A 72,089-nucleotide genomic window follows, 5' to 3' on the forward strand; every position below is an offset into this window, starting at 1 on the left:
GTTCATCAATAGGTAAGGATTACTATTCATCATCATCATGCTATAGTGACACAGGTAGCGATGAATAGGAATCGCCTTCCCTGCCTTTATGGTAGCTATGCCACTGGTTCTTAGAGAACTCAGATCTGCATTTCACTACCATTACTGCTATCACAGTCTTGGAAGTGAAGTGTGCTGTGAGATTGGGACCACAACAGAAGTCACAAAAGATGGTATTCATGCCTCAAGACCCTGCACAGTTTCCAGAAGGCATCATTACAGGTGAGACGGCGTTGACAATTCCTTACAGTGGGATTTCGGGTGTTAGTTATAAACTCCACCAAGCATGCAGCGAGGTTGGACCCTAAAACTATATTGGGTCACCTTAAAGCTATTAAAAAAAAGTCTACTCAGCCAGAGTCAAGCCAGCTCAGATTTCTCTGGTGAGCACAACTCCAACCCCCAGGGTTAACAGTTGTGCCCCTGAGAGGGGAATGCCCCACTACAGAGAACAGTGGGACCCTCCAGTGTCTCTTGAGCATCTGAGAGCAGAAGAACAACAGATAGTGAAATAGATGTTAAAAAAGGAGTGTCATGCATTCTCCAAGGATTACTCTGATGTAGGTTGTATGCCTACTAACCTTAAATCAACCTTAAAGGACAACTCCCATGAAAAACTTTTTCCCAGTAATTGAAGCACATTACAAAGTTATATAACTCTGTAATGTGCTTCAATCACATTCCCCCCTCCACCCCCCACCAGGAAGTGCACTAAACTCACACATACCTAATTACTGTCGTCACTAGTTTCTTCTCTCAGCTCCTTCTTGTGATGATGAGTCATCAGCAGGAGTGCTGCTCTAGCTCCTGTTACACCAACCTCCCCCTCCCGCAACTGCAAGCCATCTGAGTCATGTCACTTGCTTATCTTCTCTCCGACTGACTCCCGGCACATAGGCAGCTCCACCCTCCCCTCATACTCTCTCCTGCTGCTGAGTGAACTCAGTGAGTGAATGAGTCCTGTCTCTAGGGAAGATAAGCAAGTGACATGGACTCAGATGGCTTGCAGTTGCTCAGCCAATGGGAGCTGAGCAAGCTGAGTCACCTGACAAGGCAGGGGAGGGGGAGGCTGGTGTAACAGGAGCTAGAGCAGCCCTCCTGCTGATGACTCATCATCACAAGAAGGAGCTGAGAGAAGAGCCTGGTGACGACAGTAATTAGGTATGTGTGAGTTTAGTGCACTTCCTGGTGGGGGGTGGAGGGGGAAAAGACAGGGAAGGGAGGCAGATAGGTGATTGAAGCATATTACAGAGTTATATAACTAGGTAATGTGCTTCAATTACTGGGAAAAAGTTTTTCATGGGAGTTGTCCTTTAAGGACACTACTCCAGTAACAAAGAACTACATGTTTGTGCCTAAACCACCACACCACGACGTAAAAGAGTACCTTCAAGACTTCATCAACAGAGCCTGGATACAGAAATCCAAGTCATCTTATTCATCTCCAATTTTCTGTATTAGAAAGGAGAAAAGAACACTGAGACTCTGTTGTGATTACACAGAACTGAACCAGAGGTCGCTCCTTGACCGTCACCCAATACCAAAAATCTAAGACATGCTAGAGATAGTTTGCCAGGAAATACCTTGTTCTTAGTCCTGGACCAGGGCAAGGGCTACAACCAAGGGTTTGTTTAAGAATCCAGCAGGCCATTAACAGTCTTCATCACCCCCTTTGGATTGTTTGAGTGGGTCCGCATTTTCTTTGGACTCAGCTCTGCTCCTGCAAAATTTTCATAGAAGAACCTGATCTACAGCAAGTTTTTGACAAACATGTAAAGCATGTGAGAACTGTCCTGCAGCGATATCAGCAACATGGGGTCAAACTAACACCCAAAAAGTTTTAGCTGTTCTAAAGACAAGTCAGGTTCCTAGAAAAAATTGTTTCTGGAGATTGGCATACTTTGGGTCCAGATAAAATTGCTCCAGTGATGGCATTTAAGAACAAAGCCCCATCCGGTGTAGGAGAATTGATAAAGGTCCTATGCTCCCTATCTTATTACCAGGCTTACATTCAGAACTTGTCCAAGATTGCAGCTCACTTGTTTCTTAGCAGGAATCTCAAGTTCAGCGACATCAGGAGAAAAGGAGGTGAACAATGGCAGACCTAAACCCAAAGAAAGGAACTCAGCTTCTGCTCAACAACCTATTAACTGGATACCCCATAACTAAGAAATGCTAGAAAAGCAAGCTCACTGTTTAGTAAAACCGCCAGTCATTGGATACCCAGACTTCAACATCCAATTTGTACTTCATTGTGATGCATCTCAATTAGGACTTTGCCGGCGTCAAGACAGCAGTCCTTTACCAGTGTCAAGGCGGTTAGCTTAGAGTCATTGGTTATGGTTCAAGAACTTTGACAGCAGCTGAGAAGAACTACCATCCACATTGGACAGCTAGAGTTCCTTGTCATGAAGTGGGGTATATGTGAAAGGTTTAGAGATTACCTGTTCTACAGTCCAGAATTTGTGGTCTGCACAGACAATAACCCACTAACCTATGTCTTCTCCACTGCCAGACTCAATGCAACTGATCAGAAATGGATGACAGAACTAGCAGACTTTAACTTCAGCATCAAATATCGCTCTGGAAAAGCAAATGCAGATGCAGAGCTCTTGTCTTTAATGTTCTTAGAGCCAGAGGAATCTTTGTAGCGGTGCTCTGAAGAAACATAGAAGATTGTCGGCAGAAGAAGACCACTGGGTCCATCTAGTCTGCTCTTTTAGTATTTCCATTCTTATTAACTTAGCATAGATATATGTTTATCCCAGGCATGTTTAAATTCTTATTGTAGATTTACCAAAAACATCTGCTGGAAGTTTGTTCTAAATATCTACTACTCTTTCAGTAAATTAATATTTTCTTACATTGCTTCTGATCTTCCCCCGGATAACCTTTACTGTGTACTCTTGTTCTTGAGTTCAGTTTTTTTTACTAAAACACTTCCCTCCAGAACCTTATTTAGTGCTTTAGTTCCAGATGTGGCCTCACTAGAGCTTTATACAGCGGGATCACAATTTCCCTATTCCAACTGGTTATACCTCTAAAACGAAGAAGTTAGTTTGGAAGCTATGGTGAGTACTGTGCAAGCAATACTAGTCCAGCAAGAATAATACTCACCAATGTAGTGCCCATTGGCAGTGCAAGAGACAGAAAAGGATATGGAACAGCTTCATACTTTTTCATTCCGTCAGCTTCCTTAAAAATCTATCAGGAGAGCTTATAAAGAAGACAAAGTCATTGGAAGAGTAATTCAGTACCTCAACCAAGATAGGGAATGGCCTAAATTACATCTCAGTTCAGAAGGGATACTCTGCCACAAAACATGACCAAACCTGCAGTTAAAGGAGAACTCTGTCCAAAATTAATTTTTAATATGTTAGACAAAATCCTAATATACATGTAATTACATATAGAAATAACAGGGAGTAGGGGATGGCAGCATATCAAGGACATTTCTGGCTGTAGAGGTGCTGGAGGAACATGGGGGACACATGGTGATGCTGCTGGGCAGGGAGGGGTTAATGCAGCAGGAGCAGGCACAGAGTCTCCTGTCCAGAGATCTACTAGTGGACAGTCCAGTCAGGAAGCCAAATCTACTGGAGTCTGGGCAGTGAGGGGGGCACAAGCATGCAGGGCTGCCGCTGGACACATTAGGTATATACACAGGAGCCGTAACTTCACCTTTTGGTTTTTGAGAAAATGAAGCCTATGTGATCTACTAAATTGAGGGAAATAGCACTTTATGTACATTTCCCCTAATTAGTGTATTTTAGGATTTTGTCTAACTTTGCTTATGTAATAACATATTAAAAATTCAATTTGTTCTATCGTGGATTTTTAACTCCTTCAGGACTGCAGACGTAACTGTATGTAATTTTTTGCGGTGCATTCCCGCTCAAGGACATACAGTCCGGTCCTGGGATGAAACGGGCGCATGAGCTGCTCCCGTGCTATCCCGCAGCGGTTCCCAGCTGTCAGTGATAGCCGGACATCTGCCGTGACCCGCGGGGCTGTGCAGAAGCGATCGCACAGCCCTGATGGTTGCTATGACACAAGGAGGGTTCCCTGAAGCGTGCATTCCATGTGCATTCTAATAAATACACCACAAACTGAGTCCCACAATCAAATGAATCTTTTTTAGAAAAAACCTCGCCTGTGACCTGATGGCAACTCTTTTCTCTTCTATATTTTTTGTAAACCACTTCTTTTTTTGTGGTAGTCTACTCGGGGCTAAATAATTTCGTAGGCTCTTAGTTTTCCGAAATATTTGGATTTTTTGGAATGATCTTTTTCAGGATAGGGTCATTTAAGAGGATTGCCCAGGACCTGCGCCCTATAACACCTTGTGGAGGAGTGGAGGTTTTCTTAACTACATCGATCCCCATGTGGGTATACTCGAGGAGTGGCTGCGGTTCACTACACATGCTGTTTTGAGTGTTGTGCCTCCATATCGCACAACACTACCAAGTGAGAGCATTTCAACACTCGCACTCATCTATCGCATAAGTCTGTATTATGCCATGGAGCGCTGTTCCTCTTTCTCTCTGCCTAAGTCTGAGCCTGTTCAGCTTTGCTTGTTTACAGGCACATTACCATACCTCCCAACTTTAGCTGAATGCAAAGAGGGACATAGACACGCCCCAACTACACCCCCAAAGACACGGCCATAACCACACCCACGTTTGAAGACACACCCCTTAACCACGCCCAAACACTTCTCCCACTGTAAGATGCTGGGTGACCACCAACATACTAAATATACGATTCTGGAAAGCTGAGTGACCTCTATGATACTCAGTACAAGATGTTGGGAAATCTGGGTGACCTCCGTCATACTGAGTACAAGATGTTGGGAAAGCTGGATGACCTCTATCATACTGACTACAGGATGCTGGGAAAGCTGGGTGACTTCTATTACACGGACATACAGGATGCTGGGAAAGCTGGGTGACCTCCATTACACTGACATACAGAATGCTGGGAAAGCTGGGTGACCTTCATTAAACTGACATACCATACAGGATGCTGGGAAAGCTGTGTGACCTCCATAATACTGACTACAGGATGCTGGGAAAGCTGTGTGACCTCTATCACACTGACTACAGGATGCTGGGAAAGCTGGCTGACCTCTATCATACTGACTACAAGATGCTGGGAAAGCTGTGTGACCTCCATCAGACTGACTACAGGATGCTGGGAGAGCTGGGTGACCTCCATCATACTGACTACAGGATGCTGGGAAAGCTGGGTGACCTCCATTATACTTACTACTATACAAGATGCTGGGAGAGCTGGATAACCTCTATCATACTGACTACAAGATGCTGGGAAAGCTGTGTGACCTCCATTATACTGAGTATAAGATGCTGGGAAAGCTGTGTGACCACATCATACTAGCTACAAGATCCTGGGATAGCTGGGTGACCCCATCATATTGAATATATGATTTTAGGAAAGCTGGGTGATCACCTTACTGTTGCCACCTGTTATTGTTGCCACCTAGCTGTAGAAGGCAGGTAGTGGGCAGTCCCCAAAGCTCCCTGCTTCATTGAAAAAGCAGGGAGCTGCAGAGGCTGTGTTTGTCAGCGTGGTCTGTGACCGCGCTGATTCAAGTCAGCTGGCGCAGCAGCTAAGAAAGTAGTGCCCTGGACTGGGCACTACTTTCGCTAAGTGATACCAACATTCCCTGAAGCTGACTGACCCATCATACTTACCATATTTCCAGTTGTCCATGGTGTCTCTCCTCCTCTGGCCCTGTGTACTCTGCTGGTTGGTTAGCCCTGCAGTGGGCACTGGGGGTGGGGCTTACCGTGATAGGGGCGGGGCTTACTGGGTCATGCATCTGTGGATGAGAGCAAGATCTGTCCTTGTCTGCAGGGATGGAGCAGAGGACACAGTCCTGGTGCCTGTTCCTGAGCTTACCTCAGACCAGCGTGTCCACTTCTCCCGCCTGAGGCTTTACCCTGCGGTACTTGAGCGACACTGATTCTATGGTGATAGAATCAGTGCGGAGCGCGGGAGAAAGGGGGGGGGTCGCTGTCGGGCACCTCTTGGTGAGGTCCGGTACAGGCAGCAGGTTAACCCATCTGGTCCTGGGTCAATCTGATGCTGCCACAGGAGCTTCTCCTCTTCCTCACCACTACTAAATGAAGCAGTGAAGCGGGACAGTGTGGGTGCCATTCCGGGACGAAGCAGCAAAGTCGGGACTGTCCCGCCGGATTCGGGACAGTTGGGAGCTATGACATTGCAATGCAATGCTGATCTGCTTTGCCATGAAATGTGCCAGTAAATAAAACATAACACACAAATAAATAAAATACACAACACATAAAATCCCCGTATGCAATAATAATAGTAATAAATAAATAAAAATGTACACATATACAGTATTGCAGTGTGCGTAATGACGCTGGTAATAAAATTATCACATAACTAAACCCGCACAGTGACTGCAGAAAAACAAAATCGTTTTTCATGAAATGTGGGCAGTTTTCACACCAAAATTGTATGGATATCAGCCAAATTTTACCACTAACGGAGGTATAACCACATAAAGGTCAGATTTCAAAAATGTGCTCTGGTCCCCAAGGCCCTATCTGGACCGTTCCTGAATGGGTTAAAAAATGTATACAGCACAATTGTTTTTATTTTTTTTATTTATTTATTTTGCTGGATCCTACTCTGTGGGAAAGCACAGAAGTCTGAACTTTTTTTTCATCAGAAAAGCAGGTGATTGGGGTCTATGAATATTTTTGCTGTATGTGAGATTTTCACACATCTAACAGACACCACATATATGGTGTAAAGTGAGCCTTACAAAGCTGCACCATAAAGCATCATTATTCCTGGTGTTAGGTTTTAGTCACCAGACAGTAGTGCTGCATGATATACTCCTTTGTCCTGCACTTTTGATGGAATCTTTGACGGATGCTCCTGAGGGAACCCCTAATGCAAATGTCAGCACGGCCTTGGAGAAATATATATCTCCATTTGTTTATTTGAACTCTTTCACACATTCACATCTATAGGGTATACATTATAGTATGTTATTTTAGTATTCTGGCATTGTTTGCATTTTCCCTATCTTGAATAGAACATCAGCTATGGTTTACTTGTCCCAGCATGTACAGGCATGCAGTTTTGGCATTAGTTTATAGAGTGAAAGCTACCATAGTGCAAGAGCCTGCGTATGTGATATGTATTTGTACTGACGTAACAGGAGTGAAGTATTTTCAGAAATATTTGACAGTATCACCTAAGAACCCCTTTGCCAGAAACTCAGTGCATTGTAGGTGGTGCTTGGGTCACTTGCAATGGTAGATGAACCAGCTCCAACCTCCTGAACAGCAGTTGTCAGACCAGTCCCACCTGTTCTGCTGAAACTCCTCTGTTTTCAGAGATCTCAAGGTGATAATAACCTGCAGACATTTAATCACTGACTTGGACAAGACCCTGCAGTGAGTGAGGTAAGTTATCAGATAGAAATAGTTTACATATACATTTAATAAAACTTTACGGGATGTAATGTACTGTAGAACACTGAAAATGTATGTAACGAGCTGAAAATTGTAATTAATGAGAACGTGTGCACAAGCAGCTCTGTGATTCTACAGCAATGCCATAAAAATGAGCAACTCCCAAGACAGAGGCGTATCCTGCAACTTTTAAACCAGAAAATAATCCCTCAATAATTTCCTCAACACTGTTTTCGAATATAGAGACCATGGTCTCATACAACGTTTAAAAATAATGGTCATCTCTGAACGCATGATGTTATTTTTGCTGTATAAGGTCATGCTCTATGAAGTTATTCATACATGAGTATATTTCCAGCTCCATTATTTTCCCCCACATTCCTAATGTTTTCTTCAGCTGAAACAATCAAAAATATGTAGCTGATATATGACTGTGTACGTAAGCATTATGGGGTTTTTCTTCTTTTGATTCTTACTTAACGTTTGATATGTCATATGTAACTTTAGTAATGTTTCTGGTGTCCCTGTTTATAAAGCACTGTGCTATATGAGGTAGTTTTTCGTTTTGTTACTTGCCACAGAAAGGGGAATAAATCCCATAATTTTTAGTTTTAAAATGTTTTGACACCATCCAGCATTACATACTGCTGTAAGCTTTCTGTTAACCTACCTTAGGGTATGTGCACACTGACCAATTCTCGAGGAATTGAAGCAGAAAGTTTTCAGGCAGAATTCAAGCACAATGTAAGCCCCCCATTAACTTCTATAAGATTCCTCTAGCAGATCTACAGCAGAAAATTCTGCAGTGTGAACAACAGAGCAGAAAACCCATTGAACACAATGGGACTTTGCTCTGTACATATTTTACGGGAGGAATTTCAAGCTGAAATTCCTATTCAATTCGTCACCTAATTCCTCGCCTTTTCCTCAGTGTGCACATACCCTTAGGGTGCATTCACACGTACAGGCTTCACAGCAGATTTGATGGTGCAGATCCGCAGCATATTTGCTATCTATGTAACCAAATAACTGAACACAGCATCAAATCTGCTGTGGATCCTATACGGGTGAACGCACCCTTAGGCCATGTTCACACAACGTATGTGTTGTATAAATCAGCAATTTGCATAAATGGGCGTGATTTATACAACACATATGTTGTATGTGAAGGAATGGAATCCTGGCCGGAGTGTATACACATAGTATACGCTCCAGACGGGATTCTTTTTGGCCGCACAAAAAACCGACATGCAGTTTTATGGGGTCGCTATTTATTGAATAGCGGCCACAGAAGACATGTCAGTTCACACAATGGAGTGTGCAGTTCCGGCTGCACGCTCCATTGTGTGCAGTGGGGATTTAGGATGCAGGTGCAAACGAGTGCGCCCACATCTGAATTCACCAGAAGTGAAGATCGTTCCGCCGGTACTGCAGTACCGGCCAGGATGATCCTCAGTAACACCGGCCGTTCTGTGATAAAGCCGGTGTTCTACATAGAGTGCACATGGCCTTAGGCTATGTTCACACAACGTAAGTTTAGTATTAATCACAGCTGTTGTTGCCGATTTGCAAAACGGACGTAAATAATACTAAACTTACATTGTGCTGCAGGTAAAGGGAATCCCAGCTGGAGTGTATACACCTAGTATATACTCCAGCTGGGATCGCTAGCGGCCGGGATAAAATTCACATACACCGATCATTCTGTGACACGGCCGGGTCATAGAACTGCTGGTGTCATACATAGGGCCACATGTATCATCCGGCGAACTGATGATTTTCGGCGGAAAGTGCCGATTTGCATATTTTTTTATTCGCAAATGGCCGATTTGCGAATAAAATATTCGCAAATTGGCACTTTCCGCCAAGTACGCCAGGGGGGCGGAAAGGGGGCGTGCAGTGGGCGGAACGGAGGGCGCGGACTCAGAGTCCGCGCGATTTACCATCCGTTCCGCCCAAATGTACGCCGAAAACCTACTCCAGTCCTCAGCTGGCGTAGGTTTTCGGCGGTGCGCACTGGCGCGCACGGGATTTATGTAGAGGCAGTCCGCCTCTACGTAAATCTCCGTAGCGCCGGAGCTGCGGGGGCATTTATAAGTCCGGCGTAAAAAACGCCGGACTTAATAAATGCCACCCATAGTGTGAACCCGGCCTTAGGATGTAAATACAGAAGTTACAAAGTTGTACTACACAAAAATCCCATTTGTTATTTGCAATGGTTTTCCCTATTGTCTTCTAAAAATAGCAACTGTGTTTTTATACACGTTGGACTGTCCACAATTTTTTATAGCAGCAGTTGGAGCGCCTCTAAAAACTGCAAATAGGACAGAAAAAAAAACACCCAAGTATTTACATGCTTGTGATGCTAGTGGTAATGCTTTTTGCCACACCCTACCTGTACTTTTAGTTTATATGGAGTTCTGCAGCCAATTTGTTCTAGCTCAACAGTAAAAAGAAATGGCAGTTGCCTTGACAAAAGAACCTTAGGTGTTTGTGTGTATATAGCTCCTCTAATCCTATGTATCCCCATGGTAAACACTGTGGCCCAGATTTTTCAAAGTGTATAACATGTTGAAAAAGACCAACTAGTCTTTGTAGTCTGCCCTTATAGTATTTTCTTTTTTTATCATTATTATGTATATATATTTATCCCAGGTATGTTTTTATATATATATATCTCACATTTCTTTTGATCTCCCTGCTTGTTAAAGATGCCACGCTGGCCCAGCAGTACGCTGTCAGGCCCAGGGCAAGTGTAATAGATTTTCAACATATATTGTACATACAATACTAGTTTTTTCTAAAGCGAATGTACTAGCAGGTACATCGTTTTAAGATTTTCTCATTAATAGACTGGTACTAGTGCGGGGATGCCAGTGCCGCGGTTTAAAAACGGGGGCGTGGCACTAGCATCAACGCACCTGTCTATTGATGTAAAGATTTTAAAGCAATTTACCTTCTGGTACATTCACTTTAAGAAGATCAGTTTTAAATACAATTTTTTGTTTCTTTTTTTAAAGATTTTAGTATATATGCACTCTTACTTTATTATAGCTATGTGGAGGGAACCATAAAATAGTACCACGTGATGTAAACTGAATCCATACATATGGTATTAATATGTTGTGTTTTTGCTCATTGTTGTGCAGCAGATGTATCTCATAAGACATGTCATTCTCAACTCAGCACTGAAAGGATTGTAACTGCTGTTCTGTGTGCATCCCCATGAAGTGCAATGTCTCAGTCTCAAAGAAGTGACAGGAACCCTCCTTCCCAAAGATCGTATAATGACAGACCAAGAAGAGAACGGTCTAGCCTCAATGGAGAACAAAATGCAGAAAGGAGAGACAGAAGATCACATGACAGGTACAGAGTTCATAGTTATTGTACAGAGGGGTTAGGACATGGTTATAAAATGGTCTTTCTCTAAAAGTTTAAATTAGAGACCAGATATTTTCTTAAACAGACCATGTCAGTAGGTTTAATCTTTTCTATCTGAGGGTAGCATAAACTAGCAACAGAGAAGCTGAACATTGTTACATCCGGTGAAGCTGATTCAGAGATATCCTCCTGAATAACATGGGCAATAAGTAGTCCTCTCCATTATAAGCATGAGCCTAGTAGTCCTCAATATTCATGAGCACTAGCTCCCTTGCCCAACAGACAGTAATTGGCAGTTGTCTTTTTATACTGTGCATAGCCAGACAGCTATCAATCAGAAGCTGGGGGGAGGAGGGAGTGATGCAGCATGACGCCCATTCTCCTGCATATCAGCAGAATGGCTGAATAGAATGATTTAAGTGATACATCGTTTTGTTCTGTCACTAGTTTACCTTGTGACATATTCCCTTTAAGCAATATTCTAACCTAAAACTTGCAGTATATTATGAATTTTTCTGGTTCTGATAACTGTTCTAAAAATAAGTAAAAATAACTTTTGCCACTGTAAAATCAAAAGTTAGGGTTTGAGTACTGTATTGTACTGTACTGTATTGCATTGCATTTAATTGTACTGCATTGATTTCCATAAGCAATCAAGGTATTGCTCATAAAATGTAATAATGGTAGTCAGCTCACCTCCACATGGAAATGGGAAGATCTCAGTTCATAGAAGGAGGGTGCACGGGTTCGGCTTCGGCCAAATGCCTATTCAGTTAAAATTGGAGTTAAAATATCAAAAATTCTTTATTTCATATCAAAAAAGGAAGATAAAAGCTCATAATATTATTTGCTGAAAAACCTACGTGTTTAGCGCGCACGCGCGCTTAGTCATGCTCTGATGAGCATACAAAACAACACATGTTAAAAACAAAAAGCAACGAATCATGAGCACAAATACGCATACATCGCACATCACGTGGTAATGCACCTGCAGGTGCATTATCACGTGATGTATGATGTATCCGCATCTATGATCAAGAAGCGCATAGGTTTTTCAGCAAAACATGTTGTGAGCTTTTATATCCCTATTTTTGATATCTTAAAGGAGAAGTCCAGTGAAATTTTTTTATTGCAACATTGTATTGCCCCCCCCCCAAGTTATACAAACCACCAATATACACTTATTACGGGAAATGCACGTAAAGTGTTTTTTTTTCCCTGCACTTACTACTGCATAAAGGCTTCACTTCCTGGATAAGATGGTTGATGTCACGATCCGACTCCCAGAGCTGTGCGGGCTGTGGCTGTTGGAGAGGATGATGGCAGGGGGACACTGAGGGACACAGGGCACTGGAGGGACACTGAGCATCCCTCTGCCATCATCCTCTCCAGCAGCCACAGCCGCACAGCTCTGGGAGTCGGGTCGTGACATCACCATGTTATCCAGGAAGTAAAACCTTGATGAAGTAGTAAGTGCAGGGAAAAAAGCACTTTATAAGCATTTCCCGTAATAAGTGTATAGTGGGGATTTGTATAACTTTTGGGGGGCAATACAATACTCTAATAAAAAATTTTGCCGGACTTCTCCTTTAACTCCAGAGTGCTGGGACCATCACCTCGTTACTTCCACTTTTAAATCACCACCTTTTCCTATTTTTTTAAATAAAAGAAAAATAACAAAAAATAAACATATTTGGTATCGCTGCATGCTCACACAGTAAACGCCGTAAATTCGAAAGACTGCCAAAGTGTAAAATAGTTGATTTTTTTGTCACATTGCATCCCAGAAAAAATGTTACTAAAAGTAATCAAAAAGTCATGTATATGCAAGTGTGGTAACAATTAAAACTACAGATAATGATGCAAAAAATACACCCTAATATAGCTCCATGGGCCAAATAATGAAAACATTATAAGGGTCAGAATAGAGCAATTGTAAGCACATTTTTGTGTGTGTGTGTGTGTGTTTTTATTTTTTAAAAATAGTAGAACAAATTATAAGTTTTCTTGGTCATTAAGAGGTTAAATAGATGCTATTCTCTCAAATGTCTTAAGGCAGGGTAGCAGTACCTGGCTGGTGAGGTAGATTATAGCTAGCCATCTTTCTATGTACGTTTATACTAGCAGTGCAAATAGATTTGCTTAAGGCATTCTCCTGTGCATTTTAAAGAACCTATATTTGTAATCGGATCCTTGCTAATACAGCAAATGTTTAAATAGGCACTGTTACTTAAAAAAAAAAATTGTTAAAACTTTTGATATGTCATAGCATAGCATAACAAAAGTTTTGATGAGGAGGGAGAAGTGGAAGCTTAGTGCATTTTTTCCTTGCTCCACATCATGTGATTGAGGCGGATGCATAAAGGCCCCCCATACACTTTAGACTATTGTAGGCCAAACTTGCCACTTACAGCAAATTCGGCCATCAGTCTAGTGTATATGGGGCTGTCCTGAACAACCATCAACAGATGGTGGTGGTGGTGGTGATAAGGGTTGTCTGTGATGGGAAAATCACAAATATCAAAGGATCCCAGCACTGCACTGATTCTTCTTGTTCAATAAACTACTTGTTGCAGAAGAATCAGTGAGTGCCGTAATCCTTTGATATTATTATTTGTGTTCCTGTCCGGGCACCTCCAACCAACAGTGTGCCGCCTCTGCCTCTTACCACATAAGCTATTGAAGGTGTATGACCACCTTCAATATCAGTTTATTGGGCTGTCTCTCTCACACAGACACAGAGAGGGAAGAAAGGCATGGGGTAGCACAAATCTCTTCACATCCCTACTCGTTCTACTGATCAGTCGGAATCTGAACACTTGGACCCTGACTGATCAAAAGTTTTTATGTTTGCCTCATTTTTTTTTCTTTTGTTTTAGAAGGCAGAAGGCAGACACTTAAGGGAATCTGTCAGCTCCTGGGCCATACCTAAGGTGCTGACAGTGTACTGTAGCTGGCAGCCCCCAGTGAGCATGGTGCCTTTTTGGTAATTTTCTGTGCAGCGGATTATGTACAATCTTATGTCACAGAGCAGTTGTTTGTGCCACACTTGACATGCATCCTCCTCCCTCTTCATAAATAATCAATGCTGCCCGGTTTCCTGCTCGCTCAGCTGTCAGATTGCAGATCAGAAACACTCAGGTATAATTGAATCTCTTCTCCCTAATGTGTAGGAGCTGTGGTCTAGGGGTAACTCATCTGTCTAGAGACCTGCCAGCAGTTCATTGTCTGGTTCAGATCCCCTGATGGAAATTAAATAGATGTCTTTTTTTTTCTCATTATTTTCTCATTTTTAAGGCTGTGTTCACACACAGTATTTTGGTCAGTATTTTGCAACTAAAACCAGGAGTGGATTGAGAACACAGGCTATGTTCACACACTGTTGAAATTGAGTGGATGGCTGTAGACATAAACTGCCTACAGAGAACTGATCGAGCAGGAGGCCGGGCAGCATTGATTATTCATGAAGAGGGAGGAGGATGCATGTCAAGTATGGCACGAACAACTGCTCTGTGACATAAGATTGTACATAATCCGCTGCATGGACAATTACCAAAAAGGCACCTTGCCCACTGGGGGCTGCCAGCTACAACACACTGTCAGCACCTTAGGTAGTTCCCAGGAGCTAACAGATTCACTTTAAGAGATTGGTCTGTGACTTCCGCACTATTATATACACATGATCATTGCATAGTTTTGATCAGTGAGAGAGCTGCATTCCACTAATAGAGCCTGCCTTCACATTGCTCAGTGGTGGGGGATGGCAGAGGTGGATCTCATCTAAGCACAGTTTAATACCAATGTGGAGAACTTATGCCCTCTCTGCGCCGCTGTCAGCATTTTGATAACATCCACTGACATGTCATTCCCACAGGAAGTGACCAGTCAGCATTTCCCGTGGGAATGGCACATCCGCAGATGCGCTGAAAATGCTGACAGTGCAGATCGGGGGTCAGGGAACTGGCAGCTGCGGCAGAGTGGGGCAGGTAAGTCCCACGCAGCACTGGCCGCATGGCTAATTAAGCAATAGTCCTGGACAACTCCTTCAACAACATATTTAAATGCTTAAAGCGAGACTGTATCCACCAAACCATCCCCCCCCCCCCCCCCAAAGTGCTGGTTCTTTCAGTTTAATGAAAGTCCAGTCGTGTCTTTTAAAATGCACCCATTGCCTTGGTTAGGCAATGAGGCATGGCCTAGAGTGTCCATGCTCAGCCTGCAACACCTTTCCTTACTTCTCCCCACCTTGTCATTATGAACTCCCCTGGGGTTTCTCCTATTCATCGCTTGTCTAAACAGTGCCATGCCTCATTGATTTCGCTGCAGCAGATTTAAAGATCATTTTTTACCCTATCCAAGGCACCAAGAACATTTAAAAAAAAATCAATCAGGCAGCAAGGGTGGCACAGACGACGTCTGATGGTTGTCTCTAATACACGGAGTGAGAATCAGCTAATTATTGCCCCCTCTAATAGGACCCTTACTCTCATCAAATAGATGGTACCAGTGGTTAGGGGTGTGGGGGGGGGGGGGGTAGGTTAGTGGATATAGTATTGCTTTAAAGGCTTAGATTTTGGTAATTAGTTAATTTAAAAATCAGTTTAACTGTATGGTAACAGTTGATGTAAAAAAAAATTCCCTCTGAAACACCCAATTAACTATTAAAGAAGTTCTAAGTATTTCTATGTGTAGATACATATTCTGTAACTCTTTGTTTTATGCAGATTATCTTCACAGGCACCAGTAAGAGGTCATCATTCACAACCACCCACTGTCAAATCTGATTATCATTCAAGACCCAGTAGGGCATCTTTTCAACAACACAGTCCTCCCAGATCCCGCGCAGAGAGGCAGGGGTTCTCAGATAAGTGCACCAATCTATGTTCAAGGCGAGGTATGTCATTATTTTATCATTATGATGTGTGATGAATAACATTGCATGTATGGAGTTTTGGATAGCAGATTTTTCCCACTTGTCAATAAGTGAGTGGCCATGGATTTGTATTCCTGCCCTTTTCCGGGGGTTACCTGTAGCGGTAACCTTAATTATCTTTACCTTAAAGGATCTGCTGTTGACATCTTCGTGCCAGATAACACAGGATACCTTTATGCAGTAATGTCTTTACAACTTACTGGAGAAGGGAAGTTTTAGTTCTCTCTTGGTTTTAATGTTATAGATTATCAGTGTATAAGGCTGAACACTTTTTGTTAAGTAAAAATTATCAACATGGGTGATCAGACAGCTAAACAAATTTCATCTAATCAGAAAGTCGATAAAATAATTGTCAATAAGTGAATGGGGACTGGCTGCAGGTGGCTCAGGGCACAGCTGTACAGTAACACACCAGCGTTGAATCCCATTGTTCTCATTATCATTAGAGATTGAACCACCACTTATCGTGAAGCAATATGCCATCACTTATAACCTATCTACACCTTTGCACTGACGTTTACAAATACAGATTTCTAAATAATCATATTTATAATATAATATATTGCAGCCAATGCAGCTGGCCGGAGATCAGGGTATGATACATTTATATATTTTTTTCTATCTAAATGACAGTAAGGCTAGGTTCACACTGCGTTTTCAGCATCCGTTTAACGCATCCGTTTTTTGCAAAAAACGCATGAAAAACGGATTGCAAAAAACGGATTCATTTGTTTGCATCCGTTTTTCCATTGACTTCCATTATAAAAAAAAACGGATCCGTTTTTTTTGGCGGACCAAAATGGACCAAAAAACGTTGCTGACCCTATTTTTCTGGACGTTAAAAAAAACGGATTCGTTAAACGGATGCTGAAAACGCAGTGTGAACCTAGCCTAATACAGAGAAATACAGATGGGTTTGTCGTGGAGCTATGCATAGTTTTCTATATTCCTAAGGCCAAGTGGGCATCTGGAAAGAATTGTAAAAATTTGCTGTTAAAGGTGTACTATGTTTTTCATATGTGTTATGCTGTTGTTATCTGGTGTATATAATTGTGGCAACCTAGCGGTTAAGTGTGCCGTGACTAAAGGGCGCTGGAAGCAAGGGCGCTTTAAAAATAAATAATAATAATAATAATAAAGGTCAGTGGGTAGTGTGGAGATGACAGGGAATAGTATGTCTGAGGACAGGATAGTGGGATGCCCTGTTGTAGCAATGCAACGAGTCAACCAGACACAGGGATGCTGGGAATTATAACAGCCCTTTAGGTGATAACGTACTGAAGAAAAGTACTGTGCCACGGTGCTCCCTCACATCACTTCATTGTGCCACTGTACCACCTCCTGAACTGTGCCACTGCCACAATTGTGCCACTGTGTTATAAAGAAAAATGCCACTGTATCTTAATGTACTGCATAACCATGCCCATATGGTCTATACCATCGTCCCCTAAAGATGTGCCACCATGCCCAAATGAACTGTCCACTGTGCTCCTATCCCATCTAGTGTACTGTGTGATTGCAGCCTTCATGTACTGTGCCACTTTCTCCCCACTTGTATTGTAGCACTGTCTGCCCCTTCATGTACTGTACCACTGTACCCTAATGTACTGCACTGTGTCATTGTATAATCTATGAGAGGGGTTGTAGTTCCGCAACCTGGAAAGACACAAGCTGCAAAACTACAACTCAGCAGAACATGGAAATGGCTGTAGTTCTAGGGGGTAATGCTCTCCTTCCCTGGTCCATGCTCTGACCTCTTCTGGTCAGGTCTAGATGTTAAGGAGTCACTGTCGTGACATTTTTTTTTGCAGAAATCAATAGTCCAGGCGATTTTAAGAAACTTTATAATTGGGTTTATTAGGCAAATATGCCATTATCTGCATTTAAAAAGCCTTTTCCCACCCTCCTCTCCTTTCTGTCATCCACTGCTCAGAATCAGGAAATCTCAATCAGACGCGTCCTGTCTATTCTATGAAGAGAGGAGGGGGAGGAGAGACAGAGGAGAAAACAGAGAACAAAGGATTACTCGGAGGGGGGAGCTATTTAGAGTGCTATTCAGAGGTCAGAGAGGTCAGTGGTGACATTAGAGGAGAGAGGAGAGAGGACAGAGGGTAATGTAGCTTTTAATTAACTCTTTGTTGTCCTGTTTTGGTGTCTCTTTTCCCTCTCTCCATAGGAGAACAATGAAGACAGGGGAGAGCTTCAAACTGCTTTTTCATGATAAAAATTCATTTTTCGGCTAATAAACTCAATTACAAAGTTTCTTAAAATCGCCTGTACAATTTCTGCAAAAAAAAAAAATTGACAACAGTGACTCTTTAAGTAATGGGGGCAGATCTAACGCACTGCTCTTCATTACACAGGAAGTTGCAGGACCAGGAGCACAGGGCTCCCTGGCTTTTACCAGTAGTTGGCTATTCAATTGTATCAGTGGTACAATTGAATAGGAGAGTAGAGCAGCCTGCAGTATTGCTCAGTGCATTTCTTCTGAAGCGGTTGTAATTTTTACTGTCGATTTTAGGAGGACTGTAAAATGATAGCAGAGGGTGAGAGAGGGGGGCATGGACCTGGTCACATCTTTGTGACCCCTATAGCTATGCCACTGATCAGACCAACATAATACACTGTATTAGCACACTTTTAATAGCCCACAGTAATATGCAATGCAGTGCAACTTCGATTGCATATAGTAATGGTACTTTTACACGGAGCGATAATTCACCCGATCAACAATTTTGAATGAACAATGTTTTTTTTATAACGATCAGCATTTAGACGGAACGATACATCGTATGGAAAAATCATTATGCGATCGTTTTGCGATCGCTTAAGCCTATCTCGCACATAGGTGAAAACATTGAAAGAATGTTTACACTGAACGATCTGCAAATTTTTTGCGAACGACCAACGATAATTTGAGAACATGTTGAAAGATCAAAATGAACGATTTCTCGCTCGTCGTTTGATCGTTCGCTGTGTTTACACGTACGATTATCGTTCGAATTTGATCGTCATCGTGCAAAAATGAACGATAAATCGTTCCATGTAAAAGGACCATTAGGACCCCATATCAAACTTCCATGTAACAATTCATGTTAATTCACTCCACTTCAGCTGGTTTTCCTACTAAATTAATTGAATATTGATGGCTTGGACCTTTTATATTCCAGACATTCTTACCCATGAATAAACAGACAGTTGCAAGTAAAATACATATATATTTATATATAGGAGTTGTACTGGTATATACATACCATAGAGAATTGTTGAAGAGAACTGAATACAGACCATTGTCCAAACAATGCAAAACACATTTTGCTTATTAGTTCAATATGGGACCACACATTTTAGAGGTTATTAGCCACTTCTCAAAACAATGAGGCTAAAATTTAGTTTCATTGTTTTGCTCTTAATTGCGGTAAATATTGAATTCTAGAGAAAATTGTTTTCCAGTGGTGATAAAGGGAGGAGGTTTTATTACGTTTAATAAAACACATACACATCCTTGTCCTAGCTCATGGACTTTTTCTTTGCAGTCTCTTTTGTTCCTGCAAATCTTAACCATTAGCTGTGCTTTCTATTGTTACGGTAAAATTCGTTGATTTTGGTTTTTACTTTATATGTGGCCTCTCTGAAACAAAGAACCATGGAATAAAAGAATGTCCTAGGAATAACTATGACCTCTAGGCATGGCATTTATAAAGTACCCTTTACCTAGTGTTTAAGTTCACAAGACAATATAGCCTTTTACACAAATTTTATCACCTTCTACAACACTTACTTTTTTTTTAAAGATTGACTGAAAGAGATTAAGCATATCTATTATGTGCCAGTGTGTCAGAGCAGAATTCTTCTCATAAAATTGGGCCATCTCCTTATCTCCTTATCACGTTATCACATTACAATACCTTATACAGTCATCTCTTTGACTTACAATGGCCTCAGGTTACAATATTTTCAACATACAATGATCCTTTCTGGACAATCGTTACTTGAAACCAGACACAACATACACTACTACAGACAGCCAGGACCTGCAGCACATGTGAATATATAGATGATCGACAAATAGAAGTGGTAAAACCCCATTATTACTGAAGTGCAAGCAGTGATTAGCTGTCGAATATCCCCTCCCAACAGTACAGTGTGATACTACATGTCCTCTACTGCTCTTTACCTGTGCCAGGATGAGATGCTCCTTTGGGCACCATGTGAGGGCAGCTTTACTTTATTTTTCTGGGATCCTGTGCGATCTGTTTAAAACCCTGTTACACCAAAAAAAGCTTATGCCAAAAGAAAGTACCATTGCACACCAAAATGTAAAGTAAATAAAAGTACTTTATTATAACAGGTACAGAATTCGAACAATTAAAAGTTACAAACATGGAGGTACCCGATGTGGTACCTCCCACAACGACACCACTATATTATACACCCTGAATGAGTAAAGTGCAAGTGCAGTATACAACCTGCCCAAAAATATATAAAGCCTAAATAATACAGGTAATCCACCACATTATAGAGTAGAAGCACTGTGACCAATAATGAAAAAGGAAAGATGACAGACAATATGATAATTACAACTAGGTGAAATTCAAACCGTATAGCAAAATGTCACCATAAATAATAAGGAAACAGGGTGATGATGGGGTGTCAAGGAAGAGAGCCCCACAGTCCTGCCCAACCAGACTTCCTCAGGGGTAATGTGCATAAGTTAGGGAACCCTGTTTAGAACCCTGAAAATGCTCTAGTCCTCTACATAGAAAGTAATTTATAGTTTCCAGTGTTGCTTCCTGGCTGTCCTGTATAAGGACTTGCTTTATCCGTATTAGTTATCTGCTTATTGTTCTTTAAATTTTTCTAATTTTGAGATGACAGTTTGGGGGGGGGGGGCGCTAGTTTTCCATACCGTTTTGGTCCTGTACAATAGTTTCAACATACAATAGTCATCCTGGAAATAATTAATATTGTAACTTGAGGGACCACTGTACAGTATATTGGTTAAAGGGGCAGTTTCCATTTTTCATCCTGTCATGTTCTTTTAATTTAACATTTTACATGTTTAAAGCGACTCTGTACCCACAATCTGACCCCCCCCCCCCCCAAACCGCTTCGGATAGCTGCTCTTAATCCAAGATCTGTCCTGGGGTCCATTCGGCAGGTGATGCACTTATCGTCCTAAAAAATAACATTTAAACTTGCAGCCCTGTGCCCAACGGGCATGGCTTAGAATATCTGTGCCCTAACCTTGCACCACCCCTCCGTCCCTCCTCCCCACCCTCCTCATCATTAGTAATGCCACTGGAACATTTTCTGCATGCTAAACATTGTACAGGGGCTTAACGATCCAGCCCATGTGCCGGGCTAAACAGGTGGGGAATAGGAGACAATCTGCCTGGAGCATTCCTAATGATGAGGAGGGTGGGGAGGAGGGACGGAGAAGTGTGCCAGCCTAATGCATACACAATCTAGGCCACACCCGTAGGACACGGGGCTGTAGGTTTAAAAGTTGTTTTTTAGGACAATAACTGCATCACCTGCCGAATGGACCCCAGGACAGATCTTTGATTAAAAGCAGCTATCCGAAGGTACAAGTGGTTTGGGGGGTCAGATTGTGGGTACAGAGTCGTTTTAAAGTGTCACTGTCATTTAAAAAAAAATGTTTTGACGTGTCCATGTACTGTATATCGAAAGTCCTACAGCACCGTTCACAGATGTTTACAGAAATCTCATTGTGTGGTTTTCTCCTGGCTTGTACTCGCAATTGGTCAGGGTCTGAACACTCAGTTCCGTCCCGACCAAAACTTTTTTTTACATGTTTCTGTCATTTCTGTCATTCTGTCATTGGGGTCTGACTTGATCTGGTCCATAACAGCTCTATTATTGGACAGCCTGCGATCTTAGTCATAAATTTTAAGATAGAGAAAACCCCTGTAAGTGTTTGTTCTTATCATGTTTTTGCTATCTATCAAGTTTAAAGGCATAAAAAACATTAAAATACACAGTAATGCACAGTAGCACAATATTTGATTTGATTTGAACAACTTTATAGGAAAACAATTATTTTTTAAATGTTAAAACATAGCTATACGTTACAGTATGATTTTGAAACATAGCTTAATGCTGATGTTTCCAGCAGTCACTTTGGCTTACTACATAGTTTTAAGTTTTTATTCATTAAAAGTAAACAAAGTGTAAATAAATCAGGATGTAATAATGATTGGCAAACAACAGGGATAAAGAAAATATAATGACTAAGGTCCCCTTCTCGTGCGTGTCAGTTTTTACTGTCAGTAAATCCTGATCAGGAGGCCCCAAAAGTCTTCAGGAAACCATCAGGATTTCCAGACAGTAATCTGTTTTTACCTTCAGGAAACCATCAGGAATTGCCTTTAGGATTTCCTGATCAGGAAAAAAGTATTTTTTTTAATATGGTCTAGTATGGCATCATACATCGCACATACATCACATGTACCCACATGGCCCCTAGTGTACTGTGCCACTGTCTTCCATCCTGCACCTCTTACCTCTTGCAGTACTACAACTCCTGTTATGTTATTTAGTCCTGCATATTACCCTCCATGCCATGCTGGAAGATGTAGTTCTACAGCTTACCCTATACACCATGCTGGGAGATGTTGTCCAGCATATTATCACACACCATGCTGGGAAATGTAGTCCTACATATTACCCTATACACCATGCTGGAAGATGAAGTGCGGCATAGCCTGCTGGAAGATGTAGTTTAACTGTGCCAATGCTCCCCACACTTATACCGTCTCATCCGCTAATCTGTTGCAGAACTACAATTCCCATTATGAACTGCCAATAGGGCATGATGGGGGTTGTAGCCTGGATGGCCACAGACTGCAAAACTACAACTTCCACCATAAACTGTTAGAAGGACATGGGGGTTGTAATTCCAGAGGGGTAATCTCGCCTGCCCTGGTTCCTGCTCTGGCCTCCTCAGGTCCTCAGCCCTGATGCCTGGATTTCTCTTCTCCAGATATTGATCACTGCTGGCAGCAGGGGGTGCGCTGTGCTGGAGCTTGCAACCAATCTGGAATTCCGGCACTCTTATAGACTTCTATGGGTGCTTCCATGGGTGCCAGAATTCTGGACAAAAATAGGACAGGATCTAAAAAATCCTGATCTATTTTTTACAACGGGCACTCTTTACAACAAATCCTGAAGGGTGTCCTTCACTAATGTACTCCTATGAGTCCAGAAAAGAAATCCAGACAGATTTTCTGGACATGTAAAGGGGGCCTTAGTTGTATGTAAATAATTTTTGCTTAGTCTGTTTAAAGGTAGTATCCTGCAAAATCATGCTTCCTTTGTTCTTTGGTGTCACTGAATCTTAACACTTAATTAAAATATAATTTTTATTAGATATGCATAAAAACACGCAAACTGAACCCAAAGCAAAGGTCCAAAAGAAGTGAAAAAAAAGCCTTAAAGGGGTTATCCAGCTCTACAAAAACATGGCCACTTTCCCCCCCTACTGTTGTCTCCAGTTCAGTTGTGGTTTGCAATTAAGCTCCATTTACTTCAATGGAACTGAGTTTCAAAACCCCACCCAAACTGGAGACAAGAGGGGGAAAAGTGGCCATGTTTTTGTAGCGCTGGATAACCCCTGCAACGCCTACTGTCAAATAGTGTCAGTCTTGGCCTTTTTGCCAAGCGCTTAAACAGATCTCTGCAGAGGTTAACCAGTAAAGAAAACTTAAAGAGTCACTGTCGTATTTTTTTTTTTTTGCAGAAATCAATAGTCCAGGCGATTTTAAGAAACTTTGTAATTGGGTTTATTAGCCAAATCTGCCATTATCTGCATGTAAAAAGCCTTTTCCCAGGTCCCCCCCTCCCTCCTCTTTTTCATCCACTCTGAAAAATCTGAAAATTGTGACTTGTTGCAGGAGACGTACCCTGTCTGCTCTAGGGAGAGGGGAGGGGGGAGGAGGAAGGAGGGAGTTAGCCGGCAGCAGAAAGCAGATAACAGAGGATTACAGGCACAGAGCTGGGTGACAGCTGTAATCCGAGCTCAGACAGGTCACTGGTGACTGTCCAAGAAGATAAGGGTGAGATATTTATAGATTAACTCTTTGTTGTCCTGTTTTGGTCTTTTGTTTAGCTCTCTCCATAGGAGAACAATGAAGACAGGGGGGAGAGCTTCAAACAGCTTTTTCATGATAAAAATGCATTTTTCTGATAATAAACCCAATTACAAAGTTTCTTAAAATCGCCTGGACTATTGATTTCTGCAAAAAAAAATTTTCACGACAGTGACACTTTAAATAAGACTCCATAATATCTGCTGCAGACAAACTAAAAACTCCCACTTTTATTCTTAGGAATTAGTATTGAAAAAAATGATCTATCTACCCTAGGTATTAGTATTGTAAAAATTATATATCCACCTCTGCATATGGTTGTCTTGTGGCACTTTTTGCTGGCAAAGAAAACCTCCTAGATTTAGTTTGGCTACACTCCAAGCCCCTAAAGCAGAGGTAGGGGATCTTGGCTTTTCAGCTAAAGCTTTGACTCTCCAGGCATGATGGGAGTTGTAGTTTTGCAACAGCCAAGGTTCTCTACCACTGCCCTAAAGCTAACTCATACTTTTGTACATGCTGTTCTCTCCTGTCCCAAAGCCCTCCCCTTTTCGTCCTCTGTCCTGTTCTTCCTGTACCAGCACTTTACCTTCCAGCGAATATTCTCTTCCCAGGTGTGCGCTGGGGACAGGGAGTGGTGGGTTTCGTCTGAGTGTTTGAATGGTTTGGTTGGCTTTCTGCTCTAAACCCAGTTCCCCTGGGCCATATGTCCGTTTAAATGCTCCAAAGAAAACTTGCTAAGTCCTTTACTTAGATATTGGTCTTGTTCTTATGACTGCAATATTGTTTGTAGATTATGCTTTAAATTTATAAATAAAACCTTATTAAAGAGCTAAAAAAAAGGACAGCACGCAGGCTTAAAGCGTAACTGTCATGTTTTTTTTATTGCAGAAATCAGTAGTATAAGCGATTTTAAGAAACTCTGTAATAGGTTTTATCAGCCAAAAAAGCCTCTTTCTGTACTCAAGAAGCAACTTCCCAGCCTCCCCCCCCTTGACTTCTTATCTGTGCATTATCAGGCAAACATGTCTTCATTACAGAGAAGCCAGTGATGACGGGTTCTGCTCTCTCCATTATATCCCTATGGAGGGGGGAGGGAGATGAGGGAGCAGGAAGAGGTGACATGAAGGTCAGCTGTTTGTAGACTGTCTGGGCACCTAAAATGCTAAATTCAGGTGTCAGAAAGGTCAGTGCTTATCTATGAACTTACTGAGAGAAGATTGCAGGGTGTTGTGCTGTGCAGGACTGCTCCGTGCTCAGTCACTCCTAACAGCCCCTCCCCTCTCCATAGCCACATAATGGAGACAGAAATCTTGCTTCATCTAATGTGAGGGGGGAGGCTGGGAAATTGCTTTTTCAAACCTATTACAGAGTTTCTTAAAATCACTTGTACTGTTGATATTTAATATTTTCAGAAAAATTACCCTGAAATGACAGTTACGCTTTAATGTCCATGCCAATGACTCTGTGTGGGGAAGTTCCAAACATAGTTCAGTAGTCCCTTGGAGATTGAATGGCTGAGCATGTACACTGCCACTCCATCTACTGGGGGTGCAAGTGACCTCCCTTACGCAGCTGCTGGACTCCCATGATCATTGTCAGGGAATAAGGCTAGGCTAACTTTAAAAATAAATAAACCTAGCCTAATGTAACTCAATGTTACAAATCTAGAATGATTTTACATGATGATTTTGTAGGTAATGTTTTAAATCTATGTCACATCAGTCCTATGTGTTCTTATTTTATTCCTTTTTGACTGATTTTAAACATGTCACATTCAAAATCTAGCTTTAATTGGCTCCATTACTTCGGCTTTTTCACAGGTCTTCTGCAGCTGGTGGAGATTCTCATAAATCTGCTGGTCTTGATATGTGCCTCTGCCACTCAAAGTGCATCAGCCGGCTTTTCCAGTCTTGGGGGATTTGGCAGTACTTACTATTACAGCATGGGTTATAGCATGAGTGGATTTCAGGGGGATGAAGTGGATCAGGTGGCACTGCTAGATGTGCAATACAGCCAGATGAAGCTTCCTACTATTTATGCAGCAGTTGCAGTCAGTCTTCTGCTACTGACTTTAACTCTGTCTTGCCTGTTGGCCAATTGCATGTCTGGCATTGATAAAAAAAGGAAACTTTTGCTAATAGAGGAAGTGTTTAATGTATTGTCTGCTGTCACGTGTATCATATGTACTGCACTGTTTATTCATTTTATCAAACAAATCAATGGTACTGAGGTGTGTAAGCAAAGAGAGGCTCTCTACAACCGCCGTGGTTATAACTCAGTGACCTGTGATATTATGGGTACAGAAATGGCTGTGTGTGTGTTTGCTGTGATTCTGGCTGTGCTGTACATCTCTAGTGCAGTATTTGTTGGCCTTATTCTGAGAGAAAAGAAAATAAATGCAAATATTCCAAACCCAGAGTCCAATAAAAATATAGAACAAAAAGAATCGGAGCTGCAAAATCTCAAGAGTGAAAGCAATGATAAAATGAAAGAGAAAATCTCTTCGGGTCTTTTCATTTAGCTGTAACTTTTTTTGTTTAATGTATGTTACTGTAGTAAATACCAGAGATTTACAATTTGTGGCTAATATCTAACTAGCAGCACTTAGGTGGAGCCAAGTGCACACAATGATATACAGTGAAAATGTATCAAAACTAGAATTAGTTGGCAATAACATAATTGGACATTTGCATTAGTTCTCAGTCTGTCAGATCACACAGTTTTGCCCTGGTCCATTAGGTTTTCATTACTTGTCCGCAGTGGGAATAGCGTAATCTAAGTGTTATTGTTATGCAAAGCTGAAATCAGATACACTGATTGTGATTCAATTGGATCCATTGAGAATGGAGTGGTGGCTCGGCATGCACATTTAAAGGGGTTGTCCAGAGAAAATCTTTTTCTTTCAAATGAACTGGTGTCAGAAAGTTATATAGATTTGTAATTTACTTCTATTAAAAAAATCTCAAGCCTTACCATACTTATTAGCTACCGTATGTCCTACAGGAAATGTTTTATTTTCAGTATGACACAGTGCTCTCTGCTGACATCTCTGGCCGAGACAGGAACTGTCCAGAGCAGGAAAAGTTTTCTATGGGGATTCATAGAAAACTGAGACAAAGTTCCTGTCTCGGCCAGGGATGTCAGCAGAGAGCACTGTGTCAGACTGAAAATAAAACAACATTTCCTGCAGGACATACAGCAGCTGATAAGTATGGGAAAACTTGAGATTTTTGTAACAGAAGTAAATTACAAATCTGTATAACTTTTTGACACCAGTTGATTTGAACAAAAATGATTTTTGCTGGACAACCCCTTTAAAGGGAAACTATCAGCAGGTTAGAAGTATCTAACATAGGGTGCTGAGGATGAAGTTAAGTTTCTTACCTTAAACCTCGGCGCAGTGTCTGTGATAATAAGAGTTTATTCCCTATTCTAATTATAACTATTCTAGTTATTTTGGTGCACTACCACCCCCAGTGTATTGGTCCACCCCCTGGCCGGACCACTCTGCTGATATTTATTAGGAGGGGCAAGCTGACCAGGCGGATCAGTGCACTAGGTATGGTAGTCTCATCCCCAGTGAACACAAATGACTTATTGGCATAGAGATTAAACTCCTAATATCATGGAAACAGCGCAATAGATACTTCTAGCCTGCTAATAGTTTACCTTTCATCTCTATGGGACTGACAACATAGAGTTGCATTAGTTACATCTTTGCCACATTCATAAAAATGCAATTTTTCAGTTTCAGATATTTCATCCTAGCACACATTCCCCCTTTCAGGTCAGTAATCTATGCTCAATACTATATTTCAAGAATATGTAATGTCAGAATAATAATAGAGACAATGTTTTATTTATTTATTTCATTACATTCCCACTGGCTCCGAAGTTTATGTTTTTAATATTTGGTTGCATTCCATTTACATTGTCTAGTTTAGATCAAATCTTTAACATGGCCATCCCCAAGCTTCTTACAATTGCAGAGATTTTGGCTCATTCTTTCTGACCAAACTGGTGTAATTGAACTGGTTTGTAATTCTCCTCGCTTGTGCACAGTTTTTTTTAAGTTCTTCCTATATATTTTCTATGGTATTCAGTAAGGTCTTTCTGATCTATTACCTTTACTTTGTTGCCCTTGGGCAATTTTGTTGCAATTCTGCTTGTGGTCATTGTTCATTTAAAAAACCCATTTGCATCAAAGCTTTAAAGAGACTTTCAGTAGGTTTATGCTGCCCCACCAAAGGGTATCTTAAACTAGTGTTAGAGAAGCTAACTAGTATCTCACACTAGTCCTCTCCGTTATGTGCTTGTGCTCAGTAGTCCTGGATATTCATAAGCACTAGCTCCCTCTGCCCATTGGCCGCTGATTGGCAGTTGTCTATCTTTACTGTATATGGGCAAAGAGCTGCCAGTCAGCAGCTGGAGGGTGGAGGAAGTAGCACAGCACAAAGCTTATTCCCCTGCATTTTAGAAGAACGGCTGAACAGAATGATAAAATACACTGTTCTGTTCAGCATTTCTGTCACTAGTTTATGCTGCCCTCATTTAAGGCACTATAAACATTCCTTACAATCCCATCTATTTTACAAAGTACACCAGTCCCTCCTGCAGCAAAGCATCCCACAGTATGATGCTGCAACCTCCATGTTTTACTATTGCAATGGCATTCTTTGGCTTCCAAGCCTACCCATTCTTCATGTATACATAATAATGGTCGTTGTGGTCAAAAGGCTCCATTTATCTATTGATTTTCCATTTATATATATTTTTTTATCGTTTTTAGCTTTTTACATGGTAAATGGAAAAAGTGGGATGTTGTGAAATAGACGTACTTGTAGACCTGTGGTTCCAGAGACTGGTGACCAATGGAGGCATCTATTGACTGTGGCATCTTTAAACAGCAGGGATAGGAGTTATCTCCAATCCTGAAACTGACACCCATGAAGCAGACTCAAAACACTTCATGCATGTCTTCCTGTTTTCCACATTATTTTATATTATGGATGTCAGGAAGGTGTTAACAATCAACTTGAAATTGCATCAATATGCAGTAAAACCATGGGTCAGCGTGACTGTCTGCTTCACTGCATACTGTAGGCTTGTACAATAATTTGATACCCCACTCATCTGAGAGAAAAAGAAGAATGTTCCTTTTCTTGCAGATCCCATGCAGAAAAGTTATGGATCAGCCACAGCCAGATTGGGCCCATTGAATGGGGCTAATACAGAGTGCCAAGGATCCTCTTTTGAATATACTGTACATGCAGTTTGCCATAGGCAAATCCAACATATGTGAAAACACTTTTAGGGTATAAACCCACACACCGTATATGCAGCGTATTTGCTGCTGCGATACGCAGCAAACTCGCAGCAAACTCGCAGCAAACTCGCAGCAGATTAGATCTAAATAACTGAACACAGCATCAAATCTGTACCAACAAATCCTCTGCGTTTTTGTTGCATATCTGCTGCATATACGGTGTGTGGGTTTATACCCTTAGATAGATTTGCGTTCACTATACCTCAGCTATAATGCATACTAACCTCAAATGTGTTTATTTAACCTCAATATTCTCACTTGGTATTATTAAATGCAGTTATTACCTCTTGAACATATAAGCTATAGGTATGTATGCTTTTTCAATGTATTGCAGCCTTTGTATAAATATTTTCTTTAAAATGTACTTTGAGCAGATTTTTATTTTCTTTTTGTAATTTGTAACTTTGATGTTTTGTTATATTAAACTGTTTTAAAGCTGCTTGTCCCTAGTTCTCCTTATTTTTACCAATGTAGCAATGAAAACGTTGTCTTAAATAATCGTCGTATGTGTAAAAGCTGTTTAAGCAGTAATAAAAATGTCCTTTTAGGGGTTGTCTTATAAGATATATGTATAAGATAAGATGTGTTGCTGTGGTTGTTTATCACCAGAGGAGCTACAGCTGACCAAAAGGTTTCCCTGAAGCATCCACTGGAAACAAAGTGTTGCATTACACACTTTCCAAATGACAGGTCACTATAGTTTCTAAAATGCAAATCGCCAGAATAAGCTTTAAAAGGGCACTGAGTAGGCAAGGAATGTTGTGGATCTTAAAGGGAACCTGTCACCCCCCCCACCCCCCGTGCCGGGGTAAAGGCTGTGTGACCCCCCCCCCCCCTTCCCGCTAGAGACCCTTATACTTACCCCTTCTCTCTAAGTCCCACTCCTGGAGCCGGTCCCGGAGCTATTCATTCTCTATGGGCGTCGGACTCCTCTCGGGCCCGGCTCCAGGAGCGGGACTTGAAGAGAAGGAATAAGTATAATGGTCTCTAGCGGGGGGTCGGGCGGCCTTCACCCTGGCACGGGGGGTGACAGGTCTCCTTTAAGTATACAAGGCTATAGAAAGCTTTTCACTATAATACAGATGTGTAATTCTGGAATGCACTTATGAAAGAAGACCCAGAAGAAAAAAAATGTCTGTTTTGATTGTTGGTACTTTCAAATATAACATGATCAATGCATTAAAAACTTTAGCAGTGTGGCCCCTGCTACACACCACAGATGAACAGATAGCATCAGTGTGTACATGAAAGATTAATAACGGACGATGTTCTTGGAACAGTGACTGTTATTAATTGACATGCTAATTTTTTTTGCACGGCTGTACTGAACAACGACTTGTTGTTGGTGCGGCGTGTACATGGAATGGTCGGCATTGCATTGATTTTAATGCAGTGCCACTCAGGCTGAAAAGAGCGGCTGCTGTTTCCATTCTATTCAAAAATATTACGTTTTGTGAACATCCCCTCAATCTGATAGTTCTGTATTCAAGTGTCTTGACTGGTTGATGTACAGGGCTGAGTGCTGGAAGCTAAGCTCTGTATGTAAATCAGTCAGGGCAGGGAGAGGTGAGGGAGGAAGCAGACATGTATCTTGTCACTCTTTGACATCCTTACCACCTCCTTGACACTTCAGTATGACATGAAGCTGACAGATTTCCTTTAACCCCTTAACGACTGTGGGAGTACATTTACGCCCCCACTGCCTGTGCCTTAACGCAGAAGGGCGTAAATGTATGCCCTGACACGGTCCCGGGCTATGGAGCGGGCTCACAAGCTGAGATCGCTCCATAGCCTGTGAGAACCGGCTTCTATCTGCAGCCGGACCCTCACCCTCAATGGCGGGCCACCGGCATATGGCACGGTATATGGAATAGCAGGGTTAGCAGTGTAATGTAATAATGTTAAAGTCCCCTGAGGGGACTTAAAAAGTGTTAAAAAATAATAATAATAATTAAGCCCCTCCCCCAATAAAAGTGAAAATCATCCCCCCCTTCCCATTTTAACATTACACATATAAAAATAATAAAGCTAATTAACATATATTATACCGTAGCGTGCATAATCGTCCGACCCAGAGATTGCTTTATCCACAACTCTGCCCCTCCATACATCTCCTCCCTCATCTCCACCTACCATCCTTCCCGTGCTCTGCGCTCTGCAAATGATCTAACCTTAACATCTTCCATAATCAGAACCTCTCATTCCCGCCTCCAAGACTTCTCTCGTGCTGCACCAATTTTCTGGAATGCCCTACCCAAACACATCAGACTCATACCCAATACCCACAGTTTCAAGCGTGCCCTGAAGACTCATCTCTTCAGGCTCGCTTATAACGTTCCCTAAACTGTTTCCCCCTTCTGTTTCCCTTGCTCTATTTCTCTGACTGTTCCTGCACTTTATATGTTTACCTGCATCAGACATTGGCGTTGTTACTGGCTCATCCTGTAATTCTAATTATGTACAATGGCTGGACCATGGACAAATAAAGCACTTATGCCTGGTGTCTATGAAAATTAGTCTGTAAGCTCCAACGAGCAGGTCTCGTCTATACTCTGTATTTTGTATTTTTTGTTATTTTTATTAACTATGTACTTATTTATTCCAATTTAACTGCGTATTATGTACCTCTGTACTGTATGCATAGAAAAAAAAGCGCTGCGGAATCTGTTGGCGCTATACAAATAAATTTATTATTATTATTATTTAATGACATTTTATGTATAAAAAATGATTAAAAAGTGATTAATACGTTTGATCTAGAAAAAATGTTACTAATAAAAACTAGAGATCGTGACACAAAATGATGCCCCATACGACCTATTGGTGAAAAAATAAAAGCGCTATAAGAGTCACTATAGGGCCATTTTAAATATGCCAATTTGCAAAAAAAAGTTTTACTGCTAATAAAAATAGTAAAACGTTAGAAAACCTAGAAAACATTCATATCGCTGTGTTCATACCTATAGAATAAGGAAAAAATGCCAATTTTACCGTAAAGTGGATTATGTAAACATGGAAGCCGCCCAAAATTTGCAGAATCGCAATTTTTTGGCCCAAGTTCACCAAATAAATATTTTAGGGGTTCCGTCATTCATTTTATGGCAGATTGAAAGATTCCTTTACATGCCTGTTCCTGAAAAAAAGAAGCCCTCGCATGGTCCAGTAGCTGAAAAAATGAAAGGGTCTTATGGGTCTTAGAAGGCGAGGAGAAAAAAACGAAAACGCAAGTGTGACAATTGGCCTGGTCCTTAAGGGGTTAAGAACCATAATTTTAACTACTGGATCATTACAACATAAGTAATGCAATATATTATCACTACATTAGCAAATTATTTTTTGTAGACTGTACAATTGTGGTCAAAGTAGGATATGCCTTAAACTTGGGTGGAGGTTTTCCTCTATAATTCCCAGAATATCAGCTTTCTCTTACTATAGAGGGTTTGTGTCACTGATACTTCTTTGAAGCTTTATGGATTAAGAAAAAAAAGCTATTCACTTAAAAAAAGGGACAAGTCTCTACAAACAAGTTTAGCAAGTTTAAGTTTTTGTTTTGTTTTTTTTACTGAGCATTTTTCTGCATTTTAAGTTTCATTCCATAATGCATGTACTTTTTCAGTAAATGTAGGCTATGTTAAAGGGGTTATCCGTGGAGCAAACGACTGCTCAATCTTCTGCTCCCCATTGCTCACTTTTACTCTTCCCTTGTGTCGGAAGTATTCCTTTCACAAAGTTAGAGTATGGGTATATATCCTGATTATCATGTACAGAGTTGCGAGAGTGGTTTTGCCAACACACGACCTGCCATGCCTAAGAAGCTTTACTTCTGAGACTTGGGAAGAGAGGAAGTGAGCATGGCAAGCAGAAGGCTCGAGCTGTATTCTGCTCCCAGATAACTACTTTACATGTGTTTGGGTCAAAAAAGCATTACTTTTATTAGGGAACCAAACAAATTATATTTGCAAGCTTTCAGGGTAAAGAGGCCCCTTCATCAGGCTAGGTTACAAATAAGAGCTAGAAAGGACCACAGAAATAAAAAAAAATTTGCAAATAAAGTTTTTGCTCTAAATGGAATAGAAGTGATAACTGCAATGGTAGGCAGTGATAGTAACTTTATAGTTGGTAAAGGACTCCATTTAGTAAAGTGCTTCTCAGTTTTGCTACTTTGGGTTATCTTAAATAGGATTTACCCCTTTAAAGCGACTCTGTACCCTTAATCTGCCCCCCCCCAAACCGCTTGTACCTTCAGGTAGATGCTTTTAATCCAAGATCTGTCCTGCCATCCATTTGGCAGGTGATGTAGTTATTGTGCTAAAAAATAACTTTTAAACTGGCAGCCCCATGCCTTACGGGATTGTGTATGCATTAGGCTGGCACATCCTCTCTGTCCCTCCTCCCCACCCTCCTCATCATTAGGAATGCTCCAGGCAGATTGTCTGTCTACTATTCCCCACCTGGTTAGCCCGGCACATGGGCTGGATCGTTAAGACACCTGCGCAAATGTTAAGCATGGAGAAAATGTTCCAGTGGCATTCCTAATGATGAAGAGGGTGGGCAGGAGGGATGGAGGGGTGGTGCAAAGTTAGGGCACAGATACTCCTGTAGGGCACGTGGCTGCCAGTTTAAAAGTTGTTTTTTAGCACAATAACTGCATCACCTGCCAAATGGACTGCGGGACAGATCTTAAATTAAAAGTAGCTATCTGAAGGTACAAGCGGTTTGGGGGGGGTCAGATTGTGGGTACAGAGTCGCTTTAAATTTATATGGGATTACCTATCTCAACTAACATAGTTAAACTTGTAGGACATGTCAAGGTAAATATTTTTGCAACTATATTCACTGAAGCCCCTATTACACGGGGCAACGGAGAGGAGCAAACAAGCACTGAAAGCATTTGCTTGTTCCTCGTTCCCCACTCGCTGCCGACGATATTATACGCGGGGGGCCACGGGGAGCTGCGCGGGGGGGCTGCCCGGGTGATCAATAGATCATCCGGGCAGCCCATAGAGGGTAGCAGCGGTCTGCTGCGGCTGCTCCTATTCCATGGAGCGACGGCAGAAGATCGCTACTATATTAGCAGTTTGTCTTTCAACATGTTGAAAGACAATCACCTGCAACAATCAGCTGACATCGTTCATGTTGGCTGATCATTATCTTCTATCACACAAGACTATTATCGGCCGATAATAGTTTCATGTAATAGGGCCTTTAGCAAACTTGTTATCAAGGCTACCGACCACCACTCTGCTCTAAATGCAGTAGCAGGCTGCTGTCCCATTATTAGAGGTACAGGGACTATCCTACAGGCCGCAGCCCATTATTTCTAGTCACAATGAGCCGTTTGCTGCGATTCTTGGTGCTGACCGCACAGCTGTTTATGTGGGACATTGTCACATTCCTTTTTAATCCCTCTCCTCATATGCAGAGCTTCAGAGGAAGTTACCTCTAGCATGACCTGCTCCAGGCACAGTGCTTCTTTTCTTTCAATAATTTCTTTGTTTTCTCAAGAAGAAAATGAAGATGGTATATGGGATCTCTTAGAATATATTTTTTTATTTTGTAGTTATACGTTTACCATACCTTTTTATATGATTGCTGCATATCAGTAGCAAAATTTTAACCACACACAAAAACTAAGAGCTAAATGAAATAGACCTGTGTGACATCTGATATCTTGCGTTTTCTGGTTAATAAACTATATTAAATTATACATTGTGAACAATGAATAATGTACTAAAGGTTTTTAGTTTCATACATTTTTCAGTAACTTGGGTATTAAAATCAGAATCTGGCAAAGCAGCCACAGGATGTAAAATGCTTATATTTCAGCTGACCCAAACCTCTTCCTTAGTAAAGTGTCCATGATGCAATGTGATTATATTTCTGTACTATTAAGGATGGCCCGAGGTAATTTTGCATTCAATATTAAAATGAAAAGGTTACCATAAAGTCATACTTTACAATGTATTTATTGTGTACAATAGAAGAAAATTTGAATAGAACACTTTTAGTCACTTGTTCACACTAGCATTATGGCTTTTGCTTAGAATGATTAACCAACCACATTAAGTATAGAAGTTGTAAATAGCATGTATGTACCCTTGTTTTTCTCTTTTACTTAAAATACACTATTTCAATAAAACTATAAAATGTAAAATCACAGTATTCATGTAATACAGCTGAATTATACACCCATAGGGGGAGATTGATCAAGCATGGTGTACAGTGAAACTGGCTCAGTTGCTCCTAGCAACCAATCAGATTTCACCTTCTATTTCTTACAGACTCTTTGGCAAAAGGAAAGGTGGAATCTGATTGGTTGCTAGGGGTAACTGAGCCAGTTTCACTTTACACCATGTTTAATAAATCTCCTCCTATGGATGTAACCATAGTTGTATAGGTGTTCATACAATAAGCTATGGAGCAAACAAATAACAAATGCAGTCAGTATGTGAATCTGAAAATGGTTGTGTAAAAGAGTTCTAAATTCTCATGTAAATGGTTTACATGCCGTGATCATTTTTCCATAGTCGCAAAAGCTGTGGGGAAATTTAGAGCCAAAGTAACTCCATTAAACCAAGTAATTTCATGGAGAGTAAAATAGACATGAACACACATCCATATACTTATCACTGATCCATCTGCTTCCCAGCACTATATACTACTAACATCAGGGCTTAGTTACAATTAGTTAGGGTGGGATCACACTGCATTTTTGTAGTCCGTTTAATGTATCCGTTCTTGAATGGTTACTTTTAACATATACAAAATGTGGTCAACCACATTTTTGTGTACGCTAAAAAAAAATGCATCCTTTTTAATGGAAATCTATGGAAAAAGGGATTGCACGCAATTGCATTCATTTTTAAGTTGCCCCCACCACCACCACAAAATGTATACGGTAAACAGACTGCACAAATGCAATGTGAACCCAGTCTTACATAATTTTGGGTTTCAAACTCCATTAAACCAATGTATATGAAGTCTGTCTTACTACTTATGTGTCCTTATGTGCAATATATTATGTCTAACTGGTTTAATGATGGCACCAGAGTGCTAGATGAAGGTGGTGTTTTGGATGTCACCTATGTAACCTTGAGCAAAGCCGTGATTTGGTTCCCCATAAGGATTTGATAGAGAAGTTAGAGAAAATGAGACTTAATCCCTGGATAGTTCAGTGAATTTGAGTTTGCAGAAGTGTGTATTCCGAGCAGAGGTTGGTTTCAAGTGGTGGCCACAAGGGTCTGTTCTAGGACCTGTTTTTTCATATGTTTGTAAGTGACGTAAGAGAAGGTTTGGTAGAAAAGGTCTATCTGTTTGCTGAAGAAATAATAGTGTGCAATAAGGTCTTTGAGGTTTATGGTTTTTAAATCACTAACTACCCACAGTATAAACCCATCCAGAATGCTTAATTTTTGTTCCACTCAATAACACTAATTTGTTTCTATGTCTTCTTTTGAAAGGGGTCCTGCAGCTTGTGGAAATATCAGCAAGTGTCTTGGTTCTGATCTGCGTGGTTGCTTCACATGCAGTTTTGAGCGGCTATACTTCTGCTGCTGGTTTTGGCTCATTCAGCATTGATTCGGCCTACAGTCCATTCGAAGGCACAGAATTGCAGCAAGTGCGAGATGCGGACCTGCAGTATAGTCAACTAAGAGCCCCAGCGGTATACGGAGGAGTTTCTTTCAGCTTGACATTTGGTGTCCTAACAATAGTCTTCCTGATCCTGAATTCCAAACCTATACACAGGGTATCTTTAAAAACCCTTTTTGCAGAGCTAATATTTGATGTTGTGGGTTGTTTGGGTTACATTACAGCTGTTGGTTTATACCTGTACTTCATCAAAAAAGTCAATGCTGATGACATTTGTAAAACTAGGGAGCGCCTGTATGCAGCTCGTGGTTATACCTGGATGAACTGTGAAGTGCAAGGAGGGGATGCTGCTGTGGCAATATTTGGCCTTGTTGCTGCCTGTGTGTATCTCCCTAGTGCCATCTTGTGTGCACTGTATATCAGAACTGTACGTGAATTCAGGAAGAACTACTTGTCCCATGACCATCCATCTACCTCATACAATGACAACCAACAACAATTGCGCAAATCCAAAGAGGAGGACCTTAACTATCTTGCAAGTACATTAGTGTAGATAAAGAAAAGTGTGGCTTTTATTGTCCTCTACAGGGGAAAAAAATTTTGATTTCCATCACACATACTATATTATTTGACTATTTTCTTGCAAGTCTGTCTGTCTTTTTCTATATTGGGGTATCTTTTAACAATAAACAGTATACCAAACCTGTAAGAAAACATTATGCACTGAAACAAAATAAGTAAATTACAAATACTCTGTATGGAAACTGTTTTAATGTGTTAATGTAATTACTGTGACACAATCTGAGGGCAAAAAAGATGTTAAAAATACTTGTCATTTATTGCAAATAATACAGTGTAAACTCCTGACCAACCTTAAAATCCAGTCTCCTGAAGTTGCTTTTCGGTTCTAGTAAAGATGAACATACACCTTCAATACCTGTTGGCTGAAGATTTGTTCAGCCAACAGCTATTTTACCCGATCTTCACCCATAATCCTGAACGGTTGGAAGGGCCAATAATTTATATGCTGTCAGGGGAAATATAAGGGGAAAGACACTGCCAGACAACCTCTCCCCTGACATCATCTTTGTCAGGACGACACTAATCTGCCAGTTGCAGAGGTGGCTCTTGATTGGATTTCCAAGGATCCAGCCCCATCCTTGGTACTTAATATACAGAACAACTACTCCATAAGGCAATAATACATTGCAGTGTTTTAGAAAGAATTGTTGTTAGGGATAATACATAACATATTAGAACCTTAATTAGAACCTTAAAATGTTCCTAGTACCTTAAGGAGTGTTGTAAAATTGGCAAATTCTATATTCCAGACTACCATGTATGGAGCTCAGTAGTAAGGATAACTACAAAGCAACTAAAATTCCCTCAGTTCCATGTTCAGATTACACATGCTAACAGGAGTGATTCAGAAAATACCATAATGTTCCATTCACATCAGCATTATTAGCTATTCCTTAATAATTGTTGTAGAGTCCATCAAAGTTAAATGGGATGATTGACAGGCAGAGAGGCCCCTTTACTGGCCTCTCTGCCTGTCAATCATCCCTGCCGAGCATGCTGACAGGCAGAGAGCGGTGACTAGACACAGACAGAGAGCCGTCCAGATGACCTCTGCCTGCCACACGTCCAGGTAATAAAACTTTTTTTTCTGACGTTTCTGCTGCGGCCGCTACATGCGGGGGCTGCTCAGCAGCTTTGTACAGTGCTGCAGGGAACCATATCAGCCCAATCGGACTGATTGGTTCCCTTTTAAAGGCATCATCTCAATTAGATAAACAACATTTCATCTGTGGATTTTAAGAAAGTGCTACTCAAGTTGAGAAAGATTCCAAAGTAAATGTGTATTCTTATATGTGTCAAATAAAACCACTTTCAGGCTACAAACCCACTTGGTGGATCTGCAGCGAGTCCCCTTTCTGCGTATTTGCAGCGAGACTCGCTGCAGATCCCGGCCCTATACTTTTAATGGCAGACAAATACGCAGCAGGGATGTACATCCCTGCTGCGAGTTTGTCTGCAGCCCGCCCCATTAACCCCCGATTAAGCCCCGATGTCTTCAGTAAGCCGGAGCGGGGACCAGGTGAAGTATATGCTCCAGCCAGCCGCCCGCAGCCCCAGCCGCCCCCATCGCCCCCCCGCAGCACCGATCGCCGGCCCCCCTGCAGCACTGATCGCTTGCACCCCCCCCCCCTCCAATCGCCCCGGCCGCTCGATTGCCCCCCGGCAGCACCGATCGCCCCCTGCAGCCCCCATCGGGGGGCGATCGGGCGGCCGGGGCTGCAGGGGGGCGATTGGGGGGGCGTGCGAGCGATCGGTGCTGCGGGGAAACGATTGGGGGGGAGTGCGATCGGTTCTGCGGGGGGGCGATCGGGCGGCTGGGGCTGCGGGAGGTGTTAAAGGGGCTGTGGGCGGCTGGCTGGAGCATATACTTCACCTGGTCCCCGCTCCGGCTTGCTGGAGACATCGGGAACCGCCGGAGCAGGTGAAGTATCAGCTCAGGCGGCCGGGGGGTTAATGGGGTGGGCTGCAGACAAACTCGCAGCAGGGATGTACATCCCTGCTGCGTGTTTGTCTGCCATTAAAAGTATAGGGCCGGGATCTGCAGCGAGTCTCGCTGCAAATATGCTGCGAGGGGACTTGCTGCAGACCCGCCAAGTGGGTTTGTAGCCTCAATGGCGGTGGATGGCAAAGAACTTCTGTTAAAGAATGAGACCAAAGAATGTCTGTAATGAATGAAATCCAATGTGTATGGTTTTATGTTGTACAGTTTTTAATACTTTGTATCATTGTATAAATTGGTATTAAAATAAAGTTTTGTTTTCATTTTTTAACATGGCAACACTGATTTTCTTTTAAATTATAAACCAAGTGTAGAGTGAATCTGTCAGCTATAATTCACATTCCAAACTGCAGATACTTTTCGATAGCTGTTAGGTCAAGGAGACATGTGGTACCTTTTGTATATCCAGTTGTGCTTCCAGAATATAGAAAATGTTTTTATTCTCCAGTGAAAAGAGCCAAAGAGGCTTTCCCAAGACCCAAAAGTATTAAGCACTGCAACTATTGTATCTACTCGCTCCACCTCCTATCCCTGATTGACAGTAACAGCTCAGCTTCCAACTGACTGACAATCTAGTAGGGATGGGTTGGGCACACATCTTTGACACGTTGCACAAGAAAATTATAGCAATTTTTTATGTTCTGGAAGCACAGAGTTAAATAAAAGGTACCATGTGTCTCCTTGACCTAGCAATTTGGAAAGTAAATTGCATCCTAAAAACAAACAACTTAAAAAAAAAGTATTGCTTCAACTAGTGAAACTGGAAGTTCTCTTTTAACTTTCTTTTAACATCAGTAGGATCACTAATGACATCATCGATCATATCACTGAAGACCTCATCGATGACATCATCAACAACGTCATCGATGACAACACTGATGACATAATAGAGGACATCACTGATATCATCAATGACTCATCATCACTAATGACACCATCTACAACAGGGGTGTCAAACTTAAATACACAGTGGGCCAAAATTAAAAAAATTGGACAAAGTTGCGGGCCAACCTTGATAATTATTGAAAAGTGCATGCTGCGGTCCTGGCACTGTCACCAACTGTATGTTGATGTGATGTGAGTCTCCCAGTGCTGTGCTTTATGATAAATGACATGATAAATTGCTATGACATGATTAAACCCCAACCCATGTAGCCAGCCCTCCCGAATAGTCTCATATAGTAGCCAGCCCTCCCCAGTAGTTTCATATTATATCCAGCCCTCTCCTGTAGTCTTAAATAGTAGCCAGCCCTCCTACATAGTCTCTTATATAGTAACCATCCCTCCCCCATAGTCTCTTATATAGTAGCCACCCACCCCCATAGTCTAGGGGTAATAAGTTGTCCCAATAGCCAGCACAGGACGTGTGTGTTGACGTTACAGCACTGCCGGCGTCGGGACACAGATCACATACTCCTAGGCCACAGGCTAAAAATTGCCTAAAGATTATAATATGGGCGGTCTGAGCAGCTGTCTGGACCACCCATATTATTATCTAATGCGGTGTTGGTGGGCCAGATGCAATTCAAACTGTAAATTTCCTGGCGGCCAAAAATAATGCCACCGCATTTGACATGACTGATCTACAACATCACTGACAACATCAACAACATAATCTATAATATCACTGATGACGTCATTGACATTGTTTGTCAAAGACATCACTTATGGCATCATCGATGACATCAGTAATTACATAAATGATTACATCAAAATAATCGATGACATCACTGATGATATCATCGACATTGTAAATGACATGATGACATCAACGACCTCATAGACTACTTCACCGATGACATGATCAACTACATCACTGATGACATCAATTACATCGTTGATGGCATCCCTGATTACATCATTGATTACATCACTGATGACGTCATTGACACAATTCATAATATCATCACAGACATCACTGATGACATAAACGACGACATCATAGAAATAGTCAACGACATAACTAATGACATCAGCAACATCACTGATGACTTTGACATCACTGATGACAACAACGACTTCATCAACGACATCACTGTTTACATCATAGACAACCTCACTGATGACATGGATGATACAGAAAAGGCTTAGATGGTACTTTTTTCCACATGAAAGGATGCCACAGGTAAGCCTCTTGAATTTAGGCATGCCACACATATAACATAATGGCTGAAATGGACGATTTTGGCTGACCATTGAAAATTACATGTGAACAATCAATCGTTGGGGTCAACAGTAAACCTGTGTCTTTCAAAAATGGGATTGGCCATGTTGGATTTTTTCAGGTTAAAAAAAAAAAAAAAACATCCCATAGGACTTTGATGGCTGATCAAAATCAAAGTCAAATATGTACAGTATATCCAGCTACAGGATAATGAATTGAATTCCTATAATCACAGGCTTTTTCCACATTTCAGCATTAGAGATGAGCGAACCTGGAGCATGCTTGAGTTGATCCGAACCCGAACTTTCTGCATTTGATTAGCGGTGGCTGCTGAACTTGGATAAAGCCCTAGGGCTATGTGGAAATCATGGATATTGGCTGTATCCATATTTTCCAGACAACCTTAGAGGTTTATCCAAGTTCAGCAGCCCCAGCTAATCAAATACCGAATGTTTGGGTTTGGATCGACTCGAACCCGAACCCGGTTCGCTCATCTCTATTCAGCATGCATGTCTCTGTCTTGTAGAAGCCGAGACAAACTGCTTGGGATATATCCATTTTCAAGGTTTTTGTTTTTTTATATATTTACATAGCAGATAAACTTTCTACTTTAAAGTCAGCACCATATTCATATTGCCAAACTTTTCTAATAGACTGAAAGTGTCATGTTTCAACAAAATAAATGCTGGTGGTAAGGGTACACTCCAGTGATTTTTTTTTTTCTTTCAAATCAACTGGTGTCAAAAAGTGCCAGAGATTTGTAATTTAATTCTTTTAGAAAATCTCCAAATCACTAATGACATAAGCGACAACATCATCTATGACATCACTAATAACGTCTTCAACAATTTAATTAATGACAACATGGATGATATCATTGATGACATAACTAATGACATCATCAACAACATCATGGATGACATCATCAACGACATCACCAATGGCATCATCAACATCACTGACGAAATCACTGATGACATAATTGACATCACCGATTACATCATCAACAACATCACTGATGACATCAATGGAGACATCACTAATAACATCATTAGCATGATCAATGATATTACTGATGACATCATCAACAATATCATTAATGACAATCGATTACATTAACGACATTACTTATAACAACATCGACGACATCACTTATTAAATGATCAACCTCATCGATGACATCACTGAGGATATCATCGATGACATTTTTGATGAAAACACTAATGACATCATCAACAAAATCATTGATGACATCACTAACCACATGTCACTGATAACTTCATTGCCAACATCATCAATGACATCATCGATGACATCAATGATGGCATCATTGACATCATCAATGATATTACTGATGACATCAACAACGATATCAGTGATGACATTACTGATTACATCATCAACAAAATCATTGATGACATCACTGATCACATAATCAACATCACTAATTACATCAGACTACATCATCGATGACACCACTGGTGACATCATAGATGACATTACTGATGAAATCATAGAACTCATCAAAGACATCACTGATGACTTAATTGACAACATCTTTAATGATATTATTGATGACATCAGCGAAAACATCAGCGATGACATCACTTATGACATCATCCACATCATTGAGGACATCATCAACAATCTCAATGACATCACTGCTTACATCATCAACAAAATCACTGATGATATTGAAAACAACAAAATCACTGATGATATTGAAAACACCACTGATAACATCATCAACATCATCAATGATATTACTGATGACATCATCAACCATATCATTGATGAGATAACTGATTACATCATCGACAACATCATCAATGACATCACTGATTACATCATCGATAACACTGATCACATAATCGACATCACTATTGACATCAATGACGCCATCACCGATTAAATCATCGATGACATCAGTGAGGACATTATAGATGACATTACTGATAATATCAACATCATCAATGACATAACTGATGAAATAATCAACCTCATCCAACACATCAATGATGACTTAAGGTGAGCGAGTACTAAAATGCTCGAGTGCTCAATACTCGAGACGCATATTTCCCGATGCTCGAACCCCATTAAAGTCAATAGGAAAATTGAGCTTTTTTGCAGGGGACCCAAACTTGGCCCAGGGAAGGTTGCGTGAAAACCTGTCAACCTCAGAAAATGATGGAAACACCACAGAAATGGACAGGAAACAGCAGGGGCAGCATGCATGTATACCTCTGAGGCTGCCTAATCGCACCATTACACCAAATTCTGGGTAACTGCCTGGTGGTCAACCTCAAGACAATAGTGCTGACCCAGACCAAGATGGGCAAGGCACATGCGACCAAGTTCAAAGGCCTGGGAGCGTGTTCCCCTGCCAGTGCCTGACAAGCTGACTGCTCCCCTCCTTCCCCCCTTAATACCTGACTTGTCTTTTTAACCCCTTAGGGACCAAGCCTATTTGAGCCTTAAAGTGACTGTACCACCAGGCCCAGGCTGAAGCACTGGAGGCGGGCCAGCCCACCCTTAGTGGGAGGAGACCTTATCCCCTCTATGATAGGGTTCCATTGATTATAATGGAGTCATGTCATAGAGGGGCTGGGGTTTCTTCCCACTAAGGGTGGGTCGGCCTGCCTCCAGTGCTTCAGCCTGGGCCTGGTGGTACAGTAACTTTAATGACCAGGCTCATTTTTCAAAATCTGACTTGTCTCACTTTATGCGCTTATAGCTCAGTGATGTTTTAACGTATGCTAGCGATTCTGAGACTGTTTTTTCGTAACATATGGTACGTTATGTTAGTGGCAAAATTTGGTCACTGTCTTGTGTGTTTTTTTGTGAAAAACATCAAAATATCATGAAAAATTTTACAAATTTGCCCTTTACGAACATTGAAATTCTTTGCTTCTAAAAAAAAGAAAGTCACATGACAAAAATTAGTATGTAAGTCACATTATCAATATGTCCTCTTTATTCTGGCTTCATTTCGTAAACATATTTTACTTTTTTAGGGTGTTACGGGGCTTAGAAATTATTTGATAAAAAATTATCAAATTTTCACGAAATTTCCCTTTTTTTTAGGGACCAGTTCTTTAAGTTGATTTAGGAGGCTTGTATACTGGAAACCCCCATAAGTGACCCCATTTTGGAAACTAGACACCTTAAAGAATTAATCTAGGGGTATAATGAGCATTTTAACCCTACAGGGGCTGGAGGAAAGTATTCACAATTAGGTCGGAAAGAAATGGAAAATAGAAATTTTCCAATAATATATTTGTTAAGATTAAAGTATCTCATTTTCATAATAAACATGAGAGAAAATGCATTCCAAATTTTGTAACGCAGGTTCTCCTGAGTACAACGGTACCCCATATGTGGGCGTAAACCACTGTATGTGCACACAGCGGGGCTCAGAAGGGAAGGAGCGCCAATTAGCATTTCCAGTTCAGATTTTGCTGAAGAAGTTTCTGAGCGCCAGGTGCGTTTGTAGTGCCCCTGTAGTGTCAGCAGAATAGAACCCCCCCTAAAAGTCACACCATTTTGGAAAGTACACCCCTCAAAGAATACATCTCCAATATATGTAACGCAGGTTCTCCTGAGTAGAACGGTACCCCATACGTGGGCATAAACCACTGTATGGGCACACAGCAGGCCTCAGAAAGGAGCGCCAATTTGCATTTTCAGTGCATGATTTTTCTGAAGACGTTTCTGAGCGCCAGGTGCGTTTGCAGTGCCCCTGTAATGTCTGCAAAATAGAACCCCCCAAAAGTCACCCCATTTAGGAAAGTGCACCCCTCAAAGAATTCATCTTGGGGTGTGTTGAGCATTTTGACCCCACAGGTTTCGGAGGAAAGTATTCAAAACCAGACCGTAAAAATGAAAAAATAGAATTTGTCCAATAATATGTTTGTTTAGTTTAAAATTTTTCAATTTCACAAGGAACAGGGGAGAAAAAGCACCCCAACATTTGTAACGGAGGTTCTTCTGAGTACAATGGTACCCCATATGTGGGCAAAAACCATTGTATGGGCACACAGCAGGGCTCAAAAGAGAAGGAGTGTCATTTTAGTTACAGGCAATATGTGGGTGTTTACTGGCTATCTGGGGTGGTAATGGACAATCTCGGGGTGTTTACTGGCTATCTGAGGTTGCGACAGGCAATCTGGTGTGGTTATGGGCAATATGGGGTGGTTACGAGCAGTCTGTGCCAATCTGGGGTGGTTATGGGAAATCTGGGGTGGTTACGGGAAATCTGGGGGGTTACGGGCAATCTGGGGGTGTTTACTGGCTATATGGGGTGGTTACGGGCAATCTGGGGGTGTTTGCTGGCTATCTGGGGGTGTTCACTGGCTATCTGGGGTGCTGACAGCCAATCTGGTGGTGTTAACTGGCTATCTGAGGTGGCGACGGGCAAAGTGGGGTGGCGACAGGCAATCTGGGGTGGCGACGGGCAATCTGGGGAGGCGACAGGCAATCTGGGGCGGCGACGGGCAATCTGGGGAGGCGACGGGCAATCTGGGGAGGTGACGGGCAATCTGGGGAGGTGACGGGCAATCTGGGGTGGTTGCGAGCAATCTGTGGTGGTTACAGGCAATTTGGGGTAGCTATGGGCAGTCTGTGGCAATCTGTGGTACTTACGGGCTGTCTGGGATGGTTACGGCTGTCTGGGATGGTTACGGGCTGTCTAGGATGGTTATGGGCTATCTGGGGGGGGGTTACGGCAATCTGGGGGATTACGGGCAATCTGGGGTGGTTACAGGCAATCTGGGGAGGTGATGGGCAATCTGGGGTGGTTACAGGCAATCTGGGGAGGTGATGGGCATTCTGCGGTGGTTACAGGTAATCTGGGGTGGTTACGGGTAATCTGGGGTGGTTACAGGTAATCTAGGGTGGTTACAGGTAAACTGGGGCACTTGACTTTGGTGACAGGGGTAAAAAAGTGTCGGCACCATTTGGAACAAGCGATCAGCGGTATATAGTATATACCGCTAATCGCTTGTACTGGGACCACACCGGGTGGTCCCCAATCATTGCCCCATGCTCTCCGCCACCTCCGGTGGTGGAGATAATGGAGCTTTGATCATTTTTACGAATCCATCACTGTGAACAGTGTCTGTTCACAGTGATGGCGGCGGCCATCTTGGATCAGATGGCTGTCCAGGGAGGGGAAGGTCAGTGACCAGGTCACTAGGGTTAATTCTGGGGACCGGGGGGGACATGTTTTCATCTCCTCTCACTGAGGATTCACGGTGAGAAGAGATGAAAGCGTTGTCTGGCAATGTCCGTTACCGGTGACCGCCGTTATACTGGTAATCGCCGGTGAGGGGGCTGTCCAAGACTGATCCCACACTCTGCCCCAACCCCTCAGCTACCTCCGGTAGCTGAGAGGAGGGGGCTGCGGGCCTTACCGGCGCCGTTGCACTATTCTGCACCATCGCCATAAAGACCTGATGGCAGCAGAATAGAGCCCTTTAGTGATCACCGTAAAAATCCCTATCGGCGGTCACTAATAACATAATACATGTATTCTCTGGGTCACTATGGTTACGGCGATACCACATTTGTGTACGTTTTTTTAACTATTACCACTTTGGCGCAATAGAAACTATCTTCCTAGCAAAAACAAACAAAAACTATTGCCGCATTGCAAGATCCATAGCGTTCTTATCTTTTGTGCGACAGAGCTGGTTTTGGGCTTATTTTTTGCGGGAAGATCTGTAGTTTATATGTATATGACTTTTTGATCTCTTATGACATATTTTCTAAAGTGGATTGATAAAATACAGCTATTCTGGTACTTTTTTTTATTTTTTTTTTACAGCGTGTGTCATGCGGTATAATTATTGGTATAGTTTTATAGATTGGGTCGTTACGGACGTAACAAAACCAAATATGTATAGGATTTGTGTTTTTGATCACTTTTATGTAATGTTTTATAGTGTATGGGGAATGTAATGCATTTTTATTATTGGGGGGCTGGAGGGGCTGTGTTGTGTTTGGTGCACATTATTTTCATTTTTTTACTTTTACACTAGTGTACATTACTGTACACTAGTGTAAAATACTTTGATCACTGATACAATACTCTGCAGTACCTAATGTACTGCAATGTATTGTATCATGCCTCATGCTGACAGGCAATAACCACGGCCACCCCTGTCAGCATGAGGCATCTCCATGGTGACCCCAGGGGCCTTCATTAGGACCCCGGGATCACCATGGAGACATCGGACGACCGGACGGAGCCACGGGACATCGCGATCAAGTAAGTGACCCACCGGGACCCGTTAGATTCCGCTGTCATGGTTTGACAGTGGCATTTAATGGGTTAAACTGCTCGGAGCAGAGAATCCTCAGCTCCGGGCAGTTACAGGGGGGGGTCAGCTGTCACACAGACCGCTGATCCCCCGCACTGCTGCCGCTGCCGGGCGGCACTTCATTCTGATGCGTACGCCGTTAAAAGGCCTGACAGCCCTGCAAAATAGCACTTGAACTGAAGTCGTTTTGATTTGAAATTTGAAATCGAAAATTAAAAAACAGCCGATAAAGTGGGCTTTACGGAGCTGCTGACTTCTGGCTTTGAAACAGCTACCAAATGAAAGGAAGGCAGAGGACTGGACACCTGCAAGTTTATATCCACAAATTATATGGTTCGAAATGGACAACACAAGGATCCTAAATTAGAATCTACCATTTTCACTGTCTATTTCGGTGCGGTGAGAACTCAGTAAACAAGGTAGATGAGGCAGCAGTTGAACCTCCCAAAAATTATGCCTGACACAGCACTGGTTAGACTGGTAGTGGTGGCTCCCCTGCTGATCCTAGCGTGACACAGGTTGCACACTACAGTCCGTCGGTCATCCGCAGTTTCTTTAAAGAACCTCCAGACTTGCGAGGCCTGGCCATGGGAGTTTGACTCCGTGAAACAGTTGCTGATCTACTTGCTCTGGCCCTGCTTCTCCCTCTGTCCACCCCACTTCCTCTTCCAACCGATCCTGTGGCCGAACTTACCCCCCACCCCCCTCAGAAGCACTGTCTTCACTAGGCTTATCCACTTAGCTTGGGTAATTCACCTCGTCCTCATCCACCAGCTTTTCCTCCAAACTGCACTACAGATCACACCAAGCCAAGAAAATATTTTACTCGGACTACTTTTGGAGGTAGTCGTATAGAGTCTGTGTGTAAGTGGTGCTAAATGGTGTATGCCACCGCTTACACAGGACAATGAGCAGTTAGGTTGGATATGGCTGCACTAAAAAACAAAGCAACCCTGCAGACTGGCTGCAGATGACAACGGATACTGGTCAGACTGGTTTTTGGAGGTAGTGGTATAGAGTCTGTGTGTAAGTGGTGCTTTATGGTGTATGCCACCTCTTAAAAAGGACAATGAGCAGTGAGGTTCTATGGAGCTGTGCTAGAAATCACAGCAATACAATGTACAACAGCAGCAGCACCAGCCACAAAAAAAATTATTGTACTGAGGACTTCTTTGGGGTCTGTATTCACCACCTGCTGTTCCCTTTCTGCCAGCAGTTGATTACCACAGTGTGCAGCAGTCTGGAGTACTCAAAAAAAAAATAAAGATTTTAAGCCCTTACAAAGGCTGTTCAGTTCTTTGTCTAGTATCCCTGCCTACAAGAACACTAATTCCCTCCCTAACGCTCTCCCTGACAATCAGCAGCTCTGTCCCTAATCTCTTCCAGCATGCATGTGAGGCGAGCACCGCCGGACCAGATTTTTATATGCCCAGGTCATCTGATCTGGCCAACCAATCACTACTATCGACATGTATGAGTCCCACATCATCGCACGCTGTACCAAAGAGTCTCCTACATGTTTATTGGCCAAAAAATTGTGCCGAAACTTGATGGAAAAGGATGATGCCATTCTCTCGAGTATCGCAAGATGCTCGTACAAGCAACGAGCACCTTCGAGTACATTAATACTCGAAGGATTACCAAGCTCGGACAAGCGTGCTCTCTCATCACTACTGATGACATAATTGGCGACATCATCAATGTAAACACTGATGACATCATTGAAGAAATCATCAATGACATCACTGAAGACATCATCGAAAACATTAACGATGATATCACTGATGACATCATCAACATTCTTGACATCACTAATGACATTGACAACACATGAATGATATAATTGATGACGTAACTGATTACATCATTAATTACATCATCATTGACATCACTGAAGATATCATCGACAACATCAGCAATGACATCACTAATGACATCATCAATATCATTGACTACATCACTAATGACATAACCAACTACATCAATGTTATTGCAGATGAAATCATCAACAATATCATCAATGACCTAACTAATTACATTATCGACATCGTTGATGTTATCACTGATGACATCAATGGTGACTTTACTGACATCAACGACATTATTGATGACATCACTAACGACATCATTGACAAAATGATCAATGACATCACAGATTATTGAAAGCATCATCGATGACATCGCTGATAATTTAATCGTCATTGACATCAATAATGACATCATCGATGACATCACTGATGAAATCACTAATCACATAGTCAACATTGTTGACAGTATCACTGATGACTTCATTGACAACATTGACAACATCACTAATGTGATAATTAATGACATAATCATTGACATTCCTAATGACATGATCGAAATCATTAATGGCAACCCTAATTACACTAATTACATCACTAATGACGTAATCAACATCATGACATCACACATCATCAATGATATTACTGATTACATGTCGACATGACTGATGACTTCAACACCACTAGCGACATCACTGATGAGATCACTGACAACATCACTGTTGACATCAACATCATCAGGAAATCACTGATGACATCATCGATGACATTGATAACATCACAGATGAAATCATCGACGACATCACCAACATCACTGATGACATCACAGACATCACTAATGACATCATCAACATTATTGACATCACTGATTATCTCATCTACGGCATCAGTGATACCTCATCGACAACATCATTGATGGCATTAAATATGAAATCATCGACATCAGTGATGCCATAACTGATGATATCATCAACATTATTAATGACATCACTTATTAGATCAACATTATCGAATACATCACTGATGACATCATTAACACCATTGATGCTATCACTGACAACATGTTCGAGGTTGAGTCTAACCTCGAACAGTAGTGGTGTTAGGATTGAAGTTCGACTCGAACTCGAAGCCCATTAAAGTCGATGGGAGATGTTCGGGTTAATTTTGACACCTATATGTAGTAGGAGAAACTGTAATTATCATCAAGAAGAGTAAACTGGAAACATGGAACAACTTATACGATCCAGGAGAAAAAGAAGCGCTGCACCTCACACCTATGGCTGACACCAATGCCTCTCGGCTGCATGTAAAAAAACATCAGAAGTTTGTGTGTAATTTGATCAAGTCATACTGCCCCATGTACCAACGTGCAGGTCTCTGATACACATGGGTATCTACACTAAGTCCACACTGTGTCGGTCAGTGACCACTACCCCCGCCAGGCGTGCACAGGCAGGGAAGGGAGGCCATGGAACGGCCCTGCAACCCCCATGTCACAGGACCAGACCCAAAACAGTTCCCCCCAAAAACACCCAGCCGGCACCACCGGCGGAGGAGGTTGCCCCCAAACAGCACAAGTCTGGATAAGGTATTACACTCACCATAGCTGCTGCAGACAGAATGGGAAAGACAGGAGGGATTAAAGGGAACCAATCACTGTGAAAATTCACCTAAAGATAAAGAAACGTGCTGGCACATCACCCAGCACGTTTCCCAAACATCCCCCTGTACCCTCAGTGCCCCCCTCCATCAGTCAGTAATCTTACTTAGAAGAACTCCCGCGCTGTATGTAAATTTCCGCCAAGTAGTCACGGTGGGCGGAATCAGTCACCGGTCCTGGGCGTCTGGAATCTCTGTAATCACGCCCAGAGGGGCGTGATTGAAAGGTCTGCGTTCCATCCACGAGACGCCTTCGACGTCTTCCGGAGTCCGCGCATGCGCAGTACGTCGGCGTCGTCTCCCACCGTACTGCGCATGCGTGGACTCCGGAAGACGTCTGCGCTGCGTGCGGATGACGTTGGCACGCCGCCAATGTGGAACGCAAGCGCCGCGTCACGTGGATTGAACGCAGACCTTTCAATCACGCCCCTCTGGGCGTGATTACAGAGATTCCAGACGCCCAGGACCGGTGACTGATTCCGCCCACCGTGACTTATGCCGCCCACTGTGACTACTTGGCGGAAATTTACATACATCGCGGGAGTTCTTCTAAGTAAGATTACTTACTGATGGAGGGGGGCACGGAGGGTACAGGGGGATGTTTGGGAAACGTGCTGGGTGATGTGCCAGCACCTTTCCTTATCTTTAGGTGAATTTTTGTAGTGATTGGTTCCCTTTAAAACATGTGCACTCAGGTGTCTCCTGTTGATTGCGGTCATGTGGGTCTTGCCAGGAGGAGTGCAAAAACACTTAGAAAAGAAAGAAACCAATACGATCCAGGAGAAAAAGAAGCGCTGCACCTCACACCTATGGCTGACACCAATGCCTCTCGGCTGCATATAAAAAAGCATCAAAAGTTTGTGTGTAATTTGATAAAGCCACACTGCCCCATGTACCAACGTGCAGGTCACTGATACACATGGGTCCCTACACTAAGTCCACACTGTGTCGGTCAGTGACCACCACCCCCGCCAGGCGTGCATAGGCAGGGAAGGGAGGCCATGGAACGGCCCTGCAACCCCCATGTCACAGGACCAGACCTAAAACAGCCCCCCCAAAAACACCCAGCCGGCACCACCGGTGGAGAAGATTGCCCCCAAACAGCACAAGTCTGGATAAGGTATTACACTCATCATAGCTGCTGCAGACAGAATGGGAAAGACAGGAGGGATTAAAACACGTGCACTCAGGTGTCTCCTGCTGATTGCGGTCATGTGGGTCTTGCCAGGAGGAGTGCAAAAACACTTAGAAAAGAAAGAAACCAATACGATCAAGAAGAAAAAGAAGCGCTGCACCTCACACCTATGGCTGACACCAATGCCTCTCGGCTGCATATAAAAAAACATCAGAAGTTTGTGAGTAATTTGATCAAGCCACACTGCCCCATGTACCAACGTACAACTTATGGAACAACTTATAGCCTGAAATTTGGCTTTAAGAATGAAAGAGATTGGCAAATGAAATATTTGATAATTCGAATAGAATAGCTCCCGATACTCGTACGAATATCGAATCCCATTATAGTTTATGGGAGAAAAATACTTGGGACCTCCTCTGTATGAAACATTGATACATCTAACAGATGGTAAGATTCATTTTTCAAAAAATTATTCAGCAATATAAACTGACTAAAATGGCCTTTTTGACCACCAACTCCTCTGCATCAAAGATTGGTTTGTCTAATGGTGCGTTTACACAGATTTATCTGATTTTTTAAGTCAAAGCCAGGAACAGACCATAAACAGGGAACGGTTAAAAAGGAAAGACTGAGATTTCTCCTTTTTTCAAATCCAATCCTGGTTTTGGCTTCAAAAATCTGTCAGATAAATCTGCCTGTGTAAACGCACCATAACAGATGATCAGATTAACCCATAGCTGCACCAGGACGTTATTGAACGTCCTCGTGCCGCTATGGGAGTTCAGAGGGGGGTCGCGCGGCGACCACCCTCTGAACTGCCGCGATCCCGGGTGCCGCGTGTAGCCCGGGCTCGCGGCTATTAGCGGGCACGGTCCGATCGCCGTGCCCGCTAATTAAGTACTTAGAAGCAGCTGTCAAAGTTGACAGCTGCTTCTAAATACTTGCTTTTATTCATACCTGGTGGTCTAGTGGGGGGATCGCCCCCCTGCGGCGCGATTGCGGGGGGGCGATCCCTGCATCCATCCCGGGCCGGGGTCTGCTCCGTAATGGCGCTGATCCCGGCTCGGCATTCTATTGCTTTTGGCTGCAGCAGCCAAAAGTAATAGAACACCGATCTCATGGATTCATGCAGTATAACTATACTGCATGGATCTCTATGAGAGATCAGAGTACATATACTAGAAGTCCCCCAGGGGGGCTTCTAGTATATGTGTAAAGTAAAAGACAAATGTATTTTTAATAACACAAAACCCCCTCCCCTAATAAAAGTCTGAATCACCCCCCTTTCCCCATTTTATAAATAAAAATAAATTAATTAATTAATAAACAAACATGTTTGCTATCGCCGCGTACGTAATCGCCCAAACTATTAATTAATCACATTCCTGATCTCACACGGTAAACGGCGTCAGCGCAAAAAAATCCCAAAGTGCAAAATTGCGCAATTTCTGTTGCATCAAATCCAGAATAATTGTAATAAAAAGCGATCAAAAAGTCATATATGCGCAATCAAGGTACCGATAGAAAGATCACATCATGGCGCAAAAAATGACACCTCACACAGCCCCATAGACCAAAGGATAAAAGCGCTATAAGCCTGGGAATGGAGCCATTTTAAGTGACGTATATTTGTTAACAACGGTTTTAATTTTTTACAGGCCATCAGATACAATATAAGTTATACATGTTACATATCGTTTTAATCGTAACAACTTGAGGAACATGCATAACAAGTCAGTTTTACCCCAGGGTGAATGGCGTAAAAACACATTTCCCCCAAATAAAAGAAATGCGTTTTTTTTTTCAATTTCACCACACTTTGAATTTTTTTCTGGTTTCCCGGCACATTTTAGGCAAAAATTACATCTGCCATAGCAAAGTACAATTAGTTGCGCAAAAAATAAGGGCTCACTTGGGTCTCTAGGTGGAAAAATGCAGGCGCTATGGCCTTATATACACGAGGAGGGAAAAACGAAAACGCAAAAATGAAAACTGGCTGTGTCCCCTAAGGGTTAATTAAAAAAAAAAAAATGTTTTGCAATGCAGAATGAGAATGGGCTTTTTGCCTACTCAGAAAAAACTTTATCGCCAACTCCTCTGTACCAAAGATCGATTAATCTAACAGATGATCAGATTAATTTAGAAAAAAAAAAAGACTGACAAAAATGGGTTTTCTGCCCACTCCTAAAAAATTGGTACCATTGGTGGCAGTGAGAAGAGCCCAGCAGCGAAGACGGAGGTTGCGTTTCAACTAAATTAGGTAGCAGAACATGGCAGGAGAGATGGAGGCATTTAAAAAATAACCATTTGGAGACCTACAAAGAGGATGAGGAGAAAGAGGTGTATGCAGTGCGCATCAAGCTCATACAGGTGTAGTTTTCCAAAATACATTCAGCTGCAACACTTGGAACACTAGCTGTGGGCACCAGTAGAATCAAATTTTTAGAAGCAGCAGGCATAGGAACTACAGACATGAGATGTAGTGCAGTGGAAATGAGTATTTCACATTTCTAAGAAGACATGCTACAGTTTACTAGTCAGTGACATCGGCAACCGAGGCAACAAAATGGTCAGAGATCCACGCTTGATTCATTTTTATAAATATCAAACAATCCACATTGTCAGTGGATAGGCGGTTACGTTTGTCAGTTATCACCCCGCCAGCTGTGCTGTTCCGAGATAACACTGGCTGCTGGGCAAGATAACACTTCTGTGGCGTGTTGAGCAAGCTCAGGCCATTAATCTAGTTTGGACACCCAGAAATCATGGGTCAAGACCAAAACCAAGTCCAAAAACATTGATGTTAAGGTGGATGTTAAGTCATGGACCTTGCCAAATGTCACCCAGTAAGGTTCTGCCACACTGCCTGCTGCTGCTATTTGTAATTCTACTGCTGCCGCGTAGCTGACACTGTTCCGCCGTGACATTAGAATGTGAAGACCCAAAAGATGTCTCGAGTTGGTCAATGAGCACTCAAAATGAGTCTCAAAATCCTGCATTCTACTATCAATTTCTGTAGGTGGAAGGAAATTGTTCACTTTAGTCATGTAACACGGATCAAGGAGGGTTGCCACCCAGTAATCGCTGTTCATTTTTATTGCCTTGATGCGTGGATCATGTTGGAAGTAATGTAGCATCCAAGCACTCATGTGCGAGATGCAACCGAGAGCTCCCAAGCCTCGGGATCGAGGGGCACTAGCAGGATCTTCAACCTCTTCCTCCTCCTGTAATCTGTGACAACCTCTTATCAGTGAAGGGGAATCAGTACCAGTGGTGTCCACTCCTGCCTCCTTATCCTCCTCCACTACTTCCTCCTGACCGTCACCAAAAGCCTGGCTAGCTGCCGGCCTGCACCGTCCCTCGACCTAGAACCAGTGCCTAAAGGAGACCTATACTATAAAACAGTTGGGTCCTCTACATCCTCCGGTGAGTCAGGTTCCGTATCTGCCTCCTCCTCCCCTTCCTCCATCACTGCTGAGACCTGCTGCCGCAGAGTGCCTAATGCTTGTTCCAGTAAAAATATCAGTAGGACGGTGATGCTGATAAGGGCATCGTCTCGACTGACTATTTTGGTGGCCTCTTCAAAACTGGCAAGCATATCGCAGCACAGATCTTTCACCTGTCTCCACTCTCTATGAGTGAACACCCCCAGGTCCACACCACTGCTTGTCAGGCCATGCGACATTTCGTACTGCATAATGGCATTACACTGCTGCCACAACCACTGGAGTATGTGGAGCGTGTTGCCACATCACAGATGAGACGGTGGACAAGGAGGCCCCGATCTTGTTGCAGCGCTACCATCATCATAATTAACACCTAGATTAACCCCTTAACGACCGCGGGCGTATATTTACGCCCTGCGGTCGGTAAGGACGTTCAGAGCGGGGCCGCGCGGCGGCCGCGCTCTGAACCGCGGCGGTCCCGGGTGCCGCTTGTAGCCCGGGACCGCAGGTATAAGCGGGCACGGTCCGATCGCCGTGCCCGCTAATACAGTAATCGGATGCAGCTGTCAAAGTTGACAGCTGCATCCAATTACCGTTTGCAGCGTCATCCCTGGTGTCTAGTGGGGAGATCGCTCGAGCGATCTCCGTTTCTGAAGCCGGCCGGGGACCGCTCCAAGATGGCGCCGTCCCCGGCTCGGCACTCGTTTACTTCCGGCTGCAGCAGCCGGAAGTAAACGAGTGCCTATCTCATGGATCTCTGCAGCATATCTATGCTGCAGAGATCTCTATGAGAGATCAAAGCACTTATACTAGAAGTCCCCTAGGGGGGCTTCTAGTATAAGTGTAAAAGTAAAAAAAAAGTGTCATTATTAATAAAAAAGCCCCCTCCCCTAAAAGTCTGAACCACCCCCCTTTTCCCAGGTTATTAATAAAAGTAAATAAATAAATAAATAAATAAACATGTTTGCTATCGCCGCGTGCGTAATCGCCCGATCTATTAATTGATCACATTCCTGATCTTGCACGGTAAACTGCGTAAGCGCTAAAAAATCCCAAAGTGCAAAATTGCGCATTTTTGGTCGCATCAAATCCAGAAAAATGTTAATAAAAAGTGATCAAAAAGTAGTATATGCGCAAACAAGGTACCGATAGAAAGAACATGTCATGGCGCAAAAAATGACACCTGACACAGCCCCATAGACCAAAGGATAAAAGCGTTATAAGCCTGGGAATGGAGCGATTTTAAGGAACGTATATTTGTAAACAATGGTTTTAATTTTTTACAGGCCATCAGATACAAGAAAAGTTATACATGTTACATATCGTTTTAATCGTAACGACTTGTGGAACATATATAACAAGGGCCCCAGGGCGAACGGTGTAAAAACACATATCCACTAAAAACACAAAATGTGTTTTTTTTTTCAATTTCACCACACATTGAATTTTTTCCTGCTTTGCAGTGTACTTTATGCAAAAATTCAGCCTGTCATTGCAAAGTACAATTAGTGGCGCAAAAATTAAGGGCTTATGTGGGTTTCTAGGTGAAAAAATGCAAGTGCTATGGCCTTTTATGCACAAGGAGGAAAAAACAAAATCGCAAAATTCAAAATTGCCCCGGTCCTTAAAGGGTTAAAGGATTCTTGTCTACAGAGCCCAGTTTTGGAGCTATTGAGCAGTGAGGAAAATGGGTAGGATGCCAGGTTGCATTTGGCAAAATAAGTCAACTTGGGAGGCAAGTGAACAATGAAGGGCAAGGGGGACAAGTTCATAGCTATAATAAGAAAGCTGCCTTTGTTGGGAAAACAAACGTACTATGGGGACATGTATGCCCGCTGGGGGAACGGCTTTAAGCCTGCCTGTAGGATGAATGACTTCCTGATCGAGAGGGGGAGTAGGTTTGAGGGTAACAGAGGAGATATTGTTGGGGGGTGATAACATAGAAGCCCCTTTAAGAAGTGGCACAGACACTCGGAGTGGAGGCAATGAGGTCTTCACACAGGTACTCCTTCCACAGAGATGACAGTGTTGCTGCCGAGTTTCTCAGCAAGGGTACAGCGCTCCTTATCCCTGCTGTTCTGTTCTACTATACACATATAATGTTCCGGTAATTTTTGACCGGGTCTATTAAACATATTTAACTAATTAAACTTATTTAACTAATTTAAGTGTTTTATTTTAATTTCTTTCGCATTATTAGGCTATGTTTAGACTGCGTAAGAGACCAGCCATTCTGTAACCCGGCCGGGTCAAGGAACGGCCAGTCTCTGTAAAGATCATCCCGACCGGTACTGCACTACCGACCAGATGATCTTTGCAGCTGCAGAGTTCTGATGCGGGCGCATCGATGCGTGCCCGCATCAGAACTCCCCACTGCACAATATGGAGCGACCGCTATTCGAATAGTGGTCGCAGAAAACTGACGTGTCAGTTTTCTACGGGGCCGCGAGAGATCCCGGCCAGAGCGTATACTATGTGTATACGCTCCGGACTTGATTCCATAGTAGACAAGGCAACATATCTTTTTGTAAAAAGTACGGCCGTTGTTGCTGATTGCACTTACTTTTGCCGATTGCACATACTTTTACGAAAAGATTGTGTGAACATAGCCTCATACTGTATGTGAACATGGTTGTTCCTAAACAAATGAAAAATTAAATCAAAAACTTAATTTTTAGTTTTTTTGTGTCAAAAACTGTTATATGTCCTTATTGCATTATTCATGCATATTACCCATTTGCACAAAAAAAACTTTATAAAACTGTAAACTATAACTAATAACATCAAACTGTCTATAACGATATATATATATATATATATATATATATATTTTTATTTTTTTTTTTTTTTTTAAACAACAAACTTTACTATTTTCTTTATAAAATGTGAAATAAGATTTCTTTTCCTTCTTCTGGAATAATTGTCTTCTTGTCAGGGCTAAGGCAAAAAATTACAGCCTTTACGCGCTTCTTCGCCTCCTTCTTCGCAGGCTTTCCGCACTATCATTGTGTTGAAGATTGAAATGACAACATCGGAAACCATCGCACTTGAGGCCATTTTATTTACTCGGGTTTAGTGGGTTAGATGAGGCGAGGAGGGAAACGCAGACAGAAGGGTGAGGCAGCCGGTGCCTTCAGGAGACAATAGGCAAAGGCCATGCAGCTGCCTGACAGACTTGCACCGAAATAAAGCCTGGGTAGGGACATTCTACCTATGTTTGCTTCCAGTTGAACTGACGATTATGATGATGACATTTGAGGCCGTGAATAAAAGGAAGAGGAGGTCAAAGTGCTTGATTCAGGGTCCAATAACCAATGAAGAACAGATTGACTTTGCTGTTTATTAATAAGGAGTACAGGAAACCTAGCAAGAGAGGACAGGCCTGACGGTCCTGCTACTCGCTTGTATGTTGGCTGGAGCACTGGAAGCATGTGTCTGTAGTCAGATGGACCTTGGTGGACACAGATGCAGCCAACGGGCTTGACATACTTTCTGCAACATGCTGGGCCAGGGCAGGGACAGCTTTTCTTGCAAAGAAATGCCTGCTAGGCATTTGATACTGGGGACATGCCAGGGCCAGAACATGGCAGAAGCACTAACTTGTGCACTACCTCTATCTCCCCTTCCTACACCTGATATTGCTCACCTACCACCTCTGGTTCTCACCATGTTCACAAGATAGATATGAAATCTTAGATAGAAGATAAAAAATATATATATATCAAAACCAAAACTGGTATGGGGGGGAAAGATGTTAAAAAAACCCCCCATCCAACAGATAGATGCAAGACCAAATATAAGAAAATTATTGTTCTTTATTAAATATATTTTAAAAAATCAACAATAATAAAATACATATAATGGGAGCTGGAGCCTATACAAATCCCCAACAACAGGGTGGATAGGAGTGAATTACGTTACATGATACACATGAAAATAAATACAAATCAATAGGTAATTTACATACATGTGTACTGGGCACATATAGGGCACATATAGGGTAAATGGATCACATCAGGAATCAATATACATTACCGCCTAGTGTTACCCTAGCACATGTAACCACCGCACCACTCACCCGACGCGCGTTTTATCGAGGGTGATGTCACAAGTACTGAGCTCTCTCTTTTTATATCCAATTAGACCAATCAGGTACATACCCCCACACGTGTGCCACTGCAGGCTTGTAATTAAAAGCCGTCCTGTGTATCCCCGGTGAAACCGGAAATGATGTAACCGGGTCATTTGTATAGGCTCCAGCTTCCATTATATGTATTTTATTATTGTTGATTTTTTGAAATATATTTAATAAAGAACAATCATTTTCTTATATTTGGTTTTGCATTTATCTGTAGGATGCGGGGTTCTTTTTAACATCTTTCCCCTCATACCATTTTTTGGTTTTGTTTAAAGAGTGGAGCCCTTTTTAGGACTAACAAAAAAAAAATCAACAGATCTACCCACTCTTGATAAATCCACGTACACAAGTCAGATGTACAATAACTGCGTATAACAGATGTGAAGTATTCTGCATTTTTTTATGATGGACAAAGAACGTATGTCAGCTGTCATAACTCACGTACACAAAGGAGTTGTACGTTTAATCACTGTTTAACAGATGTCTACTATTTTGTATTTTTCCTGATGGACAGAGGACATTTTTTAGCTTATAGGAATACAGCAATAATAACTCAAGCAATGCACGTACACAAACCAGATGTACGTTTAATCACTGTATAACAGAGGTCTACTATTTTGTATTTTTCCTGATGGACAAAGGACGTTTTTTAGCTTATAAGAATACAGCTATAATAACTCAAGAAACGCACTTACACAAAGGAGATGTACGTTTAATCAATGGATAACAGAGGTCTACTATTTCGTATTTTTCCGGACAGACAGAGGATGTTTTTTAGCTTATAGAAATACAGCTATAATAACTCAAGAAATGCACGTTCACAAATGATATGTATGTTTAAGTAATGTATAAGAGATGTGAGCAGACCAAAATACACTTTTAGGCACTATGTATAAATTGGCTTGTTGAAAATGCTTGTTGCAAATATGGTATTGTAACCTTGATGAACACCCCATTAATCTCTCTAATCTCAATGCCTATCTCTGTAATATCACTAATCTCACTACCTATCTGTCAGATAGCTGTCTGTACAGAAAAGTGAGTGAGGAGACAATGGCATCCAGAAAGCTGCATAGGGACTTATCAAAATGGCTGCATGCAGGGAACTGATACACTGAGATAGCAGTCTGTACAGCACAGTGAGTGAAAGAGTGAGTGAGTGAGTGAGTAGACAATGGCGTCCAGAACACAGCACAGCGACTAATTGAACTGGCAGCGTGCAGGCAGATGATTTCTCGAACAGTTCAATCAACACTAGTCATCAGTGATGTCATTGATGATAATTGATGCCACCATCTGTGATGTCTTGTATGATTTCATCAGTGATGTCATCATGTTGATGATGTAATCAGTGATATTGTCAATGATGTAGATGATGTCATCCGTTATATCGTCGATGTCCTCAGTAATGTCATTGATGATTCCGTTAATGATCTCATTGATAATGTCATCAGTTATGTTGTCAATGATGTCGTAGATGATGTCATCAGTAATACCATCTATGATGTCGTTAATGATGTCATCGGATGCAGGATGACATTATATATAGCATCCATGTTGTCATCAAACTAATGATATCTTCGATGTCATCATCAGATCGATGATGTCATCATTTCATGTCATCAGATTTTTGATGTCAAAAGATTTACAATTACAGGAACAACAGCGTATGCGGGACTATGGCACTGCAGCCCTCCTGTGAACCCTCAATGGGGAGAAACAGCAACCACACCTCCAATCCACTCCATCCAAAACACAGGTGAGTAGGAGCAGGCCGTCCACCACAAGGGCCAGATAATATTGAATATAAAACTTAATAAGCAAAACAATAAAATACATGAAAGGTTAAAAGCAACACGTTTTTCCAGACCAGACCAGCCTCTTCCTCAGGTGCAAGATGCAAGGTGCAAAGTGTGGTTGCTATAAAATTGACAGTCATCAGTGATGTCATTGATGATGATGATTATGTTGACAATGGTGTCATCAGATTTATGACTACATTATCTATGTCATCAAACCAATTGGGGCACGGCAAAAGGGAGCCACATGAATGGGTGAGTAGATCAATGACTTACCTATCTCGATGGCACACCCCCTTACAACCTGGTGGTCAGAAAGGTAGATAACCCCTTTCATTAGGTCGATCCCTGACAAATTAGGATGCAGTGACCTTGCTGAAACGTGTAGGACTCCTTCGACCCACCCATAGCTACTAAGGAGTGACATCAGTTGAAACTTGTGTAGAAGGCTGAAAGCTAGTTATAACGGTGCCACTGGCTGAAACACGCTCCTTTTCATCATAACCAAAAGTAAACAAATGTTCCAGCAAAAAAGTCCTTAACCCCTTAAGGACAGAACCTGAAATGGCCTTAATGACAGAGACAAATTTTATGAATATGACCTGTGTCACTTTAGTCATTAATAACTTCGGGATGCTTTTACCTATCCGGCTGATTCTGAGATTGTTTTCTCGTGACATATTGTTCTTTACATTTCTCTAAAATTGGAGTCAATACTCATAATGAATCTTTATGAAAAAACCCCAAATAACGTGAAAAAATTTGAAAAAATGCATTTTTCCAACTTTGAAACTTTTTTGCTTATACAGAAAGTGGTTATACCACATAAATATATATTAAATAGCATTAGCAACATGTCTACTTTATGTTGGCGGCATTTATTAAACGATCTTTCATTTTTTTTAGACAATAGGAAGCTTAAAACATTAGCAGCAAATTTCCAAATTTTCAGTAAAATTTCAAAATCAGATATTTTTAGGGACCTGTTCAGGTTTAGGCTGGGTTCACACTACGTATATTTGAGGCTGTATAGCAACCAAAACCAGGAGTGGATTGAAAACACAGAAAGGCTCTGTTCACATAATGTTGTAATTGAGTGGATGGCCGTCATTTAATGACAAATATTTGCTGTTATTTTAAAACAACGGCTGTTGTATTGAAATAATGGCTGTTATTTACCGTTATATGGCGGCCATCCACTCAGTTTCAACATTGTGTGAACATATCCTTTCTGTGTTTTCAATCCACTCCTGGTTTTGGTTGCTATGAGGACCTGACAAGAGGACCAAATACTGCCTGAAATATACGTAGTGTGAACCCAGCCCTAAAGTGTATTTGAGGGGCCTGTATGTTAGAAAGCCCCACAAAGCATCCCATTTCAGAAACTGCACCCCCACACTCTGCAAAAGCATATCCAGAAAGTTTTTTAACCCTTTAGGGGAGTCACAGAAATAAAAGCTAAGTGTGTAAGAAATTTGAAAATTTAAATTTTCTGTGCAGAGATTTTATTGTAATCCAATATTTTTCATAATTATAAACCTATTACCAGAGAAATGCACCCCAATATTGATTGCTCCGTTTCTGCAGTTTATAGAAATACCCCATATGTGGCCCTATTGCGCTATTTGACGCAACCACAAGCCTCAGATATAAAGAAGTGCCTAGTGAATTTCAACGCCTCCGTTATATTTGGTCATTTTTGACCGTACCACTTCAGGTTGGCAGAGGCTCTGGGGTGCCAAAACCTAAAAAACACCCCTAAAGGGACACCATTTAGAAAACTACACCCCTCAAGGAATGTAACAAGGGGTGCGGTGAGCATCAGGACCCCACAGGTGCTTCACAGATTTTCCGAACAATATGGCGTGAAAAAAGAAAAATTTATTTTTTGCACTAAAATGTTGTTCTAGCCTTCAATTTTTCATTTTCTTAAAGGGATAAGAGGAAAAAAAAGACACAAAATGTGTAGCGCAGTTTCTCCCGAGTATGGAAATACCCCACATGTGGACATAAAGTGCCAAGGGGGCGCAGGACGAGCCTCCAAAGGGAAGGAGCGCCAATTGGCTTTTGGAAGCTGAATTTCACTGGAAAGGATTTCAAGGGCCATGTCGCATTTACAGAGCCCTCGTGCTGCCAAGACACTGGAAACCCCCCACAAGTGACCCCATTCTGGAAACTACACCCCTCAAGGAATCTAACAAGGGGTTCAGTGAGCATATGTACCCCACTGGTGATGGGCACAAATGTGGAACAATGTGACGTGAAAGGGAATATTTTCATTTTTTCACTTTCATGGCACAAATGTGCCCGTCATCAAGGGGTCCATATCCTCATTGCACCCCTTGTTAGATTCCCTGAGGGGTGTAGTTTCCAGAATGGGGTCACTTGTGGGGGGTTTCCAGTGTTTTGGCAGCACGAGGGCTCTGTAAATGCGACATGGCGTTCATCATCCATTCTAGCCAAATCCAACCTCCAAAATCCAAATGGCGCTCCTTCCCTTTGGAGGCTTGCCCTGCGCCCACATGGCACTTTATGTCCACATGTGGGGTATTTATGGACGGGGGAATTGCTCTACACATTTTGTTTTTTTTTCCCTCTTTTAACCCCTTGTGAAAATGATAAATTCAAGGCTAAACCAACATTATAGTGTAAAAAATGTAATATTTCATTTTCACGCCACATTGTTCCACATTTGTGTCCGTCACCAGTGGGGTCCATATGCTCACTACACCCCTTGTTACATTCCTTGAGGGGTGTAGTTTCCATAATGGTGTCACTTGTCAGGGGTTTTAACTGTCTTGGAAACACAGGGGCCTTTTGAATGCAGCATGGCCCCTCGAAATCCATTCCATCCAAATCCAGCCTTCAAAAACCAAATGGCGCTCCTTCCCTTCGGAGGCTTACCCTGCACCCGCATGGCGCTTTATGTCCACATGTGGGGTATTTCCGTACTCAGGGGAAATTGCGCTACACAAGTAGTGTTTTTTTTTATCTTTTAGCCCCTTGTGAAAATGAAAAAATCATGACAAGATTAATGATTTAGAGTAAACATTTTACATAAATTACACTAAATGTTGATCTAGCCTTGATTTTTTCCATTTCCACAAGGGGTTAAAAAAGAAAATGAACACAAAACGTGTAGGGTAGTTTCCCCTGAGTACGAAAATACCCCACATGTGGGCATAATGTGCCATATTGGCACAGGGCAAGCCACCAAAGGGACAGAGCGCCACTTAGAGGCTGGAATGGAGGATGGAGGCCATGTCGCAATTACAAAGCTCCTGTGCTGCCAGGACAGTAGAAACCCCCAACAAGTGACCTCATTCTGGAAACTACACCCCATAAGGAATCTAACAAGGGGTGCAGTGAGCATATGGACCCCACTGGTGACGGGCACTTACGTAGAACATGTGCCAAGAAAATAAAAAATACCATTTTTTTCATTTTCACGTCCCAAATGTGGCCGTCACCAGGGGGCCATATCCCCGCTGCCCCCCTTGTTAGATTCCTTATGGGGTGTAGTTTCCAGAATGGGGTCACTTGTGGGGAGTTTCTACTGTCCTGGCCGCACAGAGGCTTTGTAATTGCATCATGGCAAGTCTCTAATGGGAATGGCGGCCATACCTATTTAGATGGGGAAAAGGGACAATTACGACAGTAGCTTTATCACAGGGGAAAAATTCCTTCCCGACTCCATAATGGCGATCAGAATAATCCCTGGATCAACGTGACCCCTGAAATAGTAATAAGGGACAGAATTTAGAAAATGTAGAACTCCAGTGACGTGTTGTACGCCTTGAAGCGATCCAGTATGCAGAGGCCGGGGGGATCAGGACAGGTGGCACACTAGAAAATGGTGTCCTTCCTGATCTCCTGTTACGATACACTCTGCACTTCTTCTGGGGTCTCCCGTTCTCCAGTGTGGGGGACGTCACCTGGAAAATGTTGTCCTGGTCGATACGGGGTCCTTCATATCCAGAAGCGCTGGGTCCACTCAATGGCTGCTAAATATTAGGGATCTATTACTGTTTCTGATATGTTCGGATCGTGCCGCAAGCTACAGTAGCTCGGGCAGCGAGGGACAGGAAGAGGGGGTGCTGGTATAAAAGTTATCCCCGTGCAGGTGGTAACCTTTATCCAGCAGTGGGAAGAGCATTTCCCGGACGATCTTCCCACTTGTTCCGAGGATGGGGGGGAGGGGGCATCTGGGGGCTGGATTCGGGTGTCCCTTCCTACATACACTCTAAGGGTATGTGCACACTGCAGAATGGTGCAGGATAACCCTTTGTGCATTCCGCAGCTGGCACCCGCCGGCGGACTAATGTGGGCGCGTGTCTCCATCCGTGTCATAGACTCCATTCTATGCACGGGCGGATTCCGCTTTCCGTCCAGTGTGTTCATTCTTGGGATGGACGATGGAATCCGCCCATGCATAGATTGGAGTCTATGACATGTGTGGAGACGCGCGCCCGCATTAGTCCGCCCGCGGGTGCCAGCTGCGGAATGCACGAAGGGTTATCCTTCACCATTCTGCAGTGTGCACGTACCCTAAATCTGTAAGTCTACCCTGAGGTACTCTCACAGAGTTTGTAGAATTTCAAGCCATACCGTGATCTCTTATTGGGATGGTACTGGCGGAAAAGACGTGTCTGGGGGGCAGCATACGCTACGCTACCCCCAGACACGTCACTGGATGATGAGGATGATGAGGATAAATGGAGGAAAGAAGGATCCCCCCCATTCATCCTCACTGGCTGTTTCGGTGTCGGAGGCAATAATAACGTATCCCTCTGATGCCGAAAACACCCTGGGGGCCATCTTTATACGGGGATTGGTATATGGGGTATGTATATACTGGTGTAGTGTCAAACTTTATTCAATGTAGTGTGGTGTAATGTAGTGTTTTTTACGTGTTTTTTTACAGTAAGTATAAAAAAAAAACTACGCCAACAAAGGAGTTGCTGATAAATGCCGCACTTATGTGCGGCACTTATTAGCAGACCGTGGCAGTAGGATATAGAAAAAAAACACCCTACGCCAAAAAGGAGGAGTTGCTGATTAGCAGGGCACTTTCGTGCGATGCTGATCAACACTCAGCGGCGATAGGGTGCGGAAAATACACTTTCCCCGAGAGCAATTTCCCCCGAGTCCGTAAATACCCCATATGTGGACATAAAGCGCCATGTGGGCGCTGGGCAAGCCTCCGAAGGGAAGGAGCGCCATTTGGATTTTGGAGGTTGGATTTGGCTAGAATGGATGATGAACGCCATGTCGCATTTACAGAGCCATCGTGCTGCCAAGACAGTGGAAACCCCCCACAAGTGACCCCATTCTGGAAACTACACCCCTCAAGGAATCTAACAAGGGGTACAGTGAGGATATGGACCCCTTGATGACGGGCACATTTGTGCCGTAAAAGTGAAAAAATGAGAATTTTCAATTTCACATTTTTCCACATTTGTGCCCGTCACCAGTGGGGTCCATATGCTTACTGAACCCCTTGTTAGATTCCTTGAGGGGTGTAGTTTCCAGAATGGGGTCACTTGTGGGGGTTTTCCAGTGTCTTGGCAGCACGAGGGCTCTGTAAATGCAACGTGACCCTTGAAATCCATTCCAGTGAAATCCAGCTTCCAAAAGCCAGTTGGCGCTCCTTCCCTTTGGAGGCTCGTCCTGCGCCCGCTTGACACTTTATGTCCACATGTGGGGCATTTCCGTACTCGGGAGAAACTGCGCTACATGTTTTGTGGTTTTTTTTTTCCTTTTATTCCTTTGTGAAAATAAAAAATTGAAGGCTAGAACAACGTTTTAGTGTAAAAAATACTTTTGTCTTTTTTCACGCCATATTGTTCAGAAAATCTGTGAAGCACCTGTGGGGTCCAGATGCTCACCGCACCCCTTGTTACATTCCTTGAGGGGTGTAGTTTTCTAAATGGTGTCCCTTTAGGGGTGTTTTTTAGGTTTTGGCACCCCAGAGCCTCTGCCAAGCTGAAGTGGTACAGTCAGAAATGACCAAATATAACGGAGGCGTTGAAATTCACTGGGCGCTCCTTTATATCTGAGGCTTGTGGTTCCGTCAAACAATGCATTAGGGCCACATATGGGGTATTTCTATAAACTGCAGAAACGGGACAATAATTATTGGGGTGCATTTCTCTGGTAATAGGTTTAAAATTATGAAAAATATTGGATTACAATAAAATCTGCACAGAAAATAAAAAAAATTCAAATTTCTTACACACTTAGCTTTTATTTCTGTGACTCCCCTAAAGGGTTAAAAACTTTCTGGATGTGCTTTTGCAGAGTTTTGGGGGTGCAGTTTCTGAAATGGGGTGCTTTGTGGGGCTTTCTAACATACAGTTCCCTCAAATACACTTTAAACCTGAACAGGTCCCTAAAAATATCTGATTTTGAAATTTTACTGAAAATTTGCTGCTAATGTTTTACGCTTTATACTGTCTAAAAAAAATGAAATATAGTTTAATAAATGCCGCCAACATAAAGTAGACATGTTGCTAATGCTATTTAATATATAATTTATGTGGTATAACCATTTTCTGTATAAGCAGAAAAGTTTTAAAGTTGGAAAAATGCATTTTTTTGACAATTTTTCACGTTATTTTGTTTTTTTTCATAAAGATTCGTTATAAGTATCGACTCCAATTTACAAGAAATGTTAAGAACAATATGTCACGAGAAAACAATCTCAGAATCAGCCGGATAGGTAAAAGCATCCCGAAGTTATTAATGAATAAAGTGACACTGGTCATATTCATAAAATTTGCTCCGGTCCTTAAGGGGTTAAGGCCATTTTGGGCTCTGTCCTTAAGAGGTTAAACAGTTAAAGTCCTTACTGAATCACTTTGTAGTGCAATACAGCCCATGCCACTCTTGAATATAAGTGTAACTGGTACAGGGTACAACACTTGCTGTCTGACATCCCTTGGATGGGGGTTTGACCTTAGGTATACTTAAATAGGTTGTTAGGGTTAAGTTGCAGCTAGATGCTGTTAGATATATAGGGAAGGGGGCTTATCCAGACCCGAAGGTTCTTAACAAGAGAGGGCTCTAACCATCTTGGGAGTGGCACTAGAAAATACTTGCTTCCACAGGAATGAACGTCCGCTAAATCTGGGTGAGTAAGCCATCGGGGTGATGCTTCAGGAATCCTAGCGATTTGCAGCAGAGTGTTAGCCTGTGTGTTTAGCTAACTGCTGGCTTAACTTATCTTCTCTTGAAATTCTCCTTCTTACTTCTCTGATAGCCCCTCTGTGTGGATGAAGTTATCCCCTATCTTTTTTACTCCACTAACGTTGTTCTAGCCAGACATGGTTAGCTCTGGAACTCTTTTGGTAATACTAGATAACTCACTCACTGGAACCTCACTCGTCTACCTTTCCTTTTCCCAGACAAATAGCTGGTAACTAACTGAAACTTACTCTTTCTCTTACAGCCCCAGGAAGCTGTAGGTTAGGGGGAAACCCACCCTGTCACTGCATATGAAGCCTCTGATAGGCTGTGTATAAAAGGAGATTGTTGTGTGAAGTACCTTTTGACAGGGATTGGATCTCAGGTAGCTCTCAGAACCACAATATGATAGGCCAAAACACATAATCAAACAGTTAACCATTGTATAGCTTTTGCTTTCAGCTGAACCTTAGGAGTACACTGTGAGACAGTGACACCAAGTGGCAGGAGTAGCATATTACTGTCCTAAGTCTCAGAAAATATACATACACTTAGCACTGACCTATACTTAGGGCCATATTAACAGCTGCTTCTGCACTAGGCACTAAATCTGAAGACGCCCAATATTCACTCAGTCTTAGGCCGCTTTCCCACATTTACTGTACGTCACCACATGCAGCCGAATCCAGACCCTCATGCGGTAACCAATAGGCGTATGGCCAATAATCCTGGTAACAGCACATGACTACTGGGGAAGAAATGTGAGCCTGGTTTCAGCCACAAGCATTTCTCTACATGTAGAGACATTGTCTGAATTGCGTTTTTCATGGTTTATAACTGCTTAAAGCATAAACAAATTCCCACATTGAATCAATGATTAGAGCCGTCTGCATATTGTCTGAAGGAATTCTCACCACAGGATTGGTAGATTGGTAGGTAATAGCTCCAGGCATCAGATTTACCACTGCCAAATCAGACCTGAACAATACCACCATACTGTGACTGGATAACACTGCCACACCAGACCTGACCAATACCGCCATACTGTGACTGGATAACACCGCCACACCAGACCTGACCAATACCGCCATACTGTGACTGGATAACACTGCCACACCAGACATAAACACCACCATGCTGTAACTGGATAACACTGCGATATCAGACCTGACCAATACCACCATGCCCCCCCTCCCCCTCGAAAAGACACCAGATTTACTGGCAAGTCTGAACAAGAGGTGGGAGACTAAAAAATAAAAGCACAAAAGTTATTTTCTTACCCCTGCTCCCTGGTGCTGCCCCCCTGCAAGGTGCTGCCCTAGGCGCCGGACCACTGGTGCCTAGTGGTAAATACGGCCCTGCCTATACCTGCAAGAAAAGAGCACTGGACATATGCTCCGGAACACTGCAGTTGCAGACCGTAGCCTTGGTTCCACCTAGTTGTGTGCTTCGCTGACATGTGATGGATCATGCTGGTGATGGTCAAGTTGTTATCGGTGGCTCGCCTGCTTATCTTTCACGGCACAGGTTGCAGAAGACAATGTGCCTATCCTTTGAGCGTTCTTTAAAAAAGCGCCACACCAAGAAAGACAGAGCGATCTGCAAATTAACTTGACACAAGTGGGTTTTAGGACCACTTATTTTAGACCGCCTTTTTCCTCTGGCAACTCCTTCGCCTCATCAAGTCTGTGGCGGAGATGCAGTTTCCTCCACCTCTGAACCACTGTGTACCATCATCTCACCAATGGCCCATGTGGGCCTTAAAGGACAACTACGGGGATTTTTTTCCCCGGTAATAAAACACATACATACCTGATCACTGTCGACCACGCCCGGCGCCACCTTATATCAGGGATGTCTTTACAGTGGGCTGGCCCCACTGCGAGACTTCAGCAGATGAATGACAGCTTGCTCAGCTCCAAACTGTCAGTCATCTGATGCTTTACAGCCCCCTGGGAGATGTCAGATGACTCACAGCTTGCTCAGCTCTGATTGGCTGAGCAGGCTGTCATTCATTTGACGCTGCCAGACGAAAAAGGAGATCGAGCCAGGAGTGAAGGTGAGTATAGTAACATCATTTGCCTTTTTTTTTTTTTTTTCTTTTTTTTTTTTATTATTCCCACCAGAGTTGTCCTTTAATACCTCTGCCTAATGCTGGGTTTACATGGAGCGATAATTCGCCCGATCGTACGATTAAAGATTTCAAAGTAACAAATTTTTTTTAATAATGATCAGCGTTTAGGCGGAACGATATATCGTACGGAAAAATCGTTTTGCGATCACTTAAGCCTATCTCGCACATACAGTAGGTTAAATCGATGAACGACTGTTTACACAGAACGATCTGCAAATTTTTTGCGAACGACCAACGACGATTTAAGAACATGTTCAAAGATCAAAATGAACGATTTCTCACTCGTCGCTTGATCGTTCGCTGCGTTTACACGTACGATTATCGTTCGAATTCGATCGTTATCATGCAAATTCGCATTATAATCATTCCGTGTAAACGCAGCATTACTTCCTGATGTAACAACCACCTCAGTGACCGTCAACTGTGTCTCATCATCATCAGACCCCTCCTCACTCTGAGGAAGCTCAAAGGTTTGGGCATCAGGGCACACAACCTAATGTGGAGACTCCTGAAGCATTTTTCCGAATCAGGGAAAAGGCCTGTTAACAGTTCCTGGGAGTTGACCAGGTTGCAATCAATCTGTTGCTTTGAGTGGCCCAGTTGGGAGCAGGGGGGTTCAAAAGGAGCATTGCCACCTCCAGTCCATTGGCTAGAGACATTGGACAGTGTGGAAGACTTTGTGGTTGACATATTGCTGGTGTTATCCACATCAACGTCATCACCTGCTAACGCTGCTGTGGATCCATTAGCTGTGTACCACACAACCCTGTTAATTGTCTGGAAGACGAAGTCAGGGATCCTGGCAAAGCTGCAATCTCGCGGTCCCTCAACAGCAGCCTATGTTTAACCACCCCCTTGTCCTTTC

The 72,089-nt window shown here is 42.4% G+C and overlaps 1 protein-coding gene across 3 annotated transcripts; it reads left to right on the top strand.

Moving 5' to 3' along the window:
• The first annotated feature begins 7,421 nt into the window (after window positions 1–7,421).
• On the top strand, window positions 7,422–38,383 carry LOC138784605 (MARVEL domain-containing protein 3-like). Of its 3 annotated transcripts, none has more exons than XM_069960226.1 (4): window positions 7,422–7,505; window positions 10,664–10,880; window positions 15,620–15,789; window positions 36,726–38,383. In XM_069960226.1, exons 2-4 carry the CDS (start codon window positions 10,750–10,752, stop codon window positions 37,406–37,408), a joined length of 984 nt encoding a protein of 327 aa, XP_069816327.1. In that variant the 5' UTR covers window positions 7,422–7,505; window positions 10,664–10,749; the 3' UTR covers window positions 37,409–38,383. The 3 variants fall into 3 exon arrangements, with proteins under 3 accessions (XP_069816327.1, XP_069816325.1, XP_069816326.1); XM_069960224.1 differs by lacking the exon at window positions 36,726–38,383 and adding an exon at window positions 25,760–26,818; XM_069960225.1 differs by lacking the exon at window positions 36,726–38,383 and adding an exon at window positions 25,760–26,818 and having other exon boundaries at window positions 7,450–7,505; window positions 10,667–10,880.
• Window positions 38,384–72,089: the final 33,706 nt, after the last annotated feature.

Source organism: Dendropsophus ebraccatus, chromosome 2 (assembly GCF_027789765.1).
Source record: "Dendropsophus ebraccatus isolate aDenEbr1 chromosome 2, aDenEbr1.pat, whole genome shotgun sequence".
NCBI lineage: Eukaryota > Metazoa > Chordata > Amphibia > Anura > Hylidae > Dendropsophus > Dendropsophus ebraccatus.

Coding starts and splice junctions, on each gene's coding strand:
- LOC138784605 (XM_069960224.1), top strand. CDS start 10,750: ATGTCTCAGTCTCAAAGAAGTGACAGGAACCCTCCTTCCCAAAGATCG. Junction 10,881..15,619: donor GACAGAAGATCACATGACAG/GTACAGAGTTCA, acceptor TGTTTTATGCAG/ATTATCTTCACAGGCACCAG. Junction 15,790..25,759: donor CAATCTATGTTCAAGGCGAG/GTATGTCATTAT, acceptor GCTTTTTCACAG/GTCTTCTGCAGCTGGTGGAG.